The sequence below is a fragment of the Psammomys obesus genome, unplaced genomic scaffold (genome assembly GCF_907164565.1).
Source record: "Psammomys obesus unplaced genomic scaffold, mPsaObe1.curated_primary_1811, whole genome shotgun sequence".
Taxonomy (NCBI): Eukaryota; Metazoa; Chordata; class Mammalia; order Rodentia; family Muridae; genus Psammomys; species Psammomys obesus.
In genome coordinates this window covers 24974111-25045144 of record NW_026592890.1, presented here as the reverse complement: position 1 = coordinate 25045144, position 71034 = coordinate 24974111, and the positions used below count along the sequence as shown (strand labels likewise).

The window sequence follows — 71034 nt, the reverse complement described above, 5'->3', positions numbered from 1 at the left end:
GAGGCTTTCACAGTGCCAGCAGCACGCGCTGCCTTCCTGTGGGCAGCCTCCCTGGCACCTTCCAGTGAATGACCTCTGCTGGAACCCTGCAAGATTTGCAGCAGCTTGCCAAGAGAGGGTGCCTCCGCTTGGCCAGCCTCCTTGGCACCCCCTTGCACGGCTTTTCAGTAGATGGCTCCTTCAGTACTCCAGAGAGCGGGTTTTTGGAAAGGTCAACCTCATGACCTTTTACAATGATGGGGTCTGGAACAAGATAGCTTCTGTCTTGGATGCTCTGTCTGGGCTCTGGAGCTGAGAACAGTAGCTGCTCTCTTCCCCTCTGCCCTTCTGACATTCCTGCGTGCTTCCAGTTTCTCCACAAGCCAAAGTTTGCCAAGCTGATTGTGATTCTTGGGTCTTGGGTTGGCCCAAGGTTGGCCCAATGTTTCCTGCCTTATGGAAAGCATAGCTTAACATGTCTTTTGTTCCTGTTGCTTCAATGCCACTTTTCTTCTTGTGTCTCTACTCTCTTGGCAGCTGGGCTCACTGATTATCTGATGGGTAGACAAGAGAGTCTAGAAAAGGGATGAGTGATCTGTGGTGAATGTTTACATAAGAGGGAATGCAGACATTAAAAAAAAGGAGAAAAAGAAAGAAAGAAAGAAAGAAAGAAAGAAAGAAAGAAAGAAAGAAAAAAGTTTCCAGAAGTAGGCAGACTGGCTTAATAAATAGCTCCTGCCAAGGGGAGAATGAATCTGGAAGACACAGGCTTGGGGGAGGGGGAACTGGAACGGAGGATGTGGGATTGGGGAAGCAAGGTTGTTAAGGATGGAGACTATTTTCTCTCGTCTCTCATGTTGTAACCTGTGACTAACGCATTAGTCAGCCCGAGCACGTGGAAACTACACAATATGGCTTAGAAAAACATTTCAGTTCTCAAGAATAGCCTCCAAGCCAGACAATGCTGGAAGTAATTGAGAGTGGGGAGCTCATTGTGATTGCTGCTCTCTGACATTTTAAACCACCAATCACTCAGCTGTTTCCTGAATTCCCAGAGTCGGGGGAACACGAAAGCCTGTCTTTGTCACTCAACTCAGTAAATGTTAACCTCCTATTAAATTTGTTTTTCACATAAGAGGATTCCTGGAATGTATTCAGAAGGGAGCTTAAGCCACACACTACCTTAGATTGCTCAGTTTCTTGTCAATACATAATGCTTAGCTCAAAATTTTCTCCATCTCCCACTCATTCTTGAAAGGAGTCGGACAGTGCACGCAGCGGCTGTTTGCTCTTGTCACTTTGTGGATCTCCCTGCACAGTAATCTGGGTTCTGTAGCAGTGCCTGTCAACAGCCTAGAGATGTAGCTTCCCTTCTTCTTCTTCTTTCTTCTTCTTCTTCTTCTTCTTCTTCTTCTTCTTCTTCTTCTTCTTCTTCTTCTTCTTCTTCTTCTTTCCCTTAAAATCTTCCTTTTGAGTTTGGAGCTTTTTCAGTCTTATAGTGATGAGTCTGGGTGCTGACTTATACAGGTTCACTGTGCAGTGTAGGTCAGTGGCTGTTTCTGGTCTGTGTGGGGTTGCAGCCTTGGTCAGTTCTGGAAACTCGTTTTATTTTTTTACTCATCCAGATCTCACCTTTTCTCTGTTTGTCTGTCCTGAAGACTAGGTTGTAAGTGTATTGAGGAGTGTATCCCATCACCCTCTAGGTCTTAAACCCTCTTTTCTTGTCTCTCCATATCATATTGTGGGTAATTTTCAGATACTCCTAATGATACTCTTTTCAACTCTTTCTCTGCTGTTTGGTGTTCGTTGATTCTGAGGTGATTTTGCACGGGCCAAGGAAGACTTGAGGTTGTGAATCCAGAAGGTTCTACAAGTTTTGTCCAGCGTGCAGGAGGCTGGTTCGGCCTCCCTCAAAGCTTGGGGTTTAAGGAGGGAAAGGCCGGCTCCTGCACCTTGTGGGAGGCCCAGGGCTTGGTGTGGACTGCCTCCTGTCTCACCTCCTCCTGTGCAGATGTCTCGCTGCTCGTTTCTTAGACTTTGGAAAGTTTCTCTGCTCCCTGGGAGTCCAGCTGTGCACTAAAGCCACACAGTGTGTCGGAGTGTATTGTGCATCGTGGCAGGGCAGCCCTCAGGGACTTGGCTCTGGCATAACGGTGGGAGCGGATGCTGTGTGCCCATAATGTTGGCTCATGTAGACATAGTGGAAAGATACACATCAGCCAGCGTCACGGTCCTTCCATCAAATATTTGAGAATAAAACAATGACATAGGAAATAGAGAACCTTTTGAAGCCTGCTCTCGGTTTCTCTGTGTGACATTTATATATGATTCAGGGAAAGAGATTACTTATAGAGTAAGTAATAGACTGCCTGGTATCTGGGGGCCATAAAGAGCATTAACAGAAGAAGGAAGGCAGAGCTAAGGGCTCATCCCCAAGTCTGTTTATAGACAGGGCCTCTGGTCTCACTGTTAGTTTATCCCTCTGCCTTCATAATTATAGGATTTGGCTGGTAATTTTTTTATATGAGTATCCTGTTTGGAAACCTCTATAATTTCCTTGTTTACTGGAGAAGGAGTGTTCATTAGAGCCCAGGCCCTATTGGACAGCTTTTCCCAAGGACAGTGCTAAGGGGCTGACGCCAAACATGATCTTCAAGAGCTGTTCACCTACAGGTGAGGGTCCTGACTTCCTGATGGGGGGACCCTTTCTGTCCTTTAACACAGGCTTGCTGGAGATGTGTACCTCCCCATTGCCGGCTATGGCCTCTGTCTGCACCTTTGTGGTTGACAGAACTCTGCTGTTGTCTATAATCTTCAAAATAAAACTTTGAACCAAGCCCTAATTCTGGCTTAGAAATTAGTTGTAGAAAATCTCAGCGCTGAACAAAAACCACATTTAGAAGAGTGTGCCTCCCCCAAGCCCATCAGTTTGTTTTTAAAGACAAAGGCTGAAAACAGCTGTCAACTGTTTATTCAGGATATTTATTTATTTATTTATTTATTTATTTATTTAACTGCTAGACAATAGCTGTTTTCTTCTCCACTCAGAATGATCCCCTCTTCCCCCTCTTTGGGCTTTTTAAGTCTTTAGTCTGTGCAGCCAGGAGGGCTGACCTTTGACTCCTCTCTTTGTCTAGAAGGAGATAAAGGCCCTTCTTTTTTTTTTTTTTTTTTTTTTTTTTTTTTTGTTTTTAATGGCCCTTTTTTTTTTTTTTTTTTTTTTTTTTTTTTTTTTCCAGGTTCTCACTCAGTAGCTGATCTGCAACCTGTGGCAATCCTCCTGCCTTCGTGTCCTGAGAGCTGGAATGACAAGGGTGTACCGCCATGTTCACTCAGCTTTGGGGCTTTAACTCAGACTGCTCAGAATGCTTAGCTGAGCTCGGCTCTGGGGAACAAGCTCTGCTCCCCATCTTTTGGGCCAACTCAACACAGCTTGTCCACAGGAGACACTTTACAGGAAGTTCCTGCAGGCCCAGGATCTCCATGGTGTTTTGTCAGGTAACAGGAGCAAATACAGCACACTTACTCTCTCTCTCTCTCTGCACCAGAGCTGTCCACCTTATTTTTTGAGGCAGGATCTCTCTCTCTCTCTCTCTCTCTCTCACTGGCTTGGAACTTATGAAGTAGGTTTGGCTGGCTGGCTGGTGAACCCCAGGAATCTGCCTGTTTCAACCTCCACAGTGGGGGGGGGCACAACTCTGTACCACCATATCTATTTCTGTGTGGGTTCTGGGGATTGAAATCGGGTCCTCGTACTTTACCAGCTGAATTCCCCAAATACATGGATTTTGGGAGACACAAACATTTCAGACTGCGCACACACTGCTCTCGCCACAGATCACGCTGTTGAGCAACAGGTTCATTCAGACACCTCCAGTATCCACGAAGCCTCATCCCGAGGAGAGGAACATAAGCCAGAAGCTGGTTGCACAAGAATAATCAGCTTTACAGAGGAGTGAGCTATGAACAATAGCACGCTAGCTTCAATTACCTATCTGCCCCCAGGAGTATGATGAAACTGAGAAAATGTTTGCAGGCTAGTAAATTTTTTTTTCTACTAATTTGCAAGGCTGTAATAAAACCCGCGAACTTGATGGCCTGCAGGAAGCAGAACAAGAACTGGGAATGCAGAGCAATTTAGAGCCATAAGGCCTCTTTAGGACCTATAGGAAACCACTCCCAGAAAAACGGATGAATCATAGCATCTTAAACAGAGACTTAAGCTGCTGATTTAACCAGCTATCGGCTGAGAACAAAATTTTCCCAAGCCATTTGGAGATTTCCGTCTCTCTTGCCCTAAAGAATACAATTAATTCACGTACGTAGGAAATAAAAGTCAAATGAAAACAATGACTGGAACACAGTGTTTCTTTCGATGTAACACGAACTTCTTTTCTCTTTCTAAAAGAACAGTATACGCAGCCACATTCTGCCCCCTGGTGGCCGGAACTGTTCCTACATGTAGAAGACACTGGTGCGTTTTATTTAGTAACCAGCAGACTCCTGTTAGAATTCGTAGTCAGGGGAGAGGTGGCCTGGAGAAGGTGGTTGGTAGAGAGGCCACTGTCAGAGCGTGGGCACGTGGCTGTAGCTATCCTCACGCGGGAATCAAACAGCGGCCAAGAGGGAGCCTGGTGTTTCAACACGTGCAAACAAAGTGCTGTCACAGAAAACCTCCTCTTTTCTGCTTCACGTTGAGCATACCCATTTAAAGCACGCTGCTGCTGGTTACCATCACCTAAAAATAACGATATATATATATATATAGTGTGAGGAAGCTGCCAGATTCACGAAATGATGATATATATATATATATATATATATCATCATTTCGTGAATGATCTCACTTACTCTCGAGGCCACAAGGTTATATGAGCGGGGAGCGGGAAACATTCAGTAAGGGCTCCCGTTCAGCTCACCAGCAAGTAAGAGCAGGGCTTGAACGAAACGCCCCATTCCATCAAGGTGTGCATGTCCTGTGGCACAGCCCGGCTGTGTGGGAGACACTGCGGCTGATTCTCCTGGGGCGCATAGTGACAGGAGCTTGGGTAAGCTCAGGGCACTCAAACCACACGCAGGAAAGAGCCTAGCGGACAGGGCACCCAAGGGGCATCCACGGAGAGATGCTTCGATACAAACAGGATCTGCAGGGCCCCGGGCTCATCTTCCCTATCCAGAGATCCCTGGGGATTCGGCTCCAGGACCTCCACGCGCAGTCAAGCTCTCCGTCTTCTACGTGCTTCGGCTTGTCTCAAGGTTTGTAACACAGAATACAGCGTAAACGGTATCCAAGCAGGTACCAAACAGCATCCTCCCGGAAAGGTGACAAGAAGGCGGGCTCAGGCAGAGGAAGGGTTTCCTGCTCCGCACATCTCCGGTTGGCTAAAGCCGCAGACAGGGCAGGGTAAGCATGCTTTTCTCCGTTCTCACGTCACTGCTCTTGCGGCTTTGACCGCGGGCAAGATCTGTGGCTTGCTCCTAGGCAGGATGCGGCAACGCTGATGATGGGTGCACATCGTGGTCAATGATGGGCCGTCACGTGACTGCGTTACAGAAGGCAACCGTGCCCAGCTAGCTGGAGAGTCTGGCTTTAAGGCGGCAAGAGGGAAGTCCTGGTCAGTAACAGCAAGATCTGGCTTGCCGGCGGCTGTGACCAGTCGAGACTTGTAGGAGACCCAGGCTACCAAGCGGCCACTGACACTCCGACCCACCCGAGAGTCCCGGCCCGCAGACTGTGAGATAATAGAGGTGAGATGTTTCAAGCCAGGGTGCTAATTATTACGTTGTTATAGTTCATGTTTATCATTAACAAGCGATTGTTAACGTTTATGTTAATAATTGTTATGCTTAATAATCGGAATTAGAACAATTACCTTTAAAATTTTTAAATTTGGGCCCGGCAAGATGGCGCAATGGGTCAAAGGCACTTGCAACATCAACCTGGTGACTTGAGTTCGATACCCAGGACCCTCATAGAGGTGGAAGGAAGTAACTGACTCCACGGAGCTTTGGTTTGACTTCACATGTGTGCACATCCTATCAGACACACACACAGACACACACACACAGACACACAGACACACACACACATGCACACACACAAACGCGTGTCCCAATAATTACACATTTTAAAAATTAAAAATTTATACGCTTGACCCTTGTATATTAGTCTTTGGCTGCTTTCAAGTTAATCTTTACAGACGATGTGAGGGTGGGAGACAAGGGTGGTGATTGAACTCGAAAAGATTCAACGTCCTTTGCTTCCCAAGCGGGGGAGTTAAAGGTGCATATCATTACACTCAGCCTGGCACCCATCGAATTACACTGGGACCAAATCCCCCCCCCCCACTCCCACCCGCAGACTCTCTTTGGATTTTCTGTTTACCAATTTACTTGTTTCTCTTTTATGGCAATGCATGCTGTTTAATTATTGTAGCTTTACAATAATTCCTGAAACTAGTAGTGCATGACCCCCTCACCCCCAGTTCTGTACTATTTCCAGGAGCAGATTTAGCACAAAGTAACAATTGTTCTTCTGCCTCATTGTCCCCAGCTGAAAGCCATCAGTGACCTCCTGCCTTCAGAATTTAAAGTTATTGGTATAATTATTGAATGGTGACAGAAATTTCTTATTTTGTATTGTGTGTTGATAGAAATTTAAGGTTACTTTGTGTAAATTTAATTTATTTTGCATTGTACGTTGATAGAGATTTAAGGTTGTTTTGTGTAACTATTGTATAGTGATGGAAATTTAAGGTTATTTTGTTTGACTAGGTGATACATTGTACATAAGCAGCTCGTTTAAATGTGATGTAAAGTTCTAGTCTTATGGTTCACATTAATTATTCTTATCTTGTGTAGACTGCTACTGTTAAAGGAAAGTCTTTTTTTTTTTTAACAAAAAGAGGGATGTGAAAAGAGGGATATGAAGTGGAAAATTCTGCTTTCTTTGAAGACTCAGTTGAGTCATGCGATGTTTTGCTAGAAGCTGTCTAGAGGGCACGTGACATTTTGCTGTGAGCTGTCTCATGCGAGGGATATGGTTTTGGCCAGCTGAGAACATCTGTGGCTGACTCTGAGGAGAGGAGATACACAGAAGCCCTCAGACAGTGAGACATCACTTTTTGGACTGATATCGCTGTGCTGATCTTCATGCTTCGACACTTGGCTTCACAGAGGTAAACATTCCAAGGAACTTCTCAGGGCAGTCAAATTGAGTCCTGTGGCTTTCGCTGACTTGTCCTGACCTTCTCTTGGCCTTTGGACTGGACTGCTGGTATCTGGACAACAAAGAGTGGACTCATCCCAAGGAACTACTTCTAAAAAGGTCTGCAACCCCCTTTACCTGATACCCTTCTTTCTCCCCTACCTCTGGTCAGTGGGTGGAAGGGAGATAGAAGTGTTTAAGAGCCCTAAATAGCTTTTCTGATCCGCCATCTGTGGTGGAGCCTCCGCCAAAATGCAGATTTTTGTGAAGACCCTTACAGGGAAGACCATTATGCTTGAGGTTGAACCCTCGGACACTATAGAAAATGGAAAGGCTGAGATCCAGGATAAGGAAGGAATTCCTCCTGCTCAGCAGAGACTGACCTTTGCTGGGAAGCAGCTGGAAGATGGCCGTTCTTTGTCTGACTACAACATTCAGAAGGAGTCCACCCTCCATCTTGAACTTCGTGGTGGTGCTAAGAAAAGGAAGAAGTCTTACACCGCTCCCAAGAAGAATAAGCAGAAGAGGAAGAAGGTTAGGTTGGCTGTTCTGAAATACTGCAAGGTGGATGAAAATGGCAAAATCAGTCGGCTTCGTTGAGAGTGTCCTTCTGATGGATGTGGTGTTGGAGTTTCCATGGCTGGCCGCTTTGACAGACATTACTGTGGCAAGTGTCGTCTGACTTATTGCTTCAGCAAACCGGAGGACAAGTAGTTGTGTATGAGCTAATAAAAAGAAGGAACTGAAAAAAAAAAAGAACCCTAAATAAAGTAAGTTAGGTGAAAAAAATCTAAGACTACAGAAGTCTGTTCCAAGGTCTGTCACAGCACAAAGACAGAGTGGCAGGAGAAAAAGGACCCTGAGGAGGAGCTCATGGGACAAGAGGAATCTAGGGGACCTGATCCCTGGCTCTCGGGCAGGAGGGGTGATCTAGTTCATGTAAGCCGCTGATAGACAGGAGGGAGACAGCCAGCACTTGCGGGAAATGGTGGGGAAGTTCACTGGTGACACAGCGCCTGGCTGAGCTGGGCTCAACACAAGGGGAGGCTGGAAATGGAGGACAACCTCAGCCCCATTGGGGACACTGTCAGGTTGGAGGGATGGAGACTAAATGGAGGATGCTAGGTGAAGTCAGCAGAAGCCCCTGGCATGCTGCTGGCAGATCCTAAGGAGAGAGGGGCTTGCTTCAGAGTGCGCAGAGGAAGCCGAGTTGATGACGGCTGATGTCCTGAAGCAAATGGTAAGATGGGAACTAAAGCCAAATGGTAGTGGTATTGCAGAGGCAGGAAGATCTCTGAGTTTGAGGCCAGCCTGGTCTACAGAGTGAGTTACAGGACAGCCAGGGCTACACAGAGAAACCCAGTTGAAAAACAACAACAACAAACTAACCAGCCAACCAACCAACCAGATGGTTGGGACCTTGGGCAGGTATTGCAGACCTGGGTATTGGAACGCCAAGAGGGCCTTCAGCACCAGGAAAACAAACCATAGAGCCTGAAAGCAGCATATGCAGGAGTTTCCTAGGGGATATATCTGTGTTCTTGGTGTAATAATAAGGAAAGGTCAGGGGCTGGAAAGATGGCTCAGTGATTAAGAACACTGCTGTTCTTCCAGAGGACCCAGGCTTGATTCTTGGCACACACACATGGCGGCTCATAACCACCTGTTCTCCGATGCACTCTTCTGGATTCCTAGGGCACCAGGCACTCGTGTGGTGCAAGGAATATATGTAGACAAAAATACCCATACATACCAGTGGGCTCACCTCCTCATGGACAGCGGGACCTAGAGAGCTATACATCTGCCTCTATCCAATGGGAGGGGGTTATTCTTAGGTATTAGATGGGAAGAGAGGAGGGAAGGAAGGTTGGGAAAACTGAAGAAGAAAGTTGCAGGGGCTTGGAAGACATCATTTTACAACCTGGATTAGATGCCGGTGTTCCTTCTTGAGGTCATCTACCCTTTGTACTGAAGTGTTCAGAGCTGGCTGCTATATAGTCAAGCTCCTTATTGGGCACAAGGGGTCCTGGATGACAGGACCCTCTGCACACACACGCTTGGGGGCCTGATTCCACCACAAGACTGAGCGATGATTCTGAGCAATGACTGGGAAGGAAATCCCTCTGGTATACATTAAATGTTTCCATAACCCATTCAGACTGCCCCGTCCCTTTCCTCTTTAGAGGTTGCCAGCAACCTTTAAATAAACCAGAACTCTAGAAGACATATTAAAACACAGTGTGCTGGGGTGGGGGGGGGGGGGACTCTGCCCTTCAGCTGGCCCCGTGCAACAGAGTCTCACAGGATCCTGTTCCAAGCTGCAGTCCCAACTCTTGTTCTGACCCTTTCATTCAGGACTCTAAACAGCCGCACTGAGCTCACACACTTTGGAGATGGCTGAGTGTTTCATAACTCAGAAAGCCACGAAATTTCCAAGAGCAGTGGCTTCCCCGTGGCCCAGTTATGCTTCAAAGCTTCCTTACCTAATGCTGTTGCAGTTGTGGGGCCCATTCCTGTCTTTTATAGGCCCTTAAGAAAAAAAATCTTCAGAGTTGATTATTTCGTTCTCTTACTGGAAACAGAACAATACAGGCAACCATTAGTTAGAGGTACCCCTCCCCCCCCTGGGGTGGGGGAAGAGATGCTTAATCACTTTCCATTAAAGACTAGTTACTAAATACCAGATAGCAAAAGGCAGAGTGTCTGTGCAGTCCTGTTCTCACCTAGTTCATTTCCCCACGTCACCTCCTGGGCTTCCTTCGCCTCCTGGAGGAAATCACCACGCAATCACACAGACATTTTGAATCTTGAAAGCTTGAATAAGCTCATGATCTTGGGACTATCTAGTTTCAAAACACTCAGGGCCAGTGAGAGGGCTCGGCGGGCAAAAGTGATCTCCTCAAAAGCCCGAGACCCTGACAGATTGGAGCCCGCTGTGGAAGAAAAGCACCAGCTCCTGAAAGGTATCCTCTGACCTCCACAGTACGCATGCCTCAAGTTACAGAGCTCTCTCTCTCTCTCTCTCTCTCTCTCTCTCTCTCCCACCCACCTCTCACACACACTAATAGTGAACAGAATAAAAACTAAGTAAGCAAACCAAAACAAAAAACGGGCGGGGGGGGGGGGCAAGAGATGGCTCAGCACTTACGAGCGCATACTGCTGTTGCACAGGAACCGCAGTTTGGTCCCCAGCACCCACATCAGGTTGCGCACAAACTGCCTATCCCTCCAGCTCCGGAGGATTCCAACACCCTCTTCCGGACTTCGAGAACCTTGTGTTCACATGCACGCATGTGCCCGCGTGCGAGTGTGCACACACACAATACATAAAAATCAATCTAAAAATGCTCTCATTGCAAGTATCACATCCGTTTTGTGTGGATTAGGACTTTGAGTTAAAAATGACCTCATGGCTCGGCAGAGGCAAAAGTCCTACTCATGTAGGATCTTGCCACATTCCTTTCCGGGCACTGCCTTGTATATTTAAAGTTGTAACCGCTGTCTTTTCTGTTGCCTTGATAAAATGCCCGGATGAAAGCGACCGGAGGGAGGAGGGGTCCCAAGAGGGAATGCATCCATCTCGTGGGGGAGTCCTGGAGCAGAGGCCCAGGCTGTGCCCTGAGGCCAGCGAGCCTGAACTCCTGTAGCTGCTGTCAGCTTTTGCAGTGTGCAGCTCCCCGGTACACACTGTCGCCTCTCTTTGAATGAAGTCGCTTGCTGCCTTGCAGATCCGCGTGAGCTCCTCTTCAGTTGTGTACGAGGCCGAGAACCTGGAGCACCTGACTCTGACCTTGTGTAGCATATCCATCCTTTTAAGTAGTAAGTAGTCCTTAATCGCTCTAGAAAACTTGGAAATAAGCGTAAGAAAAAAATAAACAGTGTCACCCAAAGTTAAGTTGGCTCCCCCAAAATGACCTTCAACCTACCCACAAGGAAGCTCCTATTACAAAACTGGGGTTGTGTTTTGTTTGTTTGTTTGTTCTTTCTGAATCACACGTTGCAACGTGTTGTGAATGTCCTTTCATGCTGACGCACAAGTACACGATGGCTCCTATTTGTAAATTATGTATTACTACAAGGGAAAATCTCCTATTACTAAACATTTCGGAAAGTTGAGGCGTGTATATGTCTTCATACCAACACGTCATTTCAATGCTGCCCTGTGCTTTTCTATAGAGGGAAAAGCCCCATTACTTATTTAACCACTTCCTTTTTTATACTCAGCCCCCAGTTACTTGTTTTTTTTTTTATATATAAATAATGTTTGATGAGAATTCAGCATAAAATTCAGCATGTTTATGCATTTCTATGATTATCTGCTCATTTTTGATATTTTAATGCCTAGTTATTATAAGGGTAATGTGCATTTATTACAAAACTTTTTTTTGAAAGAATAAACTTATCATTGTCTGAGGTAATTCAAAACTATTTACACCTAACTAAAAACGCTTGTAGAAAAAAAATAAAAAATAAAGAGGAGTGCTGGAGACTCAGTGCTTGCTCTTCCAGAGGACCCAGGTTTGATTCCCAGCATTCACATGACATCTGCCAACTGCTTGTAACCCCAGAGGCTCCAATGCCCTCTTCTGACTTCTGCAAGCACCAAGCATGCATACATGCAGGTGAAGCAAATAAACTAAAACACAGATGAGTTTTGAGCTACTAAACTAGCATGGGAAGAGGAAGCTACGCTATTTTATATAGGAATATAAAATAACACTGAAAATTACATGCAACGATGCTACACTAGCAATCATAAACCAAATCTCAGCTATGGATATCAGCTGGAAAAAAATCCTGCAAAGGAAAAAAAAAAATCGGCAGCTAGACATTAGCAGTAGATTGACAGACTCACAGAAGTAACAGTCAGTGGTTCCTGAAGGACTGCAAGGATTTCCCACAATAAGGAAATCTAGTCCAAGGAAAGAATTATCATCTTCTGCATGGAAACCAAGAGAACATTTGATAAGAGCCGGTATTCATTCTTGGTGAAGATGGGGTCAAGTAGCAACAAATGAATACTTTCATCCATGGGTACATGTGCTTATTTCAGTCTACAGCTGGACTGGACAGAATGGAGAAATAATGTTTCCACTGAAGTCAGAAGCAAGGCAAAGGTGTCTACTAACAATTAATGCTGCGTAAGAGCGGGCTGTATGTGTTAAATTAGATGAAAGAAGTTAGATGTTAAAAAGGAGAAACGATTATTATTTACAGATGTTACTTCTAAAAGTTTAAAAGAGTCATCTTAAAATCCACGGCAAACATTATAGACAGTGATTTTGTTTGATGAAAAATAAATATGAAGACGTAAATATACTTTTAAATAAAAATAATTAGGAGATACAATGGAGGAACTTAGCCAAAGGAGATGTTGAAAGGACTCTGACCGGCTTGAGCATGGCAGGCATGGCCCTGGCAGGCCTTGCCCTTTCCCCCTGTTCCCTCTGCCTTGCTGAGCTGTTAGATTATATTCCTAAAGCTAGCCACCAAGGTCTATTCCCTTAGTAGGCTACTTCCTCCCCGGGAGGCTGACTACCAAGGTCCAGCTGTGATAGTATTGAAGCCCAGCAATCAAAAGCCCCATTTGGTTTATCTAATTAACACGCCCAATTAAAAAGAAATACCTCACCCTAACATGGGGTTTCTTCTTTGATGTTTTTAAACTGCCATTTTCCTTTGGGTTACACTGTCTCCTCTCTATCTTTTGCCTTCTGGGACAAATATCCCTTTCCCCTCTCCTTTATTCTCTTCCTCTTCTCCCTGGTCCTCTGTTTCCTATCTTTGTTCCTTATCCCTGCCCTCTGTCCCTCTGAGGCAAATATAGCATCATATCCTAGCCCATTCTAACACGTATCTTCTCCTTTTCTCTTCTTGAAGAGGTCATTTGCTTCTGTTTTGCTGCCTGAGTCAGCAGCCACTTAAACTTTTCTTACCTGCTTAATAGAGAATCTGTCTGTGGCATTGGGACAGTATGCGTGAGTTTCTGGAATTAAATTTGGATACATACCTTGTATCAAGTAAGTTTATGATGGCACATTAAGCACGGTATTGTAAGGGTCCGAGAATCACTGAAGGAAGATCCCAGACTCAAATAGTATGTAAAAGCAAGGAGTGTTTATTCTGCAGAGACAGCATGCACGGATTGACCATTCATACAAAATGGCGACCTGAGAAGAGCCTGCAGCTCCTTTTCAAGCCAGCTAGGGAATTCCCAGCTGCGGTCAGGTAATTCTTACCAGGATTGGTCGGGTGTATGGTACGGGATATTTGCATGTTCCTGTGGTTCTGACCTTTGGGAAGGAATGGTCGCCTCATACAGCCCCAGGTCAGATGTCCAGGCAGTTGTTGATTGTTTGCCCATCTCCTGTTTTGTTTTGTTTTGTTTTGTTTTTTCTTCCAGGAACTCTTCAGGCAGGAAAGGGGGAAGGGTGGCAAGAATTTTGGCCCAGCTTTGGGCCCCATCTCAAAATGGAGTTAGTCAGGTCCTCTCATTATGAGAAAGGAATAAAGAACTTTGTCTTAATCGATATTTTACATGAGTTTTCCAAGGGAAGAAGATAATTTTCTGATCTCACTGACCAAGAACAGTTGGAGAATGTTTCTGTGCACTGTGTACTCATGCTGATTTCTGTACCCAGAGATCTGTTTGCGGCCCGGATGTTGGCATTAGCATTATTATGAACCATCTCCTGTCTCAATGTTGTGTAAAAATTGTTCTCCATCACTTCTGATTGGTTAATAAAGAACTGACTGGCCAATAGCCAGGCTGAAGGGTTAAGGCAGGACTTCTGATCCCAGAGAGGGGGGGTGTCCCAGGTGGGGACCAGAAAGAAAAGAGCTGCCCTGAGGAGAGTCACCATGAGGATATGGAGGGAGAAGGAGCAGCCAAGTGGAGACTAAGATGTCAGAAACCAGGCCAGAGGGCTGGGAGGTAGGCCAGGCCAGCACAGTCAGGTTAGAACAGCTCGGTGTCTGCCCACCTATGGTGCCTGAAGCTTTTTAATAAACATACAAGGTCTCTGTGTCATTATCCAGAGCTCGGGTGGACATAGAAAAGTTCGAAATTTTATAGAGAGCAGCAAGCAAAATCATAGGTAGACATTTTCAACCTACATGGACACTGTTTTCAGCATCTTCTGTGGGTCATTTGTTGTCTAAATGTTCCTGCTTTCAAGGGTGCTCTTTAGATCTAACCACTCCATCTCACACAAGTACCTTGTTATGAGTCAGGGCCACCGAGGGGTTGTGAGAAAGAAATAGAGAACCCGGTTTAAGATTAAAGCTGTGAGTTCAGCTTCGCTTTCGGAAGTTGATGGCAGGAGTAGTCCGTGACAGAGATGGATTGCATTGCTTTTCTTAAAGAAAGGTTAAATTTAAATAAGCAGAGCACACAGTACATAGTTTTAAGTGATCTCAAAGAATATGATTAACCTGGTTACAAGGTTAGGGAAAAGTTTGGTTTGTAAAAGCAGGCTATAAGAAAATGTTCCAGAAAAAAACTATTTCCATACCACAGTCTTTAAAAAACTCAAGTTCTGTAAAAGTTTAAAGTAGTTTACAGTATCCAAAGTCTCTTAACTGTGGGTTCCTGTAAAATAAAAATCAACTTAAATAGTTACCCCCAAAGGGAAGACACCTGGGCCCAGTTACAGTCAGATCAACACAAACCCCAAATCTGATAGTCTAAAAAGCCCAAAGTCTGACATCTGGGATTCAGCCATGATCTTCTAGGCTCCAAGGGGTTTAGGCAGTTCCACTTCTTTGACTTTGTTATCTGCAACACCCAGAGTGTGTTCAATAGGCTCAGTCTGGCTTGACTCCATACCTGCAGCTGCTGTTGGTGGTTGGCATGGTCCTGGCATCTCCAGTATACTGTGGCCTCAACTGCAACTGAAGCTGCACCTTCACCAATAGACTCTCTGGCCTCTTCAGAGACTCCAGCCCTGATACATAGTGCCAGCTTCTCTCCATCAGCCCTTCCACCGGGGGTTCCAAAGCAACCGGGTTTGCACCTTCACTGATGGCCTCTTCCGGCTTCTCCTCAGGGAGACTCTGACCTGGCCACACAGTGCCAAGCCTTGACAGCTCTCCACAACTTCTCTATGCCCTCAGAACTGTGTAGGAGACTCTTACACATTGTTTGCCAGGCTCTGCTGCCAGCCTGGTGTGTTTCCCTTCTATTCTACAGCTTCTGTCTGCTAACCCTGAGGATACACTCTCCAGAGATGTTACCTCAGTGATGATGGTCTCCTGTTAATCACAGCTGGGTTTTCAGCCCCAGCTGACCAGTATCTATGGCTCCAGTGAAGGAGAGCTTTTACTTCCAGATTCTTATCTCAACAAGTCCCCAAAATTGGCCCTGATAAACCCTTTGCTTTCCTCTGAAATTCCACAAGCCAGGCCTCCACGGTCTGCAGTACTCTCTGCATTGTCCTCCATATCAGTTCACTGAGTTCTGAGCATTTGTGGCTTTTCAGGCCCCAAATCTCCCCACTCCTGGCTGCATTCATGGGTTTGGAAGTGCCTAATTTTTAGGCATTTCATTACAGAAGCATAAAAGTGAAGCCATTGATGGTGGGGGATTAATTTAATCTCTAGGCTTTCTTTTTATGGAAGCAGAGGGTAAATGTTCTCATTCTATGTGTGAGCTCAGCCCACCCTGAAGCCACCTAGAAACCAGCTAGAGCAGTGGGTCTCAGCCTATGAGTCATTTGACCCACACAGGGCTCACCTAAGACCATTGTTTACATTACAGTTCATAATAGAGGCAAAGTTACAGGGGTGAAGTGGCAATGAAAATAATTTATGGTTGGGGGTTGCCACAACATGAGGAACTGTCTCAAAGGGTCACAGCATTAGGAAGGGTGAGAAGGACTGCGTTAGAGCCACCTTATTAGCCCAAACTCAGTGTGGCTGAAAAGAACTATGAATAAGGAAAGATGCTACAGTGATCCACTTCAAGGAGTTCCAAGGGCATGGGGACGTCACCCCAGGAACCAGGGACACAGACCAGACAAACATTGCTATACACCACAGTAATATTTGCTTTTGTTTGTTCATAATGTCAAGTAGCCCAGGCTGTCTGCAAAGGACTATGACGTCAAGTCAAGAATGGCCTTGAACTTGTGCCTCTCCTGCTTGTGCCTCCCTGAGTGCGGGGATGACAGGCGTGGTGCCACCTCGCCCGACATTCCGACAGTGACTTTGGGATTTTGACTTATGCTTGGAGCAAAGGCGAGAGTATCACCAAAATGAGGCCACACAATTCTTTACCTTGGAGGGAACATGAGGCACAAAACTGAAGTGGCCTGTGTCATTCTGTCCCAGCACAGGCTTGTGGATTCCCTGATGCCATGAAGACAACCCCAGGAAAACCCTCTTCCCTCTTTCAAGACTATGTCCTGTTATTTACTGACCACCAAGCAACGACCTGCCCTGTTCTTGTCACCCTTTAAGATTGTAACAGCTGGGCTGCTGTAATCTCATTTTCTTACAAATTCACTAGTCTCTCTTAAAAACAATCTAGAAATACCTAGCCTTCTAGTACACTTTTTTGGGAACAGCCTCCCCTGGTGGCTAGAATTCCCCCCGCCCCACTAGGTGGCTACCCTCTGCTCACTCTGTCTCTTTGGAACCTTTTGTTCTCGTACTTGCTGTGCCTTAATTTGCCTAGGTTGATCAGTAGCACCACTGGCAACAAGATGCACACACATGTAGGAGGGGGAGTCTTAGCATCAGGTTTCCTCTCTTCTGTCTGGAGGTTTCTCTGGTGTGCCACGACTGTTCTCTGTCTCTGGAGGTCTTCACCATTTTCTTGACTGTAAGGAAACCTAGCGTTTTAGTTTTTGTATTTGAAAGTGAGACTTCTGGACGTGGTGCTTATAGAAGATCAATGATGTTTCCTCAACAGGAATACAGCATTTCTCCAACTCTCCATGCAAAAGTCAGTGTAGAAAGAGCTAACTGTTTATACGTGTGATCTAGAAAAAACATAAATTGTCCCACCCACAAATATCCTGAAAGAAATCCTTATCATGACCGCATTTCTGAAGCAAAATACGAATATTTCTAGGGGAAGCACTTTAACACACTCAACAATAATTAATAATTCCTGAACAATGAATTGATCAGATTCTTTCTTAAAGGTTAGGGTCTAAGGTCAAGCTGCTACAGAGATGAAACAAGGGATAAAATTTATAAATATTAAAAAGACATTTATTTATTATCTGCTTTTGCGACAAGGATTCATTACAAGGATTCAAACCCCAAGTGAACTAGCGGGTTTTGTATGTCAACCTGACACAAGCTAGATTCATCAGAGAGGAAGGAGCCTCAGTTGAGAAAATGCCTCCATGACATCCAGCTGTAAGGCATTTTCTTAATTGGTGATCAATGAGGAAGGGCCCAACCCACTGTGCATGGTGCCTTCCCTGGGCTGTTTGTCCTGGGTTCTATAAGAAAGCAGGCTGAGCAAGCCATGGAGAGCAAGCCAGTAATCAGCACCCTTCCGTGGTCTCTGCCTCATCTCCTGCTTCCAGGTTCCTGCCCTGCTTGAGTCCTGGTCCTGACTTCCTTTGGTTATGAAAAGTGATGGGGAAATATAAGCCAAATAAACCCTTTCCTCCCCAACTTGCTTTTTGGTCCTGGTGTTTCATCACACAATAGAACCCCTGACTAAGACAAGTTGGTACCAGTGTAGTGGGGCCTTGCTGTGACAGATCCGAACATGTTTTGGAGAGGATGGTGGAAAAACTTTGGAACTTTGGGCTAAAGAAGCCCTTGAGTTTTCACACCTGAGTAGGATGTTCTGTAGGAGACTGGAAGACAAGAATGTTGAGAGTAGTGCAGAAGATGGAGGCCTGGCTTGTGAAATTTCAGACGGAAGATTAAAGACACAAGTTGGGCGTCATCAGAAAGTTGAGGAAAGGCCTCCATGAGTTCCAGTTGTAAGGTATTTCCTCAATTAGTGATCAATGGGGGAGGGCCCAGCTCACCGTAGGTGGGGCCATTCCTGGGCTGAACAAGCCATGGAGAACAAGCCAGCTCCCCTCATGGCCTCTGCCTCAGCTCCCCTCATAGCCTCTGCCTCAGCTCCTGCCTCCAGGTTCCTGCCCTGCTGGAGTTCCTGTCTCGACTTCCTCTGATGATGAACTGTGATGTGGAAGCCAAATAAACCCTTTCCTCCCCAACTTGCATTTTGGGCCTGGTGTTTCGCCACAGCAATAGAAAACCTAAGACCCCAAGCTAGTGTTGAACTCTTGGTCTCAGCTTCCCGAGTGCTAGGATTATAGGCATGTGTCACTAAGCTCAGCTAAAGGATGGTAAATCTTGATTAAAAAAAAAAAAAAGAAAGAAATATCTGTGAATCTCAGCATTAGCATCTGTATAATGAGCAAGCTAGACTAGCGCGTTCTCAGACTTCATGGCTGTGCTCTGGCTGTGGTTTTACCTTTATCTCACTTTACCTCATGTCCTCGAGCACCAAGATGAGTGGAAGGAAGGGTCAGGAAGGCTCTCCACTGCTCAGATGAAGTTGCTGAACACCATCAGCTGTCTAGTCTTGTGCTACTATAGCAAATGCTGCTGACTGGATAATTCGTATTTAAGAAGTTTATTTTTCAGAGTTCTGGAGGGTGGGTGTCAAAGTTCAGAGCACTGACTGGGTGTGAGCCCAGCCCTCCTGCCTTCAAGATGGCACCTCATTCACTCACCATCTAAAGAGGACAGATTCTGTATATCCACCTGACAGAGGGCAGAGGGCAGAAAAAGAGCTGAATACCGCATGAGGCCTCTCCTTTACCTATTTAGATAAGGGAGTCTCAATTCCATTAGCAAGGAGACCTCTCATGATGTAATCACATCCATTACATGCCTACCTCCTGCTATCACCACAATGACCCTTAATTTCAGCGTAGAAATCTTGGTGGGGATACAGTTAGTCCCCAGGGGCCGGTCTGGCAGTCATGGAACTCCAAGGTCATTCCCATTCCTTCACACTCATCCCTTCATCTTGTAAACACCTGCTACCCTGTATGATCACAGGTTCTGGAGATGTAAAACTAAAAAAGATGAGGCTTCTGTCCTTTAGAGGCTGGTAATCCATTTGAAATGACGACTTCTTAACCACATAGTCAGCTCCCTGATGGAGGCAGAAGGACAGGAAGTATCAGGGCATGGGTTCAGAACAAACTTCATAGGGGGAGGCACATCACGGAGAACAAATTAGAAGGGACAGCATGTGTTTGGTATAAAGTAAAGAGGGTCACTGCTCTCAGAACAAAGACTTCAAGTCTATGCAAGACCCTCAGGGCACCATGGGAGCTGTCCGTGACAGACCGGCAAAGAGAAACTTTAGGGCAGATAGTGAAGTGGATACAAAAAAATCCAGTTCTTAGACACCGATCTATTCATTTATTTAGTGTTTTACTTAAAGCACTGCATGTCTTAGGGTTTCTATTGCTGTGATGAAACACCATGACCGTGACAAAAAAGCAAGCTGGAGAGGAACGGGTTTAATTGGCTTACACTTCCATATCACTGTTCATCACAGAAGGAAGCCAGGGCAGGAAGTCAAGCAGGGCAGGAACTGGGAGGCAGGAGCTAGTGCAGAGGCCATGGAGGAGTGCTGCTTACTGGCTTGCTTCCCACGGCGTGCTCAGCCTGCTTTCCATAGAACCCAGGACCACCAGCCCAGAGAAGAAACTATCCACAATGGGCTGGATCCTCCCCAATCAGTAACTAATTAAGACAATGTCTTACAGCTGGATCTTATGGAGGCTTTTTTTTGTTTTGTTTTGTTTTTTTGTTTTTTGTTTTCAATTAAGGTTTCCTCTTTTCAGAAAACTCTAGTCTGTGTGTCAAGCTGACCTCAGACCAGCCAGCACACTGCTTGTATGGCCTATTTGTCAAGCATGACTTCACTTGCTACCCGGAACAGGATGGTCTGGAGGCATAACTGAAACAGTGGGTCACGGCCCTTAACAAGCTGCTGACCGCCATGTATGCTCCTGTGAAATCTTGTTTGCTTGCTTGATTCACATTGTGGTCTTAGAGTACAAAACAAGAATGCAAACTGGACCCAATACTAAGGCCCTTCAGGAGACATCCTGGCTTTGGTCCCATTTTGAATTAGTCACTATCCTACTTAAGTTTGTCTCAGATGCTCAGGGTGGGGCACTCCCAACTTCCTGCTTTGCTGTTCCGGGGTCATCTTTATTCAAGATGTATGTTATGACTGTTTCATGTGTTATTTTGTTCCCAGACTGAAGAGGAGGATCTTGGACTCTTTGTAAATCTGTGTAATACCCAGTTTAGAGAGGTATTCACCTGGCCGCTGCCCAGGCAGGTTGGAGCTGGGGAATGCCCAGTGCAGACGGTTTGAGCACACCTCATTCCTAAATTTCTCTCTGTGCTCCGGACTCCTTAACAAATATACTCAGAAAGAGATTTTGAAAAAAATCTCTCATCCTCAGACCTGCTATTTGTTTTTTTGGACCACTTTGGTCAGCATCATTGTGAGCTGCCATATAGGTGCTCAGAGCCAAACCCTTCTTCTCTGGAAGAGCAGTCAGTGCTCTTAACTGCTGAGCCCTCTCTCCAGTCTTGAACTCTTATGTCAGGATCCTACTCGTCCTCTTGATCAAGTTCCTTGGTTGAAAGACCTGCCTGAAACCAGATTCCGACAGCTCACTTGTCTCTGTCTGATCCTCTTTTCTCTGAACTGACTTTGCTGAGCAGCTGCGGTGACATTTTCAGAGATCTAGGTCTGGAATGGATTTGCTCAATTAAGGACACAGAAGAGGAGGAGGAGGAGGAGGAGGAGGAGGAGGAGGAGAAGAAGCAGCTTAGGGATAAAGAATGCTGGGACATCGTTACTCAAGGGCAGTGAAGGCATTAAAGCATTTTGCCTCTGAGAACCCAAGGTCAGCAGAAGTTCCACCCAGAATCATGAGCCCTTGGTCCGGAGGCTTTGAGAGAAAAAGGGGAGCTACTTTGGAGCCAGAGGACTTCAAATAGGTGGGACACAGGGCTAGAAGGAGGAGCGAAGAGAAACCACTCCAGCCAGGAACAACAGCACGGTGGAGTGGTAGGAAGAAGATGTAGAGGTCCCAGAACCCCTGGAGTAGGTCAGAAGGGGAGTAGAGTGGAGGCTAGAACCAAACTCGTCCTGGAGTTTGCCCACCAGCCAGGCTCTCTAGAAGGTGGTGTAGCCTGGGGAACTGCAGCAGATTGTCTGGGTTCGGGGAGCATGGTATGTAAGAATTTCTGCAAGTCATGTGAGACAGTACGTCATCTGCCATTCCTCCCCATCATGCCAAATCCCCATCAGGCTCTGTTGGGGGCTTCTCAGCCATGACTGTGTAGTGTATTTCCAGTATGCTGGCAAGCAGCCTTGTTATCTTTATTAGCCTGGCTCTGGGCCACTTTTTGTCCATCCGTTAACTTAATCACTATCTTTGCTTTATGTCTTCTTTCTATTGTGTTGATTTCAAGGCCAGGCTGTGAGGAAGGTCTGGGCTTGGAGGACACTGGGCCACAGGACATCAGAATAGTTTCCTGCCAAGGATCTGAGTTACCCAGTTTAGTGACTTCTTTTACAGAGAGAAAGCTACACACACAAACACTCTGAAAGCCTAGGAATCAGGAAAAGAATCTTTCTTAGTCTTCTGCTTTTCCCATCCTCATCCTCTCACATCTTGCCTAGTCACTAGTAAAACCCTGTGTTCTGTGTCTGTGTTCTCTGTGTTGGTGTTAGGGTGACCTCATTGTGTCTCTAAGGGCAGGCATATTGTTGGTAGACTCTTTCTTAGGAAATCTGACCCTTGCTGGGTCATGAGTGAGGTGTGAGCAAGGCTCTTGCCTTCTTCCATCCCAGTGTGGAAAAACTGGCATTCTTAGGAAGCTGCTCGAGTTTTCTTTTATTTCTCATCCATAGATTTGTGCCCATTTGTTCATCTAACATGTATGTATTGAGCACCTACTACATGTCAAAGTGGTCTCTGTATTTATATCCCACAGAAGCGAGATCAGACTCTATATGCTGTGTTATGTGTGTAATCAGGTTGAAGACAGACGAAGAAAGAGTGGCATGAGAAGAGGCTAGACAGCAAGGAGGATCAGTGTTAGAGGTGCAGCGGCAACATCTAAATAGTGGCGTGAATGAAGGGCCAAGAAGTTTCAGATAGAAGAAATAGAGTGCAAAGTTCAGGGTTTTGGGTGAGTGGTGTGTCTGAGGGTGAGTGAGGAGTCCAGGTGGCCAGAGTGGGGTAGTGATGGAGGAGCTTGTGGATGATGGGGGTCGGGAGGGCAGGGGGTGGATGGGTGGGGGTGTTCTTAAGAGGCAGAGCTCAGGGAAGACCTGATCAAAGCAGAATCTTCCGGGTGTGACAGCAACTACAGACTACAGAGTGACAGCAACTCTCGGCAGCCGTGGTTGCCTGTACGAGACCTGTGTAAGAGCAAGCCAGTTAGGATTTCAGCACGGAGGGGGAAGGGGTAGAGTTAATCAGTTCCCTAACTGAGGAGTGAGTGATGGCTGATGGCTTCTGGGGAGTTTTAAGGTGTGGCCCCTGGTAGGTTGACTGTTCCAGTAGGTGGCTTCATACCCTTGGGTGGCACAAATTTGTTCTCAGTGGGTTATTTATTTCTTAAAGAGGGCATCAAATTGGACAAGTTAGAGAGGGTGCTGAGGTGGACCTGGAGGAGTTAGGGAGAGAAGAGGGTGAATATAATCAAAATACATTACATGCATGTATAAAATCCTCAATTAATAAAAATGTTTCTTTTTTAAAAAAAGAGGTGCTATTTGGACAAGAAGGATAAGCATGGTGGGGCAGAGAAATATATTGTGACAATGTTTTTTGTTTTTGTTTTTTAATTGTGTACATGTCTGTATCAGAGTGCACGCACCTAAGTGCAGGTGACTGTGGAGGCCAGAAGAGGGCGACCAAGTCTTGGATCAGGAGTTACTGGGGGTTAGGAGGAACCGCAGTGCTGATTGTTGAGCCTTCTTTCTAGACTCTCAAGTTCTAGTCTAAAGGTTGAGCATCCAGAATGTTCTTATGGAAAAAGGTTATGGCGTGTGAAAGCAAGGGGGATAAAAGCTAAGTTGGCCTGCAATCTTAATACTGAGGCCCGGGACTGGGTAGGAGTGATAGGCTGACACAGCAGGCACAGGCAGGAGGTTTCTGAGTTTGACCAGGCCAGCTAGGCTACACAGCCAGACACTGTCAGAACAGAACAACAGAACATAGATTCATAAATCGACCTAAAAACAAACAAAACTCAGTCTGGCTCTCCCCCCACCCCCCTGCCACAAAACAACAAAATCATTCCAGATCCCAAACTGGCTGAATCTCCGGGAGTGGAGTCAAAAAATAAACTGTGCACTCAAAACCCGCTACACAGTGGATTCTTAAGCATGAACATTCAGCAAGCAAGGGCGTGTCCTGCTGAAGATGAAACTCTCTTGATGGCCCAAGACCAAGCCGGAGGTTCTGCATTTTTCCAAAACTTTTTAGAAATGCGGGCGCCTCCCTGGGTGGTGGGGACATAGTGGAGGGTGTGGGGAATCATCGAGAAGGGGTCGAAGGCACCTGACACGGAGCAGCAGGGTGTGTCCTGCGCCACCACCCAAGACGCACAGCCTGCTGGGAACGAATGCGGGCATCCTCGCAGGGTGCGGTGGGCGGGGCAGGCAGGGCTGGCAGGGCAGGCCGGGCAGGGTGCTCCCAACCCAGGGCGCTCGCTGTGCTGCGACGAGGACATGGAGTCCTACGACGTGGAGCTGATTTTTGACCACGTGGGACACTTCGGCAGGTAGGGAGGCAGAGGAGGACATGGGGGCCAGAGCTGGCGCGGTAAGCGATGGAGGCTCTGGCGTGTCTGTTTCTGTCCGTTGGGATGGGTTCCACAGCTTCTCCACCCCCTCCCCCCCCTTTACCCAAGTTCATGCAGCAGCCTGGTCAGCAACCCATGGCCTGGCTTGTCCTTTCGGCCTCTGGCCACAGGAGCCCTGGAGTCTGCTTGGGCTCGGCGGGTGCTGGCAGTAGTTGTGTCCCTTTGGGGCAGTTGGGACTTGTGGTGATCTCTGGACCATCGACTAGAAAGAGAAGGCTACGTACGGTCAGGAGGCATGGTCGCAGTTGTGGAAAAACCGCCACCCCAACTATTTTCTCTTCCAGCGTCCAGGATGACAACTCCCTGTTTTCATCCCAGTGGGCTCTTCCTCCGGGCCTGGCCGGTTCTCTTGGCTGATGGCTAGCGTTTGCTGTCATATAGATAATCCACCATGTACCAGGGTACTTACTCTGTGTTAGGGAGCTTCCATCTGCTGGAATATCCTTGTCTGAGTGACTGGGAATGGAGAGCGGTAGAGTCAAAGACCCACAGCGCAGTCACACAGGGGTGAAGGGGTCAGCTCTCACAGACGAACTCTAACGGGCCTGAATGTTTCATTGACCGCTCTCCCATCTGTGAAGTGGGGCTCATAGTGTGCCTTGGATGTTTACATGTAACTGTAGACATATTTACTGTGGTGAGAAGTGGGCCACACATGTAGCCCCAGTTCTGAGGAGGTGAGAGATAGAAAGCTCCAGGCCAGCCCCAGCTACCTAGGAAGACAACCATAAGAAAAGGGAAGAAACAACCAAAGAAAAGGTTATCGGAGGTTTCTGTAGACACTCTATCCTCACAGTAGCTCTACAAGACAGGTGTAATCATGTCTCCTTTTCTCCTTTTATGTAAGGAGCTAACAAAAGCACTCATAGCAGTGAGGGTTTCATTAGGGTTCTAGGTTAGAAATCACTCCATAGCCAGGTGTGGAGGCTCGTGCCTATAACCCCAGCACTCTGGAGGCTGAGGCAGGAGACTGGTCTGAGGCCAGCCTGGCCTTGCTGTGAGTTCTGGGGCAAGTCTGGACTGCAGAGGGACAGTGTTCAGAATGCAATCTGTACTGCTGGGCTCCCCAGAGGACCAGTCAGGGGCAGAAAACTCCTCCCCTCCCAAGCAGCTGTTCCCATTGTCATGACTGTCAGACACTGCTTCCTGGTGGGGAGAAGGGGTCAATGCGGTTGTAGAAATGACTTGCGGCTGGCCACGGTGATGAATGTAATGTTCTCACCATCCAGCAAATGCTAAATGCTCGGTGAGTCCCGGCTGGCTCTGGTTATTTTGTGCCTATGTGGTATGAATATGTGTGTCTCTCTGTGCATGTGGAGGCCAGGGGTCAGCTGGTGGGGGTCCTCCTTGCTTGCTCTCCTTTTTATTATTTAAAAAATTAAAAAAAAATTCTCTCTCTCTCTCTCTCTCTCTCTCTCTCTCTGTGTGTGTGTGTGTGTGTGTGTGTGTAGTATGTCTAGTGGGTAGCTAAGGGATGGCGTGCATGGCCACTGGTTTGTCCACAGTATCTTTTTTCTGCCTTGTCTGTCATGCTCATTTCTGCCTCTATGAGGTCAGGACAGGAGAAGGAGATGAAATTTCTCTCTTTGTTGCCTTTTTCTGGTTTTGAACATACCCACCAACACTGGTGTTACAGTACTTGCTGCCTCACCTGGCTTAAGGGAGTGCTGGGGATCTGAACTCGGGTCCTCAAGCTTGCATGGCAGGCTCTTTACCAACTGAGCCATCTCCCCCCCCCCCCCAATTTATGTTTAACTGTCACATGAAAGCGTAACATTGTACATATTTCTAGGGCAACATATCTTTATTATTTACAGATAGAAATGGAGGCTGTGTGTGTCTGTTTCATTTCCCACAGGAAGCTGATGAACACACTGGTGACAAGCCCTGGTTGCCTGCCTTGTCTCAGTAGATGTTGCTGGGGAAAGGAAGAACTGTGTAAATTACCTTTGGGATGGGGGAGTATGAGGTCTCATGGGGAGGCACTCCATAGGATAGGACTAGTTAGGGAGAATCCCAAAGGTAAACTGCATCTCTAGTTTGTTCTTCTACTTCTGTGATAAAAAATACTGACCAAAAGCAGCCTGGGGAGAAACAGCTTTATTTGGCTTACTTATCTTTAGTGGGTCATAGTCCACTGAGGAAAGCCAAGAACTCGAGGCAGGAACCTGGAGGCAGGAACTGAGTCAGAGGTGACGGAGGAGTGCTGCTCACTGGCTTGCTCGCCCATGGCTTGCTCAGTCTGCTTGTTTAGGAACCCCAGCACCGCCTGCCTACAGTGAGCTGGGCCTCCCATCAGTCAAATGGAGAAAACCCACCATAGGCACGCCTACGGGCCGATAGGCTGGAAGCATTTTCTCAGTCGAGAGGTCCCTGTTTCCAAATGATGCACACTTACCTCTGCAGCTCTCAGGAGTAAAAACTTCCCACGCTGGGTTCCGCATCCCCCAGGCTGTCAGCCTGTGACTTTAACAACTCGCCTGCCCGTGAACAGCTGAACTCTCAGTGTTCTGCAGCTACAGGCAAAACGAGCAGACTTGAGTCAGCGAGCACTGAGAATGACTTCTGGTCAAGCAAGGGTAGGTGTTTAGTACCTTCAAGAGTAAATGGTGGCACTCAGTACGCTACTCACTTGTTGAAAAGGAGAGGTAGTCTCATGTTCGGTTTAGAAAAATTAGTGAATATGAAGTTTCCTTCAGTTAGATCAGCTTTCCAATCTTTTCCACGACTTACTTGCTCAGCAAAGGTTGTTTGCTCAGTAAGCTTGAGCTAGCTTGCAAACTTGTATGTTGGAATGACTTAATGAGATGAGTGTGGAACTAAAATTTAGTGCATGTACTTGAAAACACACACACACAAGAGAGAGAGAGAGAGAGAGAGAGAGAGAGAAACACCTATAATTATTTCTGTACTTAGCCATCTAGATGTATATAAGTGTATTAAGGTCAATCTGATGGAGAACCTGACTATTTACTTGCGATTTCCACCCCCTGAGAGGCCAGACACAATAACTAGGCCTTTCTTTTCTCCCTAGGTTCCAGATGGTCCTGTATCTTATATGCGCCTACCAGAGCATCTCCTGCGGCATCCACTACTTGTCTTCTATATTCATATCAGTTGTCCCCGAGCATATCTGTAGGCCCCCGGGCAAGGTGTGGAAGGCTGTTTTCCACAACTTATCTGCTCGAAGGCTGGAGGACATATTGGCTCTGCGGTCCCCAGACCAGAAAGACCACATAACAGTGGAGCTGCAGGACGGAGAAATCTGGGAGCTCACAAGATGTAGCAGGACCTGGAGGGAGAACGCGTCACATTCTGCCCATGAGTACAGCGGCCATAAGCGGGACAATTCTTGCTCTGATGGCTACGTGTATGACCAAAGCAAATGGGGTATCTCTGTGGTGAGAAATCTGAACCTGGTCTGCGACCAGAAATGGTATGCAAACATGATCCAGCCCTTGTTTTTATTTGGCATCCTGCTGGGAGCAATTATTTTTGGCTACCTTTCTGACAGGTAAAAATGCAATATTTAGCCCCGTTGCAAGGTGTAGGATTCAATCTTCTGTCTGGGTTTCCTGGCGGGACACAGCATTATGTCCAAAGCTTTATCTGTTTTCATACTTCCTATCAAAGTGTACTCTCTTGCTCGTCTGTCATTTAGCCGTGCATAGTAACCTGGTGTTAAAGACGACCGACTGAGCAGCCTGCCTGGGCTTTGGTGCGGCTTGTACTGCCCATTAGCTGTGCTTGTTGGGAAAACTGACTCATCCCTTTCAGAATATTAGTTCATAAGCTGATGCCCCACAAAGATCATTCAGCCTGAAGCTTTCTTGAAAAGAGTAATACAGACGAAACTACTCTGGACATGTGGCCATTTGATGGATGACCGTTATTCCTGTATTTATTTATTCTTTAAAGAGACTTGATTTTAAAGAGAAGTAGCCTGGCCTTAGGCCATGATATCCATAAATACAAAAATCTGATTAGCTGTCAGCTGTGCAGCCATAGCAAGAATGCCCTATGCTGGTGACTTGTAAATGATAGGAATTGATTTCTCACTCCTGAGGACTAGGGAGCCTGAGATAAAGCGTGTCAGCAGGACTCGCGGCTGCTGAGGGCTGCTCTCTGCTTTCAAGGCGGTGCCTTGCTGCTGTGGCCTCCAGTGATTTATACAAGGTTCTCATGCAGTAGTAGGATGGGAGAACTGTAGAACTGTCCTGTCAATCTTGGGCCCTTTTGTAAGGGGGTCAGAGAGAGTCCTCATGATATAACCATCTTGGGCATTTTGGAGATGGTATTTTGGTACTAATTTTGGAGTGCCTCCCATTGTGCAAGTCACAGAGCAGCCATATTTTTAGCATTCACACTAAAGTGAATGTAGAGCTCCGAAATAAAGCAAACCTCATCTTGGAGCAGACACAGATCACTCTTCAAAATCTCTCTCCTAAAACATAGAGATGAATATGTAGTCTTCACAGCTGTGAGCTCTACAAGCATGTTTTGGGCACTGGGGACTAAGACAGCAGCTGAGCTCAGAAACCCTTGTCTCTAGGGGCCAGCTGTGAACTATGGCTGAAGAGAAATGGCGGGGCTTTGTCACAGCTGGTGCCATACCTATTGTATTGAGTATTGCTCTTTTCATCTGGCGGATGGGTGCACAAATTGTTATTATCGAGGCGTTTTCTGTTGGAATGTGCTCAGTGCTCCATGCTGAAGCTAAACATGTTTCCAGCTGTTGGAATCAGTGCGCTATGTAAATACACCCAAATACCTTTGCTCCATACACTGACTGCTTAAAAACCTGCACCAGTGAGCAAAAGATGCTAAGTCAGAGCAAATTGAGTTCCCTCCCTTGTGTCTGGTGGATTCGAGGAAGGTTCGAATGGAGAAAGGAAATGACCAGGTACGGGAGTAGGGCCAGCATTGGTTTCCTTCTAGGGAATGTGGGTGCTGTAGTGGTGTGAGGTGAGCAAGACCAGTTGGAGTGAATGATGTAAGCAGTGCAGGGCTGAGAGAAAGCAGAGAAAGCGAACAGGGAAAGATGAAGGCGTATCTGGGAAGCATCTTGAAACTGATGTGATATAGTGATGAATATGCAGAGAGCAGGGAAGGGTGGCTTGCCCGTGTGTGAGCATGTGTGCATGTATGTGCGTGTGCGTGTGCCTGTGTGTGTTAAGGTTTAGAAGCCTGGATAGTGGGTGATGTTGCCAAATGCTCCAGAAAATACTAGGAGAGAGAGAGAGAAGCGTATGTCTGGAGACGATGAACAAGCTTGCACTCTCCCTGGATTATGGAAAAGACAGGGATGAGATAGAATTAATGCCACTTGTAACTGTGATGAAAGACTGGAGTTTGGAGAGGAGTGACTAGGGCTGGAAGATGAGTGGACAGGAAACAGCCAGTGGTGTGATCCATCTGTTTTATGTGTTGATGATGTAAATTCAAGATGGCTGAAGACGCCATGGGTTCACAAGAAGTTATCATTGACAGTGGATGAGAGTCAAGCTGTAAGGACGGAGATAGAAGAGAAGGAAAAAGACGAGCCAGGTAGATTAAGGTCTTGGAGGAGCTGCGGAGATGCAGGTAAGTAAGTGGGCAGGACAAGGAGCCGAAGGCCTGCCTCTTTGATGGTCTGTGGTCACTCAGTGATGCTGTCCTGCAGAGTGAAGTCCCCCCGGCATAGCAGAAGGGCTTCCTCAGCAGTGTTGAAAATAGTTTCCGGTGGTGTTCATGTCTCAGATGGGACAGGGAAGCACCCGGGGGTGTGGTCAGCAGTCCTTACTGATGTGTGTGTGGAAGTTGAGAAGTCTGAGGAAGACTGTGTGGGATAGTTCATGTCAACTTGACACAAACTAGAGTCTCTGAAAGGAGGGAACCTCAACTGAGGAAATGCCTCCAGAAGGCCTGACAGAAGAGCATTTTCTTAGTCACTGGTGGAGAGAGGCCGGTGCGTGGGCTGCTGGTCCTGGGTTCTCTAAGAAAGCAGGCTGAGCAAGCCATGGAAGCAAGCCCCTCCATGGCCTCTGCATCAGCTCTGGCCTCCAGGCTCCTGTCCTGTTTAAATTCCTGTCCTGACCTCTTTTGGTGATGAACTGTGATGCAGAAGCGTCAGCCGAATAAACCCTTCCCCTGCCAATTTGCTTTTAGTCATGGTGTTATGTCATAGCAATAGAAACCTCAGAAAGACAAAGAATGTGGCCAGGGCAGTTCCCTGCATGTTGTACTTCCTTTTCTGCCCCAAGTAAACCCAGAATACATACATCCTACATGCATTTGTATTTATATCTATCTCCTTAAAACAGTTTGTCAAAGGCCACTCACAGGGAGAAGTGTATTTTCAAATTATATATATGCCAAGGATTTTTTCCATTTTTTATTCTTTATTAATTACACTTTATTCACTTTGTATCCCCCCTATGGTTCCCTCCCTCCCTCCTCCCATCCCAATCCCTCCCTTTCTCCCCCCTCTGCACGCATGCCCCTCCCCAAGTCCACTGATAGGGGAGGTCTTCTTTTCCTTCCTTCTGATCCTAGTCAATTAGGTCTCATCAGGAGTGGCTGCATTGTCTTCTTCTGTGGCCTGGTAAGGCTGCACCACTCTCAGGGGGAGGTGATCAAAGAGCAGGCCAATCAGTTCGTGTCAGAGACAGTCCCTGTTTCCATTACTATGGGACCCACTTGGAACCTGAACTGCCATGGGCTACATCTGTGCAGGGGTCTTAGGTTATCTCCATGCATGGTCCTTGGATGGATTATCAGTCTCAGGAAAGACCCCGGTGCTCAGATTTTTGGTTCTGTTGCTCTCCTTGTGGAGTTCCTGTTCTCTCCAGATCTTACTGTTTCCCCCTTCTTTCATAAGATTCCATGCACTCTGCCCAAAGGTTGGCCATGAGTCTCAGCATCTGCTTTGATAGTCTGCAGAGCAGAGCCTTTCAGAGGTCCTCTGTAGGAGGCTCCTAACTTGTTTCCTGTTTTCTTCTTCTGATGTCCATCTCCTTGCCTTTCTGGATAGGAATTGAGCATTTTAGCAAGAGTCCTCCCTCTTGATTAGTTTCTTTAGGTGTACAGATTTTTTTATCCTATATGATGTGTCTATATGAGTGAGTATATACTGTGTGCATCTTTCTGCTTCTGGGATAGCTCACTCAGGATGATCTTTTCCAGATCCCACCATTTACCTGCAAATTTCATGATTTCCTTATTTTTTAGTGCTGAATAACATTCCATTGTGTAGATGTACCACAATTTCTGTATCCATTCCTCCACTGAGGGTCATCTGGGTTGTTTCCAGCTTCTGGCTATTACAAATAAAGCTGCTACAAACATGGTTGAGCAAATATCCTTATTGTGTACTTGAGTCTCTTTTGGGTATATGCCTAGGAGTGGTATAGCTGGATCTTGAGGAAGCGTTATTTCTAATTGTCTGAGAAAGGCCATATTGGTTTCCAGAGTGGTTGTACAAGTTTACATTCCCACCAGCAGTGGAGGAGGGTTCCCCTTTCTCCACAACCTCTCCAGCATGTGTTGTCACTTGAGTTTTTGATCTTAGTCATTCTGATGGGTGTAAGGTGAAATCTTAGGGTCGTTTTGATTTGCATTTCCCTTATGACTAAGGACGTTGAACATTTCTTTAAGTGTTTCTCTGCCATTCGATATTCCTCTATTGAGAATTCTCTGTTTAGCTCTGTACTCCATTTTTTAATTGGATTACTTGATTTGTTGCTGTTTAACTTCTTGAATTCTTTATATATACTGGAAATTAGTCTTCTGTCAGATGTAGGGTTGGTGAAGATCCTTTCCCAATCTGTAGGTGGTCATTTTGTTCTGATGACAGTGTCACCATGGATTTTTTTTTTTATCCAAAATATACATGACTTTTTTTGGGGGGTGGTGGAGATGGGGGGGCATAGAGCTTGAGATAAAGTCTACATAGCCCTGGTGGTGCTGGATCTCATTATATAGACTAGGTTGCCTTTGAACTCCTCTGCCTCCCTGACTGCTGGGATTAAAGGTATGTGCCACCACACTCAGAAAATATACATGCTCTTACAATTCAACATTAAAAAAACAAATTAATTTAAAAACATACAAGAAGCTGGGTACAGTGGTGCATGCCTGTGATCCCACTGGCAGAGGCAGGTGGATCTCTCTGAGTTCGAGGCCAGCCTGGTCTACAGAGTGTGTCTAGAACAGACAAGGCTACACAGAGAAACCCTGGCTCAAAAACAGACAGACAAAAACAACAACCGAAAAAACATACAAGAGACTCTGATGGAATTTCTCTAAGAATAAGTCTAGACTGACAATAGACACTTGGAAAGGTTCTCAACATAATGAATCACTTGCAAAACGTAACTCAGGACCGTGGTGAGATATTGATTCATCCTCACGGGGATGACTACAGTGACCTGCAGGTATTGGTGAGGTGGGGAAACACTTCGACGCTCACTGCTACTGAGGTGGTAAAACCAGGGCAGCCATCTTGGATAACAGTTTGACAGTTCAGAAAAAAAAAAAAATAGTCAAACGGAATGATTAAACTCAAGAGAGTTGAAAACAAGTTCTCACAAGATCTTGTTTACGAATGCTCAGACGAGCATTGAGAACTCAAGCATGTACTTACTGAGGAATAGAAAACCCAGAAGAATATTACTCAACTCTGAAAAAAGAAGTGAAAAGAAGTGAGTCGTGCTGTGACAGGTGAGTCATGAGAACATGATGCCAAGTACAGGAAGGTGGACAAATGGCCACATCCTGTCTGCTCTGTTTGTATAACATTTCTAAGACAGACAAATGAGAGAGAAGATGGATTGTGGTTTCCCAGAGGTGGGGGGACAAGGAATGGGGGGGCTGTGGGTTCTAAGTTCAGTTCTTCTGGGGAGATGATGTATAGGTCTCAGAATTAAACAGAGACTGTGGTCCTACAATCCTGCGAATCTGCTAAAAAGCCACCAAAGCGTTTACCCAGCAAGGCTCTGTATTAAGCCATTTGAATCATATCAAAATGTTGGGGATGTTATTTAATTTTTCTCCCTTGCAAAGAAATCCTTCTCTCAGTTATGATGCTACTTAGGAGTCGAAGGTAACAAGAGGCTGGTTTTGTTTTGAAAGCTTTATATCTATTTTATGTGTACGAGTGTTTTTGCCCGCGGGAGTATCCACACACCACATACCTGGTGTCCACAGAGGCCGGAAGAGGGTGTCAGATCCCCTGAAAGTGGAGTTACAGACAATTCTGGGCCACCATGTGGGTTCTGGGAAATGAATCCCAGTCTCTGCAGGAGTGGCCAGTGATCTTAACCACCGAGCCACCTCTCAAGCCCCAGGGCTTCGTTTTTAAAGGGGATTGATTAGCAAGAGCCATCACTGCCCTTGATCGGTGGAATCAGCTTGCGGGGAAAATAAAGCAACTGGGCAATGCTTTCCCTCATACCCCCTCAATCCTCAGGGGGATGGCCCAGAGCGGTTGTGTGGCAGCTTAGCTGGTGGCCTCCTCACTGAAAGGCTGGTCTCCTGAGGATGTGTGTGTTAACTCACAATTTGTTCAAAATAGAGGACTATCAGAAATCAAATGCAGAGCGTGGGCAACCTCCACCTTTCGTGAGCTGGACAGGCCACTTAAAGTGTGGCCACCACCACGGCAGCACTTCCCACTGTGTCCTTACTTTTTCAGATTTGGAAGACGAGGGGTCCTGTGGTGCACGAGCCTTTGCCTGTTCTTGTTTGGGATGGCCTCCCTCCTTCTACTCGATTTTGTCAGCTTCATGGCTGTGCGTTTTTTCCTTGCCATGGTGAGTCATTGTGCTTTTTGCATGCTAAGTTTAACTCCTTTAGAGTTTTTTTGTTTTTGCCTGTTTAAAAAAAGAAAAAAATCTACTGAAAGAGATCCATGGGCTGACCAATCTTTGCCCACCGTAGAAGACTTTCTGTGAATGCGGATACCTTATGTTTAGAATGGCACTCATCAAAATGAAAAATCGCTTCTTGCTAATCTCTTGTTTGATTCTGCCCGGCACAAGGCCTGTACCCTGTAGTTAAGAAAGCATTATTATGTTATGTTATTTTATTATGTTATTCCTAAGTGCTTACACTGATGTAGTCTGGAACCTACAGGCCCACACCGGACAGGTAAGGGCTACCGTTAAAGTCATTCATATAATGACTTTGCAGAATGAGGAGACAGAAAGCCTGTGTGGTTCTAGAGAGCTGGGGGGGGAGCCATGGCCAGGAGTGGGTGTGAATACCAACTTTGCCTCCTTTGAGCACAGGTTAGCCCCTTTGATCCACAGTTTACAGTCCATAAACTTCAGATAATGACACCCATCTCATTGGATTACCAGCAGACCCAGAGGGATGGCGTGGGCTGTCCCACAGTGATAGAAACTGGTTCAGGTCAACAACAATAAATGCACTACTTTCCTGCCCACTCTTAGTTCACCCTTTCTTTATGCAGTCTGGGATCCAAGCTGAGAGAATGATGCTGCCAGCTTTTAGGCTGGGCCTTCCCACCTCGATAACGTAATCAAGACAATCAATAGGCATGCCTGCAGCCCAACCCAATCTGGAGAATCTGTCATCGAGACTCTTCCCAAGTGGTTCTAAATTGTGTCAGGTTGTCTATTAAAGCTGACAGCAAGCAAGTAGGCGAGCTTGCCCTCATCTCTTTCTGCTCCTCACTGGGGAGGTGATGTGACCAGCTATTTTTAAGTTCCCGCCACCACGACTGTCCTGTTAAAATAGACTGTAACCTTGAACTGTAAGCTAAAACAAACTTTCTATTCTAAACAACAAAACAAAAACGCAACTGTCTTAAGGTTTCTATGGCTGCCACGAAACAACATGATCAAAAAGCAAGTTGGGGAGAAAAGGGTTTATTTGGCTTACACTTCCACATCATTGCTCATCACCAAAGGAAGTCAGGACAGGGACTCAAGCATGGTCAGATCCTGGAGGAAAGTGCTGTTGCAGAGGCCATGGAGGGGTGCTGCTTACTGGCTTGCTCTCCATGGCTTGCTCAGCCTGCTTTCTTATAGAACCCAGGACCACCAGCCCAGGGATGGCACCTCCCACAATGGGCTGGGCCCTTCCCCATTCAGCACTAATTGAGAAAATGTCTTACTGCTGGATCTCGTGGAGGCCTTTCCTCAGTTGAGGCATCTTCCTCTCTGATGACGCTAGCTGACAGGAAAACCGGTCAGCACACTAGCAAAATCCCCTTAACTTTACTAATTTTGCTTTAAGAAAAATTCTAATCTCCGCGATCACTCCTCAACTGATAGTTTTGTTTGCTTGTTTGCTTTTTTGTTTGTTTTGAATAGTCTTACTATGCAGCTCTAGCTGGCCTTGAACTCACAGAGCTCTGCCTCTCTCTACCTCCCCAGTCCTGGGATGAAAGCGCACGTAGCGTCCTGACTGAAAGATCCAGCTTCACCCTGAGTTAAACATAGCTAACGCCATTTTGTGAGACACCACTGTTTTGTAAAACTCTGAAGGCCAGATGAGAAACTGGAAAATTACTGAGAAATCCTAGCTGTGTCACCCACTTGGGATATCTGTGGTCAGGCTGCCCCAGTCATACTAAAAACAGTTTGTGTTAATCACTCTCATAGATATCTGTGAGACTGTTTCAGCTAAGATAGGGAAAAACAAAATAACAGGTGGCGGGCCACGTCAAGGGGTCATCCTACCCCCCCTTGACCACCCAGTTCCTGGAATCTTGGTGCCCCTGCCAAACTTTGACGCAAATTGTGGTCTCGTGTAAACGTACCAATCAGCCCCCTGTAACCATGCCCTCTCGTTTCTGTACCAGTGCTACTGCCTCTAAAACCCTATAAAAACCCCAGCTTCCCATCTAGGGGGCGCGGAAGTCTTCCGAAAGACTTTTTGCCCCGGGTACCTGTGTATCAAAATAAAAGCCTCTTGCTGTTTGCATCCGAACGCCTGGGCTCGTTGATCCTTGGGAGGGGGTCTCTCTGACGGAAGATACCCTCCGGGGATCTTTCACTGACCATCTAGAACTGATCATTTGATTCAATCTCTGTTCATTGCAACAGCATGGAGATACTGTTCTTATAACCTGAGTTTTGTCAAATTAAAGTTAAACATAGTTTAGCCAGGGGTGGTAGTGCAGGCTATACTCTCAGCCCTGGGCAGGAAGATTGCAAGTTGGAGGCTAGCTTGGGGTATGTAGTGATAAATAAAGAAAACAATAATAGCAAAACAACATTATTTTCAAAAGAAAAAAAATACCAGTTTCTGGTGTGCTAAGTTATATCTCAGAAAGTTTCATTAACAAGACCAACACTCTTTGGCCATTAAATAATAAGTCATTCTGCCTCTTCTCTGTAGCCCCAGGTAGGCAGGATAGTCTGTCTTTATGATGCTGACTGCTAGGTACAGTATAACTTGTTTGTTTGTAACTCTCTTATTTCATCTAGCACAATATCCTCAAAGTTAATCCATATTTATTTATTTTGGATTTTCGAGACAGGGCTTATCTGTGTAGCCCTGGCTGTCCTGGAACAAAATCTCTAGACCAGGCTGGCCTCAAACTCAGAGATCTACCTCTCTCTGCCTTCCCAAGTGCTGGGATTAAAGGTATGTGCTGCCATTACCCTGCTCTGTTAATCCATCTTAAATATATAGCAGGAGTTCTTTTGTATTTAAGGCTTCATAACAGTTCTCTGTATATTTCACATTTCCATCCTCCACCTGTTGACAGGTGCTTTTGTACCTTAGCTGCTGTGAATCTCTTGTTGACATTAGTGCATGAAGGCATCACCACCTCTCTGAGGTCTTGCTTCCCTTTCACTTTTTTGGAGGGGGTTACATACTAAGACGTGGAATTACTGGATTCTGAAATATTTTAAAATGTTTTTGAAGAGTTGCCATACTGCCTTTCACAGAGGCCGCACCATCTTACATTCCTATTAGTGACGCACAAGAACTCCAGTTTTATGCACCCCTAGCATTTCTCTGTTGTTTTTCTTTTAGCAGATGTCTTTGAAAAAAAAAATGTTCTATTTTTATTTTACGTGTATGGTGTTTTCCTTCTGTATGTCTGCATACTTCATGTGTACAATGCCCACCATGGCCAGAAGAGGGCACCAGATCCCCTCACACAGGAGTTACAGAGGGTAGCCGGCTGCCATGTCAGACTCCAGTCTTCTGTAAGAGATGCCAGTGCTTTTAACTGCTCAGCCTTCTCTCTCTGCCCTACCTTAATGGATGTGAGGTGTTATGTCGCCATAGCTCTGATCTGCATCTACTTAATGGTGACGCCAGTTACCGTCTCGCCATGTGCTTTTAGCTGCTTAGATAACTTTTGTGAGGTGCCTACTTTTTGTCTTCTTTTTGAATCGACTTGGTTTTCTGTGCTTCTGATTTGTTTTGCTATGCTTCAGGAGTTTTCTGTGTAATCCCTTACCAGATGTGTGACTTGCATCTATTTTCTCTAGTTCTGTAGGTCATCTTTTCACTCTAATGACAGAATTTTTTGAAGCACAGACTAGTTGATCAAATCCAATTTGTTTATTGTTGTTGTCTGCCAAAGTTTTAACCAAATCTACTTTCCTTCCCGTTAGTCTCCATAGAACGTTGACCCTATTTAGCAACTAGGATGTAACAATGGCATTGTGTGTGTGTGTGTGTGTACGTGTGTGTGTGTGTGTGTTTGTGTACGTGCACACGCGCGTGCTGCAGAAGGAACTGAGAACTAAGTTTGCCTTATAAGGGAACTTAATTAAGCAAAGTGGCATCTAACACTTTCACCACAGACAGTCTCTCAAGTGTGCTACTGAGGTTAGGGAGGGTGGTGAAAGGTCAAAGGACCCGAGTAAAGAAGAAAGATTATGTCTTGCTGAAGTGAATTTGCAGAGAGCTCAGTACCCTCATTAGTAACTGCTGAGTCCCCTTTGCCATTGTCCTCCAGGCTGCAAGTGGCTATTACGTGGTGGTCGTTGTCTACGTTATGGAGTTCATCGGCAAGAAGGCCCGAGTATGGTTGTCCATGCATCTACACACCTTCTTTGCTGTTGGAGTGATATTGGTGATTTGGATAAACTATTTGGTCAAAACTTGGTGGCTTTATCAAATCGTCCTGTGGACAGTGACTGTCCCCTTCATCCTGTGCTGCTGGATGCTTCCAGAGACTCCTTTTTGGCTCCTCTCAGAAGGAAGATACAAAGAAGCACAAGGATTAATTGATGCCATGGCTCAGTGGAATGAGTCCAGCTCCTGTGACCTGGTAGAACTTTTCTCATTGGATGTGAATAGTCTTCCTTATAAAAACCACCAGGCCCTTCGGAAGCATGGGCTAGCAGAGCTGTTTCAAAACCGGGATATTACACGAAGGACCCTCATCGTTTGGCTGGTTTGGATCACAGCGTATTTGGGTTACTACATCTTTAGCGTGGAGACTCTTTGGAAAACAGAGTATGACTATTTCTACCTCTTCATAGTGGGTAAGTGGTAAATAAATGTTTACATATGGCCATTGAGGCAAAGTTTCTACCACATTTTTATTATCTTTTAAAGCCAGGAACAACATTGGTGACCGTATTAGCGTAATATCTTTTAGTGTCCTTATACCATAGGACACGCGTCATGTTTGTCTGAAAAAAGGACAAGAGTTATAAAGGCCTACTTCCTTTTTTTTTTTTTTTTTAATTCCCTACTTTCCTTGCTTCCTTCCTTCATCCCTAATCTGCAGGTTTTCCCAGAGGTAGCCTTTAGACTGTTTGATACATACTCTCTCTCTATGCATCTCTATCAGCATATACACATAAATGTCACGACAGGGCACAAATGAGATTTCAAAATGGTGTTCTGGGTAAGTCAATTGTCTTTTGATATAATATGCCGTGAAGACTTCCAAATGTCCTTAATTTATAAAAATAACTTCATTACATGCAACGATCATGAACATTGTCATGTTTATTCAATTTCAGTAAAAGTTAGCATGCCTTGAGATCAGGCAGATTGTAACTCCCAGGGTAATCAAACATGAGCTAAATGGCTAGGCGAGGAGACGAAGGTAGACATTAGGAATTGGTATTTCTCCATCTGGTCTGCGCTGGTTGTTTCTGTGTGGGCTGCTGCGATCTATATTACCCCAGAGAGATCTTGCTTTTACATCATTATATGTGGACATCCTCACACTTTCTCATCAAAGTACCCTCAGAACACATCTATTTTTTTTTTTAATAACCCCTCAGCAAGAATTATGAGAAAACTCATTTTAAGGAGTACCTTCCTGGGCAATGTTACAAGTCTAGAAGAAGACCCCACCCCTGTTTGGTATGTCAGTTTAAGATATGATGTAGTTTTTCTTGAACAGCAGCAAAGGTCAGCAGAAGCAGGTGGGGCACAGTGTACATGGAGGAGGTTAGGGAGCTTCATCGGGAGGCAGCTGCAGCCAAGGGCCTCATGTTTTGGATCTAAGCATCAAGCTTTGATTCTATAAGGTAAGGGTTTTTTTTTTTGTTTTGTTTTAGAATGTTGATTTTGATCTTTTTTTAATTTTTATTAATTACAGTTTATTCACTTTGTATCCCCCCTGTATCTCCCTCCCTCCTCTCACAATTCTACCCTCCCTCCCCCTTCTCCACTCATGTCCCTCCCCAAGTCCACTGATGGGGGAGGTCGTCCTCCCCTTCCTTCTGACCCTAGCCTATCAGGTCTCATCAGGAATGGCTGCATTGTCTTCCTCTGTGGCCTGGTAAGGCTGCTCCCCTCTCAGGGGGAGGTGATCAAAGAGCAGGCCAATCAGTTCATGTCAGAGATAGTCCTATTAAACTGAAAATATGTACTTTATGAGACTGAGTCCTGTACAGAGTGAGGGAAATTTCAAGTAGAAAAGACAAATGTGGAGCACATAATTTTAAATATGTTGTTATTACCAAACCTAATTACTTACCAAAGTAATACTTTGTAAAAAAAAAAAAAAATGGAGGAAGGATAGGCAGGAAAAGTATGAAAGATATTCAATGGAGACTTATAAAAAATTCATAAGTTTTGTAAACTATAACATAACAATATTTTTATGTTACCAATATACTGTATAGTCACAGAATTATCTGATTGTGAAAAAACTTAGGATAATAAGGAATTTTGGCTCATTGTGGAATTCTTCCATGGACTTGATTTGACCTGGCATTTACAACTTCTCAATTTTAACTTCTAGATACATACGCTAGACTTGAGGCAAATATAAATATTTGGCTTTCATTCATTACAACTAACATTAGACTAAAATATAAAAATTATATTTGTAATTTAAATTTGCTTGAAGTTTTTCTAATGGTAAGGGTTTTTTTTTTTTTTTTTTTTTCACCACCTCACTTTGATATCTATGGGAAACTGGAGTTTTGTTACTTTTATGATTGGAGACAGCTAGCAGAACTCAGGGTGGCTAAATGCAGATGGCTTGGGAGTGGTGGTTGGGGTCTTATATAAACTATGGCCTCCATTTTTATTTGTTTGAAGTTACACATCCAATTCAACACCCCCCTCCCCACTTCTGCCAAGCACAGGTAACCCCATTCTCTGCGCTTTCTTCATTCATTCAAGAGGCCAGATCTCTGTGCAGCACACGGGGTCCTAGTGAGCTCGGCTCCTAGGATGGAATAAAGGGTTTTGGTGGATTTTGTCAGTCTAGAGGTTTCACAGCAAACACTGGTCTCCCTCAAACGACAGGCGTGGGAAAGCATGGGGTGGGCTGATGTGTGGGGTGACGCTTGGTCTCACAGAGGCTCTTTGGCTCAATGACAGGTATTGTGGATATTCCTGCCTACTCCTTTATATGTGTCTGGTTGAAGAGGGTGGGAAGAAGGAAGACTGTGTTCTTCTTCCTTTTGTTGGCCTCACTCACCTGTGCAGCTTATTTGGTGATACCTCTGGTGAGCTATTTTGTTTTCTTTATGGAACGGCGGGAGCAGTTTCATGAAAAGATTTTTAGTACCTTTAGCATGAAGACTTATTCAGACATGTTGACTGAGTATCTAGATTATATTTAAAGGTGTCTCCTCCTCCTTCTCTTTCTTCTCCTCCTCCTCCTTTTTCTCCTCCTCTTCCTTTTTCTTCTTCTTTTCGAGATAGGGTTTCTCTGTGTGTAGCCCTAGCTGTCCTGGAACTCGGTAGACCAGGATAGTCTCGGACTCACAGAGATCTGTCTGTCTCTGTGTCTCAAGTTGTGAGATTAAAAACAAGCACCACCATTACCTTGCAAAGTATCATGTTTAAAAAACACATTCCTTTTCTTTTATGTGATATATATATATATGTATATATATATATATATCCCATATATATATATATATATCCCATAACTCCACACACCAAAAAGATGGTACATGCTGTATTTTAGAAAGTTGATCACAACTGCCAGTAGTTCTGGAACTTTGTTTATTTGAAACAGGGTTTCAGGTGGCTAAGGTTGGTCTCAAACTCCATTAAGTAGCCAAGGATTACCCTGAACTCCTCACCTTCCTGTCTCTACCCGCTAAGCATCAGGATTACAGGCTTACACCATCCCCCAGTTTTAATGCTTGTGATTGAGGTTAGGGGCTTGATGCATGCCAAGCAAGCCCTCTACTGACTGAGCCATGTTATCCTTGGGCCACTGTTGGAACTTACACTCGGTCACTTAGTCACTCAACAAGGACTGATCCAGCAAGGATTATGTAGCATGTAATGAAGATGAGTGAACAAGTTTCTATAATGAAAAAACAAAAAAACAAAAACCAGGCTGAGGGGAGGAGAGTGTGAATTGGAAAGAGGGAGGAAGGATCTAGGGGAAGGCATCTCTCATGGGTGGCTCATGCCCAGAGTTAAACAAGGCAAGGGGGATGTCGTTCAGCTAGGTGAGCAGGCTGACACATGATTGCATTCAGCTATGAGGTTTGTGAGAACAGATGAGCCACAAGGCCAGAATCAGGCTGCAAGGTGGGAGGCGGGGGCTCTAGACAGAAACAGTACAATCCATGGAGTTCTAAACGCTGTGGGGTTCTTACCTGCTGGGCCATCTTGAGTGCTTGATATCTACCTACCTGGAGAAGGAGGAGATTGTAGAGCATGGGAGGTCCTCATGAGCCACCCTGGGAACACTTTGGCGAAGGCAATGGGTTGGCGACACTGATAGGTTTTCAGGGATGTGTCAATAAACTAACAAACAGTTGACACTTTTAAATGAGTGTGTTTGGAGACAGTTTATAAACCTGGCTTACTCTACCCAAAGGCACATTTTGCTTGGAGGGATCCTTTCACTTTGCTGGGTCAATGATGGGGGCGAGTAATGGCATCCAGGTGAGCCTCAGCCTTAGGACTTCCTGACAGGCTTCCGTACTCCTGGGTTTAGAGGAGCTTTGGAGGGACACCATGCTGCCTGCGCTTGTAATTCTAGCCTAGTCTGGTTGGTCACCCTGAGCTCAGCCTTAAAGGCAGGACTCCCTCCCCTCAGCAGCACCTCTGCCTCTCTGCCTGACTTCCTCTGCAGAGTGCCTTTAGACACAGAGGCCCCTAACTTGGATACAGGGCCTCCCTCCCTGCTAGCTCTCCCCTCCGAAGCCTCTGTGATAATTAGGTGCTATGTTTCCATTCATAGGATAGGAGTATGCTGTATAATACAAATCAAGCATCCTTGATGTGCTTGCTTCCAACCAATTATGTACCTATTCTTGGAGCCCCCCCACTCCCCAAGGGGTATATAACTTTCTCTGGAATTAAAGTTGAACTGGCCACCAGCTAGTTGGGGTTTGTGATCCCTGTGCCATTTCAAGTAGCTTCTCACCCCTCCTGACTTCCTGGGATGCTGGGAGACAGCCTCAGGGCTGGAAGAGAACCAGCAGAAGAGGGCACATTAAAACTCCCCTCACCTAAGTCTTACAAAGATAGAAAGCTTTTGCCACTCATGAATAGAATTTATGAAATAAATTCAAATAGGAAAATTAAAACTCTGTTGTTCTAAAACATACCATTGGAATAAGAAAGTTTTAAGTGATTTTAATGACGTCATATTTCCCCTTTGTGTGTGTGTGCTCCTCCAGAAACACAAGGACTTGAAAATAGTGGCAGTCTTGGTTGTCAAAGTTACCATTGGGTCAGTAGTCGCTTTTCTTTATCTTTATACATCAGAGCTGTACCCAACAATTGTAAGGTAAGGATTCTTATTTTTCTGTTGGATTCCTGTTACTTTTTACCTACATGTCACTCCATCACATTTGGTCTTTAGATGCAAATGTGTTCTTTCCATGGATGGTCCCCAGATCTCTGGGAAATGAGAAAATTATATACTGGTGGTAATTTTGCCATTGTTTATAGTGCCCTAGCAAGGAAATTAAAGGGCTGATGTGAAGTCACACAGTTAAACTAACACCAAATCTCAAATAAAATTGGTGCCCGCTGACCCTGTATGAAACACAGGTTGTTTTTGTCCCGTGTGTCTCTCAGTATTCTGGTGGTGGGTGTGTGCATCTAATGGGGTAGGAGTGGCTAAACAACAGACACTGTCTTAGAGGTGAGTAGCACAAACTCTTAGATCAAAGTGTTGGGACCCTGGAGGCTACTTTTCTTGGCTAACCCCTGGTACCTCATCACCACATTTTCACGTCTAAGCTCTGTAGCCACTCTGGCGGCTTTCCTTCCACCTTCCTACGGGCGGGCTCCAGTTCTATTGAATCAGGACCCCTTCTTTTTAACATAGTCTCTCCTTTAATGACCTTGTCTCCAAAGTCTAAGACTGTGTGTGTGTGTGTGTGTGTGTGTGTGTGTGTGTGTGTGGTAGATTTTAGCACCTGCATTTTGAGGGGACACAGGTTAGCCCCTGACAACATGTCCCTGGTTTCCTGAGATTACCTCATCAAGGAACATCCCCAAGCTGTAAGAAACTACGAGGCCTCCAATACAAACAACATCCCAGTCCCAGGGCTACACTGCACCTGCAGATGGTCCAGGAGGAGAGCAGGATTTTAAACATGTTTATAGGTGATTCTGAGTTGCCGCCTGCTTTCTTTCTTTCTTTGAGAACAGCTCAGTGAGCCAGGAGTCCAGGGTCCTTCAAGCCTTTTGAAGACTTTTCCCAATATTTCCCAAAGTACACAGGCTTTGGAAGCTCTGGTAAGATTCTGGAGTCTCCTTTTGTGTCTGCTCTGGGTAGCTGCAGAAGAGCATGCAGGCCACAGTGGCATATCCTATAAGTCCCACAGCCCTTGCTGCAGGCAGAGACACAACAGAGTGGGGACCCAGAGGTGGAAGGAAAAGTTTTCCCTACCTTCTCCCTTTGTTTGGAGAATCATCTTGAATTTTAAAGTTTTAATAGCGATTAGCATTGCAATAATACCATGAAAGGTCCCAGGTTTCCCTATAAGGATCTAGAATAGCTTCCTGTTGACTGTCCCCTACCAAATCCTCCAAGTGACCCTTTCCCAACACTCACTTAATGCAATAGTATTCCCTCCCTCCCTCCTTTTCTATATCCCTTCCTTTCCTTGCTTTGTTTCTGTGTGGGCAATTAAGCCCACAGCCTCACACATGCTGGGCAAATATTCTACCATCAAACTATATCCACAACCCATGCCCCCCCCCCCAACTTAATTTTTAATTTTGAGACAGTCTTAATAAATTACCCAGGCTGGTCTTGAACTTATGCTCCTTTTTCCTTAGTCTCGCTGAGTGCTAGGATTACATGATACCCGGGATGTTTTTATTTTCCAAGAAAAAAAAATTATTTTTTAGTGAATTCATTTCTTAGCTTATTAAAAAAAGGCAATCTTAATGGTAAGAGGAAGAACCTGGCATTAAGCTTTTTGCTTACCTAGTGGTGCCCTGGCCATGATTCTATTATTTCTATTGTGTTACAAGTGTGGAAAGCAATTGATTTTAGAGGTAAGTGCACACGCTACCATCCTAGAAATCCATTAGCCTTTCTCTAGAACGTACATTGCAGGGTGGGTGAATGCACTGTTGCCGCCTGCTTTCTTTCTTTCTTTGAGAACAGGAGCTAGGGGGATGGTTAGAGAGAAAGCAGGTGCACAGACATAGATCCAAGAAGAAACTTAGCAGATCCCTGTGTGGCCAGGTACGGAAAGGAGCAGACTAGCTTCCCCACCAACTGTCCATTAATGCTCTTTTCATCTTCCCTCTAGGTCACCGGAGGGTTTGGTGTGTGTGTGTGTGTGTGTGTGTGTGTGTGTGTGTGTGTGTTTTGTTATGTGTGTGTGGTGTGTGTACATTGTGTGATGTGTGTGGTATATATGTTGTGTTGTGTCTGTGTATATGTATGTGTCTGTTGTGGTATGTGTGTAATAAATACACCTTCTTTACTCCTCAAAATGATTCCGTTGAGGTTGGTATCATAGTCTCACAGTTTAAAGATTGTGGAGCTGAGACTCAAATGAGATTAGGTTCTTGGCCAAAGACACAAAGAACTCAGGTCTACATCTCTGGGCCCATTCTGCCCTTCAGTGGAAATGTTCAAGAACATTCATGGAAACAAACCTGGACATTAGCAAGGGAGGAGCTGCTTGCCCTGAACTTTAGGAATGGGGTGGGAAAAAGTATCCAGGGCAAGAGGTTCTGAGAGTCCTCTGAGATCACCCTAAGACAGCAGCAGCACTGTGTACCTGCACAGCGGCAGACAGGATGCAGATTGTAGGAGGGCGCTGGGGACCCTGGCCTAACACACACATAGAGAGGCTGAGGTCAGGCACAGCCAACTCAGGCTGGCTCCCGGATGCTCTGCAGAGAAGAGAAGGCTCCAGGAACTAGAGCACATGCTTTGCTGTGGCCTCTGGTTGCCTCTGAGCTTTCGCATAGATTTCTACCCAGCCTCAAAAAAAAAAAAAAAAGCATCTTAGTTCGAAATCTATGTGTATCTATTATATGCAAAAGACGGCAATCCAACCAAACCACCCATTAATGTGTATGATGGTATCTTAAAGACCATTTTAATTTAGTTGGTTGTTTTCCAACTACAGGTATGTGGCCTCAAAAATAAGACAGACAGGAAGAAAGGAAAGAAAGAGAGGCGAGAGGGATGGAGGAAAGGAGGAGAGAAGAGAGGGAGAAGAGCCTGGCCTATGAATATGTAATACAAGGCATCTTTCACAACTTGTATAGGCCTCCTGAACATCTTAAGATTACGTGTAAAACTGCTTATGTGTGGAGTTTTTTTCCTCAGAAGAGTATCACACTATAACAAACTAGTAACTTACAGATGCGCACGGCCTAGAAAAGATAAAGTGTCTTTTTGCAGGCAGTGGCCTTTTGAGACAGTCTTGCACTATAGTCCGGGGTGGGCTCGAACTTCTACCAATGCTCCTGCCTCAGCTTTCTCACCAAATTCTGGGATTATAAACATGAACATCCATGCTCAGCAGTATCAGTGACTCAAAAGTGTTCAAACATGTGAGCCTCTAGGAGGTATTTCCTAATGAAACCATAGCTTTCCTCCCTGGGCCCCAAAAGGCCCACAGCCCTCTCATAATACAAAATCTGTTGAGTCCAACTTGAAAGGTCCCTGTAAGCCTTTAACAGTCCGAACACTGTTCAAAAATCCAAAGACTCTTCTGAGACTCGAGGAGGCAATCTTTTAACTGTGACCCACGATAAAAACAAACAAAACACAAACGAAACCAAATTATCTACTTCCAGTATACAGTGGTACAAAGCATACAGTCCCATCTCCAAAGGGAGAAACGGAGGCCTCGTGGCCTGATAGATTGGACCAAAGCTAGCCTAAAACACAGCTGGGCCAACACCAAAGCCTGTAGCTTCATGTCCAGTGTCTGGGGATCCATTTTCAAAAGCTTATGACTTTGTCACCTGCAGCACCCACCTCTCTCTCTCTCTCTCATGCTGGTTTCCTGCATGCAGCCCTCCTTGGCTGACATCCCATAGCTTTGGCATCTCCAGTATCTCGGGGGTCTTCATTGCAACCCAGGCTTCACCTTCATGCCTTCATGCAGTGGTTTTTCAGGGTCCCCTCACAGGTACTCCTCCGCATGAGTGCATTGTCCGGCCCCAGTTCTCAGTCTTGTATCTTTCACGCCTCCAGTACAAATGGCACGTGGACAACACTGACAGGCTCTGCTTCTAGCTGGGGATGGAGGCTGGCCACTGCAGACCGCAGTTTCAGCAGCTTCTGTGGGATGACGCTGGTGAAAAACTTCTCTAGTGGTTGCTTTTCAGGAGCAGAGATGCCCTGAAGGTCCAGGTTCACAAGCTTTGGCGAGTGCGTGTGTGCGTGTGTGTGTGTGTGTGTGTGTGTGTGTGTGTTTGTGTTGGGTGGGGGAGCCTGCACTGAAGGTGCTTTTCCTGTTGTTCCAGTGAAGAGCAGGAGGCTTTCCTAGAATACAGCCTCGGTCTCAGATCATGCCTTGAATGCAAACTTAAGCTCCCTAGTGTTCTTCTCCTCTCTAAATTGCACATTGATTTTGATTACTTTCTGCCCTACTTATTGTTCCTTTAAAGTACAGATCTGCATGAGAGTAATCAGTAGTAATCTTCCACGCACTCATGTTATGCCGTCATGGAATTAGTCCATTACTTTTAAAACTGGACTCACGTAAATTCTCAGAACATGAACAGGATGTGATAGACTCCTTGCTAAACTAGCACAGGAACAGTTCTTAGCTCACTTCCTGCGAAGAGTCCCCACTCCCCTCTGAAGTCCTCAGCTAGGCATTCACTGTCCCCTTTTCCCTCTTCCTGCCTTCCCATAGGATGGCCTGCTAAGCTCTGCTTGGCTTTTTAAGCCCAGGTTTCAAAAAAAACTCCCCCGCATTCCTTCCATAGAACAAAGGCCTTGGATCCACACAGGGTCAGGATCACCACGGCGATGGCCCCACTACTTGGTACCAATTTCTATATTAATTTCATTTCTGTTGCTATGATAAAATCCCCCAACAAAGCACACTTTAAGAGAGATGGGATTTCTTTTGGTTTATAACTCGTGGTGGAGGGGGACAAACCATTTTAGTGAGGAAGGCGTGGAAGGAGGAGCATGAAGCTGTGATTTACATCAGCAGTCCTTAAGAGGAAACAAAAGGAAATGGGTCCAGGCTATCACCATCAAAGCCTACCCCAGTGACATATTTCCTCCAGCAAGGCTGTACTTTTTCAGGGTTCCATAACCTTCCCAAACAGTGTCACTATCTGGGGACACTGAGCTTATGGGGGGGGGGGCATTTGATCTCCTAGCATGCCTGAGAACCCGGGTTTGATCTGTAGCAGTGAACAGAAGTCATTGTGTTAAGCCTGAAAATTTCAAGGAGAAAGACCAAATTCATGATCGTCCAATTAAAGTAAACTTCATTTAATACTGGCCAAGAACATGGACACTGACCAGATCCATACCCAGGATTCCCAGAGAATGACACTGAATTAGGTCAGTCAGGTGGTCATAAAGGCAAAACCCACAAAGCTATGGTACTTCCCACCATCATCCAATTGGGGCCAGCATGCGTCCTGACATACTTCCTGCCTGCGTACCTAAAACACATGACTTTTTGTCTTAACATAAACTGCAGCCCCCAGCATTTCAGGAAGTCATCTGACCTTGGGCAAGTGGGACAGGTTACTCTTGTCCCTTGCATCTTCGCTTGGATTGTATCCTGAGTCAAGTTCTTGACTCTGTGGTGGGCACCTGTACATAGCCCTTACAACGGCAGATTATAACTCAGCTCCAGGGGATCTGACACCTGCCTTCTGGCTTCCCCAGGCACCTACACACACACACACACACACACACACACACACACTCGAAAACAACAACAAAAAAGCCTTAAAGATTTTGCTTGGTAGTCTTGAAAAACCATATATATGTGTGTGTGTATGTGTGTGTGTGTGTGTGTGTGTGTGTGTGTGTGTATGTGTGTATATAGTTTGACATTAATAAGCAGCCCATAGACAAATATTTTGTTTTCCCAAATTCCCATACCCTAAACAAATCTGTTCAATCCTTGGTATCCAGCTGGATCTTAGACACATGGACCTCATTAAAGATGGCGCATGCCCTTCTTATCTTATTTGTATGCTTAAATACACAGTTGTTTCACAGAACAAAGGCAGAAGTCACAGGTGGTTTTGGAAACATCTGACTTTTTTCTGAGTGTGAGTTTAATTATTTCTCCTTGTGGGAGAATGAAAAGGGGGTGGCGAGTGATGGTTCTGTCATTCTCTGCGCCCCTTTGCTCTGCTTGTCCACTATTGTCACCAGTGTCTTAATTCCCCTGGTGTTTCAGGTGCTTGGCTCTGGGGAGCAGCAACATGGTGGCCCGCATAGCAAGCTTGATCATCCCAAATGTTGGGCAGCTCACCAAAGCCTGGATCTTCCTACCACAGGTCCTTATCACTTTCTAGACACTGGGGTAGCAAATGTTGCCATTTCTGTTTTCATTTTATTTGGAGGCCAATACAACCACTGTATAATGGAGGTTTGTAGAAACAAGACAGCTTGCCAGTGGGTGAGTAGGGAGGGTGGGGTGGTTTTATCGTCTGCTGATAAAACCCCTCTCCAGCCCCTCTGAGTCATTCAGTCCACTCTTCCCTCAGCCTGGAGCCACCAGCACTTACGCAGAAAGTGCTCTTCCCTCTGCCACCTCTTAGGCCTCTGTCCCACCACCCAGCTCAGCCCATGGTGGGTTTGTTGCTCTGGGAAAAAAATTTGAAGACTGCCTGCTCCCTCAAAGACTCTGTGATGCCCTGAGGAGCTTTTCGTGGATGAGGCTTCCCTCTGGGTTCTTGTGGCCCTGGCAATGTGAGCTGTTGCCTGGGGTTTGGAGAGTGGAGCAGCTGTGCTCAGAGCTCTGTGGAAAGACAGAGTCTGGGACAGTGGGTGGATCACCATGATATCCGGGTCTACCTAGCTTTTCTACTCAGGAAGAATATGGGGGCTGGGGGCGATGGAGAGCAGGGATGGTGCAGGATGCTGCTCTCCAGGGACTTGGGAGCCTCAGCATAATGGTTTCCTTCCTCCAAACTCCCCCTTTCAGTTGCTCTTTTATGCTTCTTGGTCTCTTTAGTGCCAGTTCCTCTCCTGAGTGCTCCTTTCTTCAAGATTTCAATGTGCCCTTCTTCTACTCTGTGAATATATCTCCTCTCTTCCAAGTTTCAGACATGTCTTTCCTCTAGCCTCCTGCCTATTCTCTCTGGATATCTTTGGAGCTGGTTAGTGATTAAAGTCCATCCTCTTCTTGCCTCACACTTTTAGTCAAGTCAATGACCTCAAGCACAGCACTCTAGGGCATGGCCTTTTATCCATCCTATTGTTCTTTCCACCCTATTGTTTCACCTCACATCTATTATCTCATTTCCCCTAAGAACCACCTTCTTCCTTCTTGAATACTAACATGTTTGTGTATGTGTGTGCAGGTGCACTTTGTGTTTGTGCGTATGCATATTTTATGTGTGTGCAGAGGTCAACCTCAGGTGTAGGTTTACTTTTGGGGGCCCGCCTAATTGGGTTCTTGAATCTACTACCCTTACAATCCTTATTCTACCCTAATCCTTTCCAACCCCTCAACACTAGGTAGGACAGAAAGAAGGTTAGAGGGGAAAGGGAATGTAGACTTCTTTAGACTACTTCTGCCTGATCGGGGGTGTTGGATTCCTTGGGGCAAGTCCAACCTTCATTGTTAGGATATCTCTAACTTCTTCTCATCAAATCATCACCACAGCAGCCAGGAGCAGCAATGGAAGCAGTAGCCTTCTCTTTGGAGCACCCGCCATCCCTCTCTTATTGCTCTGGCACTTATAACCCTTCAAGAGTGCCCAGAATTAAACTATCTGCAGCTGGAAAAAATCACGCCCCTGGTAGTGCATGAGGCAAATCACAAACACCTGCTGTGAAACAGTTGTTTTTCCCTAACCCAAGAATAAAACAAAAACGTAACTGTGTTCTTAAAGAAACAAAAACTCTCACTATATTTTCCCCTTTTTAGTCCAAAATGGCTTTTTTCTCTAGTATTAATAAACGACATATAATAAGTACAATTATGGAAACTCTCAGGTAAGAGCTATATTTACAATGTCCAGTCTTTATGTATCTGGCAACCTTGGCAGAAGTATTCTATTACCTCTTCTATCCTGGTGAGTACCCTAAATCACTTTCTTATCATAACTGCAGTTACCAATGTAAAAACATCCTTTTAGACCTTAAAACATTTCCTGAGAGTCTAAACAACTTAAGCTTTTATGTTTTTAATCTTAAAGAAGGAAAATCGTAAGACTATAACCATCTAGTCTTCAGCCCTATCAGAGACCTGAGAAGGATAAATATTATCTGAGTAAATAGGAAATGCAGAACAAGCAGCTTTCAAAACTATAGAGATGACAGAGACAGCCAGGTGGCTGGACAGTCAAGATTCCCCTACAAGGTCCAGGCATTCAGTCTTTGGCCTACGGGCCGAGAATGTCTGACAGACTTTTCCGTGAAGCAGGAAGTTTGAAGGGCTGGCCTACCTCATCTCTGCAAAGTCGGGCAGTCAATTTTCCAGTGTCCTGCTTGGCTCACAGTTTGGACAGCCTGCTGTCAGCAGTTGAGGTAGGGGCAGTTTTTTTGCCCAGTAGCTAGTGTTGCCACACGAAGCAAACTCCCTGTGGAGGTTCTTCAGTGCCCACCATCCTCTCTGAAGTAGGTTGGGGGTGCTGCCAGGAGCAGATGTGTCTCTCTGTCAGAAAAGCCTTTTAGTATTAAAGCATCTTGAAATGCCATATTCTATAGATCTCTGAAGTGTCTGAAGACTACCTATCTGTAGTCAGCAATAATTAGTTGTGGTTTTTCTGTCTGCTTGTTAGAGACATTATCAAGGAGCTAAACACTTTTTGGATCAAGTACTGTTTTTTACAACCTGGTGATTTTCAGCTGCTCTTTTCTAAAATGGATTATTATTATTATTATTATTATTATTATTATTGTTATTATTATTATTATTATTATTATTTGTGGCTGAGCTTCAAACTAGGGCTCCCAGGCTGCTTTCTGACTACAAGAGATTATCTTTTATGTCCCTCTTGGATGGGCATTCACTTGTCTAATTGTCCAATGATGCCCGTTACCACAGCATCGGGAAAGCACAGGAAGCCTAGCTGTTCATAAGAGGAAAGTACTGTTTCTTAGTGTTAATGTACTTGGCATTTTGAGGCCTGGCTTGGAAAGTACCATATTTCTCACAGTTACAGCACTGGGCATTTTGATATCTGACCTGTCTAGCTGCTACTGGGAAAGCTAATGGTGGTAATCTCATAACCCCAGGCTGCCTCTCTGATAGCTCAGTTTGCTCAAGATTAACCCGTTCTCTTGAAACAGGCTGTTTTTCTCTAGCCCTGTCACCCTGCATGGCCTCTCTGTCACTTTTCCTGGCCCCATACTTGGCTCTCTGCCCTGCCCAGGGGCTGCAGGGACTTGAAACTAACCTGATTTGTTTCCCAATTTCATCCTGCAGGAAGCTGACTCTCAGTCTCCAGATCTGAACCCTTTTGTTCTTACCTCTCCAGTGCTGTTTGCTTCCCAAGCACTCCCATCTCCACCCATCTCCTCTCTGGTTGCCTCTCAGATCCCTCCATGTCCATTTGCAATTTTTCCAATTGCCGAGCCATTCTCCCAATCTTTTTTTGAGACAGAATATGGGAAGGAGAAAGGGCAGAAACAGCAAATCCCTCCTGGGAGCAAAGCAGGAGGAAACCCAGTAGCAGCAGTCGAAATAAACTTTTTGCTAAGTCCTGAAAGAGAATATTCAGCCCTTCTTCCCTCTCTGCTTCCTCTACGGCATTGGAAACCAAGTTTCCCATTCTGCCTAGCCCCACATCTGGGCGCCACATGTTGGTGTATTTTTTTTTAAAGCTATTATTTAATTCTTATACCTCTAACTTCCTTCCAACCTTTATTCCACCCTAATCCCTTCCAACACTCCAACACTCCAACACTAGGTAGGACAGAAAGAAGGTTAGAAGAGAAAGAGGGCATAGATCTCTATAGGCTACTTTCTGCTGATTAGGGACGTTGGGTTCCTTGGGGACAAGTCTCATCTTTGTCAGAATATCTAGCAGTCCAGCAAAAATAGCAATCCAGCAACAGCAAATGCAGCAGCAGGATGAACCAGCAAGGGCAGCAGCAGGAGAGCAGCAGCCACCTTCTCCTTCTTCAGAGTGCCCTTTGCCCCTCTTGGGGTTTAAGCATTAATCCTTTCTCCAGAGTCCCCAGAATTAAGCTATTTGCAGATGGTAAAAATCACACCCCTCCTAGGGCAAACTTTTTTGGAGCTCAGGTGTCTCTCAGGGGACACCCATCTTTGAGGTAGGATTGCTCATTGACCTGGGAATTACCAAGTAGTCTAGCCTGGATAGACAACAAGCTCCCAGGAACACACCCATCTCTGTCTCCACAGTGCTGGGATGGCAAACGTGCAGCACTACCACTAGCCTTTTTATGTGGGTTCTGAGGAGCAAATTGATGTGTTCAGGCTGTGTATATAACGTCTTATTAACTGAGCTTTCTCTTCAACCCCATACCTCCATAGTTTTGTAAAATACACTGACATGACCTCAGAAGAAAATGAAGTTTTGAGTTCCACCAGTGACACCTTATACACCCAAGTGGTATATGTGAATTCCTCTTTGGGAATCAATGGCCTGGTGGAGTAACTCCTACATCCCAGAAACAGATGCTCAGTAAATTCTGTTTCTTTGCGGGTACCAGAGCTCAGCCTCTTTTACCAGCCGACACTGAGGTTGAGAAATAGCTTTGGTCAGTGTGGCTTGCTTTTCTCCCACTCCGCACCCATTGGCAACTGCTCTTGGTTGGAGACCATCCTCTATTTAAATATGAAAGGATAGTGGTGGCCACAGAGAACATGGAAAAGGAAGTAGCTGTAAGCTCCAGATTGTGATGCAATGTGAAAACTCTATGCTAGGGTACAAAGTAAGTGATGAAGATGAATGGTTGAGTCAAATGAAATTGGTCATCCTTGCCAATAACTGCCTAGTGCTGAAGAAATGAGAATTAAGCGGTATTCTTTATTGGTGAAAACTGATGTCCTTAATTACAGTGGCACAGAAAACACTACAATAGGTTTATTGATCCAAGTGATTTTGGAAGCATTGATAGCTTGCCAGCACAGGCTGAAATTAAGTCAGCTGTGCAAATTTTAAGTGCAATAAGACTTGGGAGAACTTGTTTACAGAAAAAGAAAGCATACAGGCTGTCTGATGCACACAGAAGGTGTTGAGGGAAAAGCACCCCCAGTTTTAAGGCATGGAATTGTATGGAAGCATCTTCTTTAAGACAGTGCTTTGTTATTTAGAGGGAAGATGGAGGGATGGAGAGAACAGAGAGACCAAAATGTTCTTTAAAACAAGGAGCATTACAAAAAAGAGGAGGAGGAGGAGGAGGAGGAGGAGGAGGAGGAGGAGGAGGAGGAGGAGGAGAAGACAGACAAACAGACAAATCCATAAAGGCAAACTGCTCTAAATTCACACGCACGCATGTGCACACACAAAATTTAAAAAAAATGTAGGGAAGGATTTAAGGTGCTTTGAGGGATGTAGAATAATAAAAGGATCTTTTATTTAACAGACACTTAAGTGGGCCTAGTTTTAAGTGCTTTGTAGATGTTATTTTTTGTATAAAACAGATACTGCTGTTTTCTCCACGTACAAGCAAGAAAACAGACCTGCAGAGAACAATTATTAGCCGAGGCCTCACTCCTTAAAGGAAACAGAATGTGGTGGTTTGAATAAGAATGCCCCCTATAGGTTTTTATATTTGACTGCTTGGTCACCAGGGAGTGGCACTACTTGAGAAGGATTAGGAGGTGTGGTCTTGTTGAAGGAAGTGTGTCACCAAATGCCTTTTCTTATAAGAGTTGCTTTGGTCATGGTGTCTCTTCACAGCAATGGAACACTGACTTGACCAGCCTGCCAGGCAACGCTCCAGGCATCCAGCTGCCAGTTCCCCCAGTGCTGGGGTGCATGCTTCTCTACCTGGCTTCTCATGTCGGAGCCGGGGATCCAGACTCCGGTGTCAGGCTTGTGCAGCAGACACAGCACTATGTTGACTGAGCCATTTCCTCTAGCCCCAGTGGGCGCTGTCCTTAGTTCCATCTACCTTAGAGATAAGAAAACCAAGAAGCCAGGACATTAAGTAACTCACCACAAGATCCCGGAGGCCAGAACTCCAGCAGCATGGGTGTGTGGACCATTGTGGCTTAAGGCTGGTTTTTATTGAGGGGAACAGATGCCAGGAAGGAAACAGTCAGGTGAGTGTGGGGAGGAGGCAGGACCACTGGGGACTGTGACAAAGGCGTCTGTGTGGTGGGTGAGACTATAGTGTCTGAATGGCAGGGCGGTGGCCCGCTGCAGCGTCGCTGAGGTTCATGGGATGGTGAGAACTCGTCAGACTAGCAGGACAGAGGAAGAATTGGGGACCCGGAGACTTCTCTACTGCCTGCCTGGCAATCAATGCTATGAGGCGTGGAGAGGAAGTGTGTCCAGGATCCCAACATTCTGGAGGCCGAGGTAGGAGGACTGTAAAATTGCAGATAGCTTAGGCTGCATAGATCTTGTCTCAAACAAACAACCAACCAACCAAACAAACAAACAAAAAAAACCCAACAAACCCCAACTTTTACAGGAAATCAGATACACATCTCCTCACTATGCCACAGAGCAATTCTATTTGATTGTCTTTGTTTCCCACTAATTTCTATAGGTTCTGACTCATGGGACCTTTGTTTATTTCTTCCTCTTCCTCACCATGTAGTGCTATGATAGCTACAAAGACTCCATTTTATGCCAGGCATCCATCTTGGTATCCTCTTGCTGTTTGTCTCTGACCCCATCCCTGGAAGATAAGTTCCCAGTATCCCTGACCAGTGACCTTCCACCCAGAAATGTTCAGACGTGGCCATCTACTTGCTATGCTATGACTAACTGCATTTTGGCTTCTGCAACTTGCTTATACAGACGTTCAGGTCTCCTTGACCATGTAATCTTGGCAAAACTATGTCATCTTGGCAAAACAGCTCTTGGCTTGCTCATGGGGCTAATCAAGGTCGTCTTGTGGGTTTTGCCTTTAAAAACCTTTCCCTTGCTCCTCACGGCAATCTCAAGTCTGGCTCAGAGAGTGTTGTCCCACTGGCAGGAATTAATAAATCCTTTAATTATAATTGGATGGAGTCTGTGGTCTTTTTCCCGGGTCAAGAACTCTATAACGCTGGATGATGCACTAGTTCCTGAGGTATGGGTGGGACAGACTAACTGAGGGCCCAGTTGCCTGGCTTATGTACATCCTGGGGTCTAGGAAAGAGATGCAGGGGCTTCCCTATCACTCCCATGCCATGGCTCCCAGGGCAGAGCTTGCAAGGGAAGTAGTGCAAGCAGGAGCTGGTGCTCCTTAGCCAGATAGTCGTGGGTGGTTTGTGAATGGAGATTACGTCTTGATGATACTAACTCCCAGCCTAGCACAGGCAACCTAAAGACCTCAGCAAGGAACAGACACATTAACTTTTAATGTCAGTCCCAACTTGGTTGCCCCTCTAATAAAGGGATCCAGTAGCTCTTATCCTCTGAAGGGTAGACTTGTTTCTTTGTGTGGTTGTTGTTGTTGTTGTTGTTATTATTATTTTAATATTTCTTCTAGATTTTATTTGGGATCCTGGCCATCCTGAGTGGACTGTTGTCACTGATGCTTCCAGAAACCCAAAACAAACCAATGACATCTACTTGGGAGCCGGCTGCACAGCAGGTGCCAGAAAGCAAGGATTTGTCCAGTGAAGCCCCTCCTGAAGTTGAGATTTCTGAGATGGAAAACAGGAGAGGAAGCATGGACGTGATTAACCTTGGTGAATTTAATGGCGGTAAATAAATGTCTTACAAAGCGCCCAGCGCCGGGAGTGTTGACATCAGCGACTTCCTGTTGGAGAGGTGCTGTTCTTTCCTCCCATGTGTTACTTAAGTACCTGCATTAGAAAAAATGTGAGAAAGAATTAAACCACTGTTTTGTAAAAGTAAATGAAATAAAAACCAGTATGAGAATTCTCATTCTTTTTAAGCTGTTTATTGTTGCAAAATATTTGTCTCACATTTTCTATTCTCTTTCCCCATCCCTTGCCACTCTGCAGGGTTGGGGGATGCTAGATATTTCCATGGGTACCGCTGCTCCCACCTTTTCTGTCTCCAAGGATGCCATCTAGGAAGGGGATATGTGGGAATTTTTCTTTCTTCTTCATGCCCTATTGTCTCCTCTTTCCTGTCTTTTTGTTCCTTTCCTTTCTGTTTGTTTGCTAAGACCAGGGTGTCACACTGCAGCCTAGGCTGGTTCCAAACTGATAGCAATCCCCTTGCCTCAGCCTCCTGAGTGCTGGTGTTGTGAGTGGAAGATACCAAATACTGGGCTTTATGAGTTTTTTTTTCTTTTGTTTGTTTGTTTGTTTTTAACAAAGCCCCTTGAAAATTCTGATATTTTCCCCTTGTTTGTGAATCTTCCTCCGAAAAGCCTTGTCAAAGGATGTTTGCCTTCATAATGAAGCCATAAGAAACCAGAGTTACAAAAGGACCTCTTGCTTTCCAGTAAGCTTGAAGGGGCAAACCAGCATGCTCAAGTTTGGGCCAGGGGCAGGAAATGAGGTTTTGGTCTGATGATTTAATCCTGCCCCTCCCCCCCATTTACTAAATTCTCTCTGTAGGTTTATTGGATGCTAGAGAGAAGCGGCATGCTAGCACGCTGCACTCGGCAGTCTGCATCATTCAGGGACACTGACTTTAGGTCCCATCTGACTCGGGCTGATGCACACTCACTCAGGTGTACTCCTCCTCTCTTAAAAGAGCAGGCACGCAACTGGAGAGGTGGCTCAGCAGGGAGAAGTACTTACTGCTCTCACAGGAGACCTGGGTTTGGTTCCCAGTACCCACAAAGCTGCTAATACCCAACTGGAACTCAAGTTCCAAAGGACCTCTTCCCACCTCCAGGGGCACCGCGAGACACATGGAGGTGAAACACCCACACGTAGCAGAGAAGAATCAATAAGTCTTTAAAAAATTTTCATTATAAAGTAATTTAAAGTTTATTTTTCTTATTTTTATTCACTAAAATTTTTCTCTTCGACTTCAGTTTAAACTATGGTCTTCCCAAAACAGCTTACCACATTGGACATTTCAAGTACTAATGATTTCATAGTCTTATCTATTAATACATTTCATATTTACCAAGCATTCTTTTTTTCCTCCTGGGCTTGGGAATTTTTCTGATTATGATTTCATCATAAATTCACTATTTTTTTATACTTGGAAGTTTGCTATTTGAGCATCGCCTAATGTCTAATGCATGAGAACCGATGAAGTCTTGTGAGTTATGTGCAGAGGAAAGTCTGCAAAGCAATTGTGTGAATTTAAAAAAAATTGCCAAGAGAAATAGAGGAGCAACACTTGACCTGAATTATTTAAGTATTTTATATTAATTCAGTTCGTGGGGTAATTGCTTAGTTCTTCATTTGGACTCTACGCTTGTAAAACAACAGGTAAAGCAAACCAACAAAACCCTTTTCTCCTCTTGTGAAATAAGGCAAAATGAAAACAAATAGGGGAATGAAGGGATTTGGCATCTCGGGGCTGCTCTGAGAAAAATGCCATGGCCAAAAGCAATTTGGGGAAGAAAGGCTTTGTTTTAGCTTATAGCTCCCCATGGCCAAGGGAAGACAGGGCAGAAACTCAAATGGGGCAGGAACCAGGAGGCAGGAGCTGATGCAGAGGCCATGGAGGGATGCTGCTACCTGAGGGCCTCATTTTTACTTAATCTCCTCTGTGAAGACCTCATCTCCATCTGTACTTATATTCCAGAGAGTTTGGAATCTAACATAGGGATTTGGGGCATTTCTTTATGCTTTGTCCCAGTCATCTTGGGTTGTAGTACAAAATACAAACTAGTTGGCAGAACCAAGAGCAATCTATTTGCCACTGTTAGAAAGGTGTAAAGTCTAAGAGTGAGATGCTGACATGGTAGGTCACATTATGAGGTCTCCTTCAAGATGGATGACATTTCATGGTGTCCCCACTGGAGAGTGTGAGAGCCACCCGCATCTCTTTTTACAAAGTGCCCCATACTCATAACCTCATTAACCCCAGTAACCTCTCAATGTTCCTGGTCATGCTGGGAGTTAGGGCTCTGACATTATCAGGGAACATAAATATTCAAGCCACAGCATCCGTATCAAAAACAACCTGAACACTGCTCAAGATATTCAAGGCAGAGAAGGGTTAAACGCAGAGAAGGGTTAAATCAGTTACAAAAGTGTAGAGAGGATTGGCAGAATAAACTAGAGTAGGAAAAGTTGCCTGGAAACCAAGCTGCTCGTGGCTGGGCTGGAGCCTGTTCGCTCATTCTGCTTCTACTGCCAATGCTTCAAAGACACTTTTGCTGCTGACCGGAAACCCAGAAGCCCACACCACCCTGCTGCTAATAAAGCTACAGGCATGCTGTTGGTTTGAATTAAATTAGAATTTCAGATTGATTTAGGAAAAACTGAATCTTTGTTCCATTGTTGATGCTTCTGTTAATGTTTTTGTGTTATCTCTCTGTCTTAGGACTTATGTTGCTATGATGAAACACCATGACTAAAAAGAAGTTGGGAGGAAAGGGTTTATTTAGCTTACACTTTCATCATTGTTCCATCACTGAAGGAAGTCAGGACAGGAACTCAAGCAGGGCAGGAACCTGGAAGCAGGAGATGGGGCAGAGACCATCGAGGGGTGCTGCTTATAGGCTTGCTCAACCTTTCTTATAGAACCAAGGACTACCAGCCCAGGAATGGAACCATACAAAATGGGATGGGCCCTCCTACATCGATCACTAATTAAGACAATGTCCTACAGCCTGATCTTAGGATCTTTTCTCAACTGAGCGTCCCTCCTCAGATGAAGTCAGATGATTCTCATTTGTGTCAAGTTGAAATAAAATTAGGCAGTATACTTCAGTTGTTTATCCTTTAATACCTCTTAATAAAGTATAATTTCATTCAAAATAGTCTTGTACATTTTGGGTTCTATATGCTATATGAACTACATATATAAATTATTATTGTTTGAGAATTTCATATACTGGATATATCTGATCTCCCCTCATTCCTTCCTCTCCAACTCTTCTCCTATACCCTACTCCTGCTCCTCCCCCCACCTTTTTTTTTTTTTTTTTTTTTTTTTTTCCAGAGCTGCGGATTGAACCCAGGGCCTTCCACTTGCTAGGCAAACACTCTACCTCTGAGCTTCTTCTTCTTCTTTTTTAGATAGGTTCCTCTGTGTAGCCAGGCTGGCCTTGAACTCACAGAGATCTGCCTGCCTCCGCCTTTCAAGTGCTGGGAAAAAAGGTGTGCACTACTGCCGCCTGGCCAATTTTCCTTCTTCACTTCTTTTATTACACACCTTGAGTTCACGTATGTTCCCAGTCTGTGTATGGGCATACATAGGGCCATCTACTGGAGCATGAGGGGCCTCTCAGGGCCTGCATTCCTGAACTCTCCCTCTCACTGTAGTTGCCTGTTGCCAACAGCTCCTTATCTAGGGGCGGAACGTCAAAAGCGTCTCTATCTTTGTTTTAGATTTATTTACTTACATGAGTGCTCTACCTGCATGTACACCTGCATGCCAGAAGAGGGCATCAGATCCCAGTATTATTGGATGTGAGCTATTTGGTTTCTGGGAATCAGACCTAGGATGTACTACTGAGCCATCTCTTTATCCCTCCGCCACCGTGTTTGAGACAGCGGTTTTCTGTGTAGCTTTGGCTGTCCTGGAGCTCACTCTGTAGACCAGGCTGGTCTCAGATTTACAGAGATCTGCCTGCCTCTGCCTCCCAAGTGCTGGGACTGAATGCGCCTGCCACCATGCATGGTTTAGGCATTCCTTAACATGTGAGGCCTTTTGATTTTACACTTGAAAAATAAAAACAAACAAACAAACCAACAAAAAACGCTGTATCTGTAATACTTGGAAGCCAATTCTAGCACATCAGCTCTGTTTCCTTATAAGTATTCCAAGGAGGAAGTCCTAACACTTTGGCTTCAGCCATGCACCTGTAAAACTCTTACACTAGATGGCCATTACATCTGATGACTCACCAGATGGCCCCTCAGGGCCCTTTTGACTTACACCTTCAGCTATATCTAACTTGGTTTTCTCCTCAGTTTACCAAAAGACTCCTTATTCAAGTCACATTGCTATTGCTCTATATAAAGAAAATAAAGGGCCTTCCAGTGTTATACTCTCCTCCTGGGTTTTATTTCTTAGGAAACATTGCTTCCTTTTCTTGATTTTTAAAGGAGAGCAGAGCCCTGGCCAAGGTACGGAAGGAGGGAGCCCAATGCCTCCCTTTCATGGCTCCCATTGCTGTGGCATCCCAGCACTTCCACAGGCTGCTCCTGTATGCAGCTCCCCAGCTGCCTCCCATTTTTTTCTTCAGATAGCCTCCACTCTTTGCTCTGTGGTTCACTGTGCAAGTTTCTGCCCCTGGTTCACACCATCTACTCTCTGATGTCCCTCCTTCCTTTTCTTTGTCTGTCTAGTCTCTGTGGTCCTTGGGGCCTTCTTGCATTCCTTTTTCTCTTTCACAACACTTACTTTTGTGCTATTAGAGACCTGTCTTACTCTACCTGATACCTAAGGGAGAAAAGCATCGCCTTAGAAATCCTTAACTCTCTTAAAGCCTCTGCAGTGTTCCTCAACAGAGGGACTGTAAACATTTCCTGGTTCTATAGTCACGCTCGATAAATATGGACGCCACCAGGGATACAGTGCGGTGTACATTCAGTTTTCATTTTAAAATTCCGATAGCTCCTAAAACTCTCAGCAGCTACAGGAGAGTCTTCTGTATAAAGACACATTGCCTTGTTGATGGGGCCTCCTTCATGAAGGAGCCTGGTTACAGAAAAGACCAAGGCATGATCAGGAAAGGTAGAGTCTCCTAGTATCCTCCCTCAGTGTCTGGGGAAGTGAGATCCAGTCCTTAAAGAACAAAGCTGTAACAGTCACCCCTACCGAAGGAAGTCTACATAAAAGTCTGAAAGGGCATGGGTAGCAGTTCTCTTCTGGCTCCTCACCTGCAGCCTGTATACCACACTAAGCGTTCCTGAGTTCTGTGAGGTGCTGCAGCGAATGAAATGAGCCCAACATGGGCACCGCAGGAACCCCGATTTGTGGTGCCATTGATAGGCCCAAAGCATAGGGCCACAACCTGAAGGCTGAGGTTGGCACCTGACATTTGATAAAAAGCAAGTCTAATGGACTGAGCCCTCAGCCTGTGGCATCGGATGTCACGTCCAGGTAGAAGGTACCAGAATTGAATTGAACTTGGAAGAGAACTCTTCTGAGCTAGATGAGGTGTCTTCTACAGAAACTGCTGTGTTGGTTTCTGGTTATGTGTGGAGAAAAAGGAAAAACCAGCCTGCTAGTCACAGAAATGTTCCATGTTCAGTGACTGAGGGACTGTGGGCCATGGGCAAGGAAGGGAAGTGCACTTTCTTTTCCCCTTTGCCACCTGGACTGCCATCTACACAATCTTACCTGCCTGAGCTCACCAGAGGCTCCCAGCAACATGCAAAGAGAACCGTCTTTCTCCCCATTTTTAGATGGGAGACACACTCAGAAGGCAGCTGACTTGCTCAGTATAAGACAGCGAGGACCCCTGCTTTGGCTGGGAGCATGACTCTGGAATGTGCCACTCAGATTCCAAGAGACCATGGGTTCTTCCTCACTCTCTTGGAGCCTCAGTTTATAGCTCTATAGAATGAGGAGAATACAATAGTATCTATCTCAGCACCTAGGACAGTGATGTTACATGGTGACGCAGGCATGGCTAATGCTAAATCTTCTATTAGTATATTAATATAGTTAATATTATTATATTAAAATTACCTGGCTGGAGAAATGGCTCAGCAGTTAATTTTCGTTGCTCTTCTAGCGGGTCAGAGTTTGGATGCTAGCACCTATAATCAGATGTATAAACCCCTGTAGCTCCATCTCCAGGGGATCTGATGCCCTCTTCTGGCCTCCGTGGGCACTGCACTCATGAACACATACCCCCACAGACCACAGCAATTTGAATATAAAATAACTCTCTAAAATATATTATCACTACTATGACACATCAAATTGCTTCACTAGAAACAAACGAGTTTCAAGTGATCAGTGTTTTGCATACAGTTGACACTGAGCAAATACTGGTCCCTTCTATAAATATTTGCCTCATCCTGACTTATTTTCTGAACAAGTTGTCCAGCTCATCTCAGCTATCAGCAGCATTTCACTGTCTCACATCCTGCTCATCCTACCCTCTGAAGCTGCCCAGCCTCTAGAGCCAGCTACCTAGTGGGAGATGGCAGACAACTCTGCACAGGGCAATGAGGAAACAGGTGTTTGGTTCTAGCCGGAACTTCTTGGAAGTCAGACAGGCCACCCGATATTTACCACACAAACAAATCAGCTGGAGAAACTCCAGGCTGGTGGCAAGCTGAATGCTTGGAAGCCAGACAAAGACAGGCCATGGAGGACGAACCGTCCCTTGCAGGCTTGGCAGGGATGCAGCTCCACGGAGCTTGCATGCTCCTCTCTCGTGGGGAGTCGGAGGCAGAAACGGCTGCTTGGGCCAATGGGGAGTAAGCTCAGAGAGAACGTCCTTAATAATTTCCCCAATGGGAAGGCGTTTTGCTTTCCCAGTCTCTTAGGAGACCGGGCTAACGGGTCACTGAAAAACAAGTGTTGGTGCCAGGGTCTCCGGATACAAGGCTTCCTTCTCAGAGACAGGTATTTGAATCCCCACTTTTGGCTCAGGGGTCATTCTGTCTGCACTCTGGGAGTTTGAGGGTGAATCTTGGTGGGATTGGGGTCAGAGATTGACAGGTCACGATATCTATCTGGCTCTCGGTCCACTGCACTGGAGGCCGGTTATTCTTAGTCACAGATTGCTTTCACCTTTGTGTTAACTTATTAGAGCTGTGGAGAAAGGCTGCTGGGCAGACAAAGCTACTGTGAAATAGTGGCGAGCAAGGGCATGGCTGTCTGTCTTCTATGACACCCCCTGGAAACATGTCCAGAACTTCCCTGCTCAACTGTCATGTGCTGGGACCCCTCTCCTGTCTTCCCTCAGCCCTGGCAGTTAGCATCTCAGCTCATCTGCTCAGAAATACACACAGTTCAGGAACAAAAACCTCCCTGGGAAGCTTCAGAGTCTCATAGAGTGGGGGGGGGTGTCATAAGAAGCTAGGAAATGGGCAAAGAGCCCCCCACAGCCAGACTTCCTGATGTCTGCTGTGGCGCATGCCACCTTACCTGATCCCCTGCTTGCTGCATTTTGCAAGAAGGGATTGTGCCAAGGGCAGGTTTTTAGGCTGACAACCTAAACAGTTGGCTGGGTGTTAGAACTTTGCCCCACAAAGTGAGGCAATAAGTAACTCAAACAAATTTTTTTTCCTCTCTCTCTCTCTCTCTCTCTCTCTCTCTCTCTCTCTCTCCTTAATTTGGAGTTGAGCTAGACAGAGGGGGCTGGGCAGGGAGCAGACATAGTAAGACAAAGAAATGAAGGCAGGCAAGGAGGCTGACAGGGTAGTGGGGAGTCACTGGCTTCCTGCTGCCTCTGGTGAGGGATAGGAGGAAGGACACTCAAGTCTTTGCCACTCTCTTTACTCCCTCACAAGATGTTGGTCTTCGGGTGCCCAGAGCAGTCATCTGGCACCTACATTTCCCCTACACCCTCCCCAAAGGGAACTATTTGGGCGACAGCCTCAGTGGCCTCTCATTCACCACTTAACGTGAGCTAATAAGGATTCCCTTGGTGGAGCCTTCAGACGAGAGCCTGGGAAGCTAACAGATCTTGGGCCATTCCTTTGTGCTATAGGCCCACCCATGGCGTGGTCCAGCCAGGAACCCAGATTTCTGTATTTTGAAAACGTGCTATCCAATTAGGAGCAGTTCAGGCCCAGAGTTCTGGAGTAGGAGGAGACAGAGATGGGGAAGGAGATGATGATTTCAATCATTCACTCTCTCTGAGATGCTATCATTCAAAAGGGATTTGCACAAATCATGCCCGTGTCTGTTCTCCAGTGGGTCCTGGGAGCAGAGGTCACACAGCTCAGCTGCTTTCCAGGCCTTGATTGCATCACCAGCATTCCCTAGGACGTGCCCCTAGGGAAAAGTTCAGGCCAGGGCACCATGACTAATAATTTACCCCCAGATGCCATGTGATTCCTGGTGGTGAGTGTGGCAGGCAAGCCTAGGCTGATTTTGTTTTAGCATCAAATGCCTGTGGGGATCTCATATTTCACACTGTTATTTATTGGGAGGAGGGTTTAAAGAGTTGCTGGGCTTCACCCATGGAAACACCAGAAGGAAGTCTTGTTCTGACAGGCTGCCCGATGTGAGGAAAGAGTTGTAGGATCAGACTTCATCTGGGCCAAGAAAACTACCCTATGCAAGGAAGCCTGTTTGCATTTCCCTCCTTAGGCCATGGACAGAGTGCGCATTGCAGTTGTCGGAGCTGGCGTGATCGGTCTGTCTACCGCTGTGTGCGTTTCTGAGACGGTCCCCCGGTGTTCCGTCACTGTCATCTCAGACAAGTTTACACCTGACACCACCAGTAATGTAGCAGCTGGAATGCTTATTCCTCACAGGTATCCAGGTGAGAGATGGATATATTTGCAAGATGCTAATTTTACACCTGAGACCATTTCCTGGGGTCCCCTTGCTTTACACCAGGCCTGAGTGAATGACCCTGAAGGCTGCCTGGTATCCCTCAGTCATCTTTAAAGAGGGCACTTCATCTTAGGGTTCATCCAAATCACAGGGGGCTCCACTCTCTCTCTCTCTGTGGCTGAATACCTTGGTCTCCTGGACCAGCTTCTTTGTCTTTCTGCTGCTGCTAGATGAACGCTTGTTCTGTTCCCCAGGCTTCTTCCTTAGACATGATTCAGACTAGCCCCAGTCGTAGATACTTCCTGCTCCACACCTGTCCGGCAGGCTCTTCTGAAGGTTAAATGTGCTATTATTCAGAGTTCAAAATGGTGCCCCACACAGGACCAGTCTCTGTCTGTGTTTGCAATTGTTTCTGCCGCTCTGGTTACTACAGTTCTGTTTGACCAGCACTCGAATAGGAATTAGGTCATCACGCTTGCTCCATCCACAACTGAGTTGGAACTGTCTGTTATTTGGGGATGATTTCTGTAGCAAACAGCCCCCATTGTGCTTGTAGGGTTTAGGGGCAGGAACACTAGGATGTATATGAAATCAGCTCTCCACACTGAACTAAGTCACTGGAGGACAGTCCATTGAGGTCTAACAGAATTCTGCAGCACATCCATTATTTCTTCTTTATCTCTAAACAAGCAGCCTGCCTGCAGTTTTGGAAGAGTGTGGCACACTCACATGGACACGCTTTTCCTTGATGACAATGTTTAATTAATACTAGCGAAATATTTGTTTGTTCTAGAACCAGTGATTTATTTAAAAGTCTTGCTACTAATATGTCTTTATTGACCTGGGGGCCCTGCTCATCACCCACTGTATTTCCAGCCCTCAGAAATGGGGTGTCTCAGTTCTTTCTATTGTTCCAACAACATTCCTGGCTGGATTTCCCAGCTATACCCTCATTTCTGCTCAGGCCAGCATTTTGAGAATATAACTTTGTGCCAGAGACATGCTCCTGGCTCCTGTGTCCTTTGCCCTCCATCAGTAAATCATTACAAGAGTGGGTCAGATAGACACATCAACACTTTAATTCTGGGGGTTCTGTTGCATTTCTCCATGGCTACCCAGAGACGCCTGAGCCCGTGCAGAAGCAATGGTTTAGAGAGACCTTCCAGCACCTATCTGAAATTGCCAAGTCTGCAGAAGCCTCGGATGCAGGTGTTCTCCTGGTGTCTGGGTAAGAAGAGGGATCTGAAGTCCTTGTAGACTTTAGAACATCACAGATATCAGAGGCCGGCAGAACATACCAGTATGAAGAAGGATTTAGGAAAGACTTCAGGATGCGAAGTGGTTTGAGAAATGGAGAACAATAAGCAAAGATCCGTAATGGCAAATAGACACCGAGTTTGGGTGTGTGGTATGTGGAGTGTGGCGCAGCTGATGGAGAGGAAAGAGGTGTGACACTAGGATGGGTACAGAGACCTCGAGGGCTGTCTTATTTGAGAATCATTAGAAAATGAGGTGGCCTCCCCCAAAGTACGGCCTGTACATTCATCACTAGAGTTGCTTTTAGCCAGAGAGGTATTGTTGGAAATTGAGCTTAGGGCCTCGTACATACAAGGCAAGAGCTCTACCATTGAGCTATATTTCCAGCCCTAAAATTATCCCTCAAAGTGTCATTTGGAAAATAGTGTTTCTGAAATGATTAACACCTTTCTATTTGATTGTTAACATCTGATTTGGAGGAAATGCATGATTAAGTGGGGTTTGATGACACGTCCAATTTAGCATTTCTAACACAAGCAGCACTTAAAACATAATGACTTCATCTTATATTTTCCTAAGCAGAGATTACACAGTGCTCTCGCATCTTTAATTTAGGTCACAGTGTCATCAAATGACAAAGGGCATTTGTCACCTATGTTATTCTATGTGTTAGCACAGTCCTCTGGACAGTAGAGGGACATTTTTAAGTCCCAGTCTATCTTCATGCCATTAAGGCTATTTAAAAAGTACAAGTGTTGGAACGGGAGAGATGGCTCAGTGATTAAGAGCATTTTCTACTTTCACAGAGGATCCGGGTCCAGTTCCTAGCATCTACATAATGACTCCAGTTCCAGGATTTCTGGTGTCCCCTCTGGTCTCTGTGGACTCCTGCACACAGTTAACATAAACTCATGGAGGCGCACACACATACACACACACACACACACACACACACACACACACACGTACCGTAAACAAATAAACGTTAAAAATAAACAGTAGAAAGGAGAAGTCCCAGCCTCCTCCTCTGATGCCAGGCTCTGTAGACACTTCTTGGAAGTATAGCTGTGTATCAGAAGGACTTATACTCTTTCTCTCTTGCCTTCCCTCACTAGATAACCACCAGGATGGACGGGGACATCCTTACTTTTCCAAAGCCCCTACCCAAAATAGCAGGCGTTGCCATGGACTTTTTATTTTTATTTTTTCAATGGCTGGACCTACTCTCTCTCCCTCCAAGGTTAGCTACTGAGCCACGTGGAAGCGTGGTGTTCACTGTACTAGAATCATGCTTAACTTGTTCCAAAACCAATAGGGATTCACCAACATTGTGTGTAACTAATGTTTAGAAACAGACATGTTCCGATATGCTTTCCTTTGGGAATTGAGGCTTTACACACGTCCTGCGTGTCTTCAGTATAACCTTAATCTCCAGTTCATTCCTTCACGAAGAATTTTGGCAGCATTCTCTACAGCTGGTCTTCCAGGTCTCGGGGATGTGGCAATGAAGAATTTCACATATAGTAAATGCTTAATAAATATGTGTGGAGTGAATTTTACAGAAGACAGACACAGTTCTGTCCTCAGGTGGCTGGGGCCTCTGGGGAGAGGCATCAGTTACCAGAGACTGCAAAACAGAGAGCCATGGAGAGACTTGTGCCTAGAGAAGAAATTTGCTCCAGAAACACGTCAGAAGCCATGTAGGAAAAGGTGATTCCTTTGAGAGACAGTTCTAGGCAGAGAAGACAGCGCACACACACACACACACGCTCACACACACACACGCGTGCGCACTGGCCAGTCTCAGGCATTATATTGAAGGACTCAAGTAAGTCCATGGTATTGAGAAGTTACTGGGGGATTTTACACATCGGGGTAACTGTTCATATTTGCATTGAAAAGGCATTTTATCTGTACTGTAGAGACTAAATTGGAGGAGAGATGCTAGCAGGATACATTGAAAGTGCCTTTAATTCAGTATTCAGGAGGCAGAGCCAGGGGAATCTTTGTCTACAGACCATCCTGGTCTACAGAACAAATTCCAGCACAACCAAGGTTATACAGAGAGACCCTGCCTCGAAAAACAAAAATAAAAACAAAACAAAAAGAAAAGGAAAGAAATGGAGTGAATAGCTCTGAGAAATGACTAAGAGGAGATTTGATAAGGTTTAAATAGTTAAGCCAGGTGATGGAGCGTTCAATCCCAGCACTCTGGAGCTAGAGGAAGGTGGATCTCTGTGAATTTGAGGCCAGCCTGGTCTACAGGGTGGTTTCCAAAACAGCCAGAGCTACACGGGGAGAGACCCTGTCTCAAAAACCAAACCAAACAACAACAGAAGTTAATGGTGTAGGAAAGTGGAGATCAAGGAGGAGGACTCTTATTAGCACAAGCCTGTAATCCCAGCACTCGGGAGGCAGAGGCAGGCCGAACTCGAACTGGGTTTGAGGCCAGCATGATCTACAAAGCTAGTCCAGGACAGCCGAGGCTACACAGAGAAACCCTATCTTGAAAAACAAAACCAAAACCAAAAAAAGCCCAAAACAAACAAACAAACAACAACAACAACAACAAAAGAACCCGAAAAAATAAATGTTCAAAATCAAGGCTAACCTTCGAGTTCCTCACATTTTCCTTTTCTTCTTCATGTGAAGCGGTGCAAAACATTAAAAAACTTTCCCTCTGAAATAATAGTCACCTGTAAATAAGAGGAAATTGTGGCAAAAATATCTCAGAAAAGTCAATTTAATTTAGCTTTTTAAAAACACACACTATTTTTGTTTTTTGTGACGCCGGGGATCTGAAATCTGACCCGGTGCACGCTAGGTGGGCGTCCACCAATGAGAAACCCCCAGCCCGCGGGTGCCCCCCAAAGCTCTGACTCCCTCAGGGCAGAATCTCTGATGTCCAGCCACTCAGTTATCCGGACCCGAGAGATGGGAAGGACTGATCTTCTCTTCGTGTCTGTTAGGAAGTGAAGTTTTAAAATGCTTTAGGGAGTTTATATGGACTTAACTTACGGAGCCTTTTCTGCTTGGGGCGCTGCAGGTGGCAGGTGTTCCGGAGTGTCCCCGCGGAGGAGGTGCCTTTCTGGGCTGACGTGGTCCTGGGATTTCGCAAGATGACGGAGGCCGAGCTGAAGCGGTTCCCTCAGTACGTGTTTGGTCAGGCTTTCACAACCCTGAAATGCGAGACGTCTGCCTACCTGCCGTGGCTGGAGAAAAGGTTGGTGGCAGTGTCTTCGGGTCGCCCCGGGTTGGAGAAAAGGTTGGTGGCAGTGTCTTCGGGTCGCCCCGGGTTCGACACGGCGATTAATGATGGCACAGCTGTGCACTGAGCGCGCAGGAGGCTCGCCGGGGCTCCCAAACCGCCAGGGCCCCGTGGAAGTGGAAGCGGCTGATGTTGGTCACGGGGCGAGGACTAAGTCCGCACCACGCTCGCTCACGGCAACTTGTTGCCTTACTTGTCCCCATTCCTTCAGAGAGAAGCCAACGACGGAAAATCTCAGTTTGCTCGTTCAGAAAATGGAGACGCTCGGATAATGCAGGAAAAGCCTTAGGTTTTTCTCATCCCAATTATTGTTGAGTTTTTCTCATTTTCACTAAAAGTAGCTTCATTGTTATTATAAATTCGCTAACGTGGTTATGAACGAGAACATGAAAGTGGAGGGCTTATCTAAAGTACGTAAGGCTTCCTTAAAATCTCGCCCTTAAACCTTTGCCCTTTCGTTTTGGCTTGGTTTTCAGCACTGCCTTTTTCTAGCTTGTTAGGATTCACGAGTGTTTTTGGTTGAGACACATCTATAAATCTCTTGCTGGTTTGCTCCACATTGCATGCTCCTGTGGGTTGGGGATGTGGGGATCGTACAACGTAAGTGCTGTCAACCCCCAAATCTGGTAAATAACCTGTATCTAAAATGTTTGGGACCAGCGGTATTTTGAAGTTTAGTTGTCTTTTTTTTTTTTTTTTTTTTAATATACCTAATGAGCCTGGCGTCTGGCCAGTTGGCCGATATGGTGGGTGACAA

The 71034-nt window shown here is 45.6% G+C and overlaps 2 protein-coding genes and 1 pseudogene across 4 annotated transcripts in view; all 3 read left to right on the top strand.

Annotated features, from left to right (window-relative positions):
* Window positions 1–7423: 7423 nt before the first annotated feature.
* LOC129683284 (ubiquitin-40S ribosomal protein S27a-like) lies at window positions 7424–7900 on the top strand (annotated as a pseudogene).
* Window positions 7901–23954: 16054 nt separating this feature from the next.
* Slc22a16 (solute carrier family 22 member 16) lies at window positions 23955–58245 on the top strand. Its single transcript, XM_055615879.1, has 9 exons — window positions 23955–24007; window positions 27123–27602; window positions 33762–33879; window positions 38019–38550; window positions 40859–40986; window positions 43132–43241; window positions 49327–49426; window positions 56721–56937; window positions 58217–58245. The coding sequence occupies exons 1-9, from the start codon at window positions 23955–23957 to the stop codon at window positions 58243–58245; spliced, it is 1767 nt and encodes a 588-aa protein (XP_055471854.1).
* A 5525-nt stretch (window positions 58246–63770) lies between these two features.
* Window positions 63771–71034, top strand: part of Ddo (D-aspartate oxidase) — a 17204-nt gene continuing 9940 nt past the window's right edge. Inside the window, exons 1-4 of one of the 3 annotated variants that reach the window (XM_055616030.1) lie at window positions 63771–63868; window positions 65564–65738; window positions 66872–66980; window positions 70056–70232. In XM_055616030.1, the coding sequence (XP_055472005.1) occupies window positions 65567–65738; window positions 66872–66980; window positions 70056–70232 (458 nt within the window). In that variant the 5' untranslated portion in view covers window positions 63771–63868; window positions 65564–65566. Of the gene's footprint in view, window positions 63869–65357; window positions 65739–66871; window positions 66981–70055; window positions 70233–71034 lie in introns of those variants that run through there. The other 2 variants (XM_055616028.1, XM_055616029.1) reach the window with 2 other exon arrangements.

What these genes read in the sequence shown, in the direction of transcription:
- Slc22a16 (XM_055615879.1), top strand. Translation starts at nt 23,955, where the DNA reads ATGGAGTCCTACGACGTGGAGCTGATTTTTGACCACGTGGGACACTTC. An exon ending in CTTATTTGGTGATACCTCTG is followed by an intron (nt 40,987 to 43,131) that starts GTGAGCTATTTT and finishes GTGCTCCTCCAG; the next exon opens with AAACACAAGGACTTGAAAAT. An exon ending in CCTTGGTGAATTTAATGGCG is followed by an intron (nt 56,938 to 58,216) that starts GTAAATAAATGT and finishes TTCCCAAAACAG; the next exon opens with CTTACCACATTGGACATTTC.